The 71,733-nt window shown below is 40.9% G+C and overlaps 2 protein-coding genes across 7 annotated transcripts; both read right to left on the bottom strand.

Moving 5' to 3' along the window:
* Positions 1–21,296: 21,296 nt before the first annotated feature.
* On the bottom strand, positions 21,297–31,157 carry LSMEM1 (leucine rich single-pass membrane protein 1). Of its 5 annotated transcripts, none has more exons than XM_027682169.1 (5): positions 30,491–31,154; positions 28,660–28,845; positions 26,897–27,028; positions 23,717–23,854; positions 21,298–21,928 (listed from the first exon to the last, which is right to left on the bottom strand). In XM_027682169.1, exons 3-5 carry the CDS (start codon positions 27,021–27,023, stop codon positions 21,741–21,743), a joined length of 453 nt encoding a protein of 150 aa, XP_027537970.1. In that variant the 5' UTR covers positions 27,024–27,028; positions 28,660–28,845; positions 30,491–31,154; the 3' UTR covers positions 21,298–21,740. The 5 variants fall into 5 exon arrangements, with proteins under 5 accessions (XP_027537968.1, XP_027537970.1, XP_027537969.1 ...); XM_027682168.1 differs by lacking the exon at positions 30,491–31,154 and adding an exon at positions 29,405–30,246; XM_027682167.1 differs by lacking the exon at positions 28,660–28,845 and having other exon boundaries at positions 21,297–21,928; positions 30,491–31,157.
* Positions 31,158–31,681: 524 nt separating this feature from the next.
* On the bottom strand, positions 31,682–43,737 carry IFRD1 (interferon related developmental regulator 1). Of its 2 annotated transcripts, none has more exons than XM_027682164.1 (12): positions 43,377–43,737; positions 41,617–41,721; positions 40,644–40,725; positions 40,094–40,218; positions 39,640–39,797; positions 38,219–38,269; positions 37,947–38,125; positions 37,736–37,844; positions 35,556–35,690; positions 34,180–34,308; positions 33,109–33,204; positions 31,682–32,358 (listed from the first exon to the last, which is right to left on the bottom strand). In XM_027682164.1, the coding sequence occupies exons 1-12, from the start codon at positions 43,420–43,422 to the stop codon at positions 32,269–32,271; spliced, it is 1,305 nt and encodes a 434-aa protein (XP_027537965.1). In that variant the 5' UTR covers positions 43,423–43,737; the 3' UTR covers positions 31,682–32,268. The 2 variants fall into 2 exon arrangements, with proteins under 2 accessions (XP_027537965.1, XP_027537966.1); XM_027682165.1 differs by lacking the exon at positions 43,377–43,737 and adding an exon at positions 42,918–43,053.
* Between the last annotated feature and the right edge of the window lie 27,996 nt (positions 43,738–71,733).

Raw genomic sequence — 71,733 nt, 5'->3', positions numbered from 1 at the left:
CATAGGAGCACAAGACTGCAGAGCCTCCTAGGTGGAGAAGCACTTGAAAAGTTTGGTGATAGTCAGATAGATACAGTCAGAATATTACTGAAGTCCACAGGCAAAAATTCCCCTCAATACTGGAAAGGAATAGATTGTCCTTTAGAGTTGTTGAATTCATTTTGATGCAGTGCACAGGCTTTGCGAATTGAAACTGTTAACACAGCTCTGTCACAATATGAAATTCAGTAGTTGCTTATAGTCTGTCAGTGCTGGTGCTGAAGCCTGCTTACTGTCAACTACCATTAAAAATCTTTTATTCTCTTTATCAAAGGCACAGACAGTGAAGGGAAAAAATGAAAGCACTAGCAACTGAAAGTATTAAGCATTAATTATATACTTTCTTTTCAGTTACCTTTTAGAGGGCAGTGGTTGTCCTATTCAACGGGTAAAAAGGAGAAGTTACAGGGATTGCAGCTGCAGCTGCTGCTATTGAACTCTAATTTTGTTTTGTGATGATAAACCAAAACAAGCATGTACAAAACAGGACAGAAAAGCTAAGACAAACTGCAGCTTTTCATTCTGGTATTGACTGGTTTTCAGTGCTTGAGCACTTGGTCTTAAGAACCTTTCTTTAATACTAGATTGCTCCTCTGATAGTAGTTCCTGTCTGCAGCCTCTTCTGATATTTGAAGACAAATGCTGCTTCCTAACTCTACTTTCTGAACTTCCCAGGTGTGTATGGATCCTCATCTTCTGGATGAAGACCAGAAGCATCCAACTTTGCCTTATGCTTTATACTGAAGCTCTAACCATAAGGCATCATCCCTGCCCTCTCCTTCCTTATATCAGTGTCCAGAAGGACACAAGTAACTCAGACAAAGCCAGATAAAACAAACTCAGAAAGAGTTTCAGTTGGTAGAAGAATGTCCTACACGTCCTTGGGTTAAAGGGCAATCTGCCAGTGCAAGTGGCCAAACAAACAAAATAACTTCTGTCTTAAGCAGGGGAACTAAAATAATATTTGTGAACAACTTGGATCAGTATCCAAAAAGACCCAGCAAAGGAAGGAACTTCTGAAAATGTTGTGTTGGATCAAGAAGGAGATTCAGCTTTACTTCACTACACCATCCTGGGAAGCTGAGCTGGGACAACTGGACTGTATCTTTTCCAGCATAGTAGATACTTCTTTTGTAGTAGAACTTGCAGAGCAAAAGACGAGAGGTTCTTGAGGTGCTGCTGTAAAATAATGTTGCCAGAGTCTTCTGGTTTTCTGGGTTCAATGACGTGCCAGATACGTGTCATTGGACACTTAAACTTACAGTTGTGGCTAAGAAGGCTAGAGTACTCTGTTACCCAACTTGGATGGTCACGAATTTTGATGGATTTCCTAATGTAATTAAACACTGAAGACCTCTAGCAGAAAAATACCAGATTTGTATTTTTTTTTCTGAATATTCTTGTCCTTTGAATAGAAGTATATAAAGGACACTGGGAAATGACCAGGGACAAGCTCCTAAGATTACTGGTTAAGTGTCTAATAAAATTCAGAAAACAATATGAAGTGTTGTATTCTATTCTCCTTGCTTACAAAAATGGGATTCAGTCAATGGTCTCCTGGGAAAGAATGACAAAACTGAACCTCAAAAACATGTATTGTAATATGAAGATGTTTCCTTTATTATAGGATCTTCCCTTCTCCCTAGCTCATAGGTAGTTTACATTACTCACATTACCCTTTCCACCTCAGCATCTCCCAAGGTGACCTGCATGCTCTGAGCATAAAATACTAACAACTCCAAGTGGTACTGATCAACATCCATTTGTACTGGCCAAGTGACTACAGATTATGCAGGGCAGTGAAGAATAGACCACATTTTGTATTACACATAATTATGCCCTTCCCAAATTATCTAGAGTAAAAAGAAACACAACACTTAATAGACAGAGATCTGTTTTGGCTTTAGCCTCTCTGTCCAAATCTAGTCTTCCCACAGACACTAAAACTACAATGCCCAGTTCACACCTGTTACTTTTTTTCAGTGCAACTCCAGTAATTCCTCACATAAAAGTGGAATTACACTGGATGCTGCTGCTGCAAAGGGAATAGAGCCTGTTATTTTATAAGATGCAGCAGGTTGTTTCAGCTGCTTTGTGTTACTGGGATGACACATCATCAAGGAACCCTACTTAATTCATAGTTGATGTCTGTTTCATCTTCCCAAAGTGGGAGTTTCCATGGATGTTACATCTTTCATCCCCAGGAACCCTATAGGCATCTCCATGGCTGCTCTGAGCAAACTGTACTCAATGAAACTATTTGAGGAAGAACAATTTTGGTCTGGACATTTGCCACCTATTTGCCACTGAAGTCAGAGAATACATCAAAAAGGAAGCAGCTTTGGTATGTAAGGACAGCTTTTCCTGACAACATTTGTCAGGAAGCAGGAAGTGATACCAAAAATGGAATTTCCATTAAACTGTGCTATTTGCATCCAGCCTGAGGTTGCTCAGGATGTTAGATATGCATGACATTTGCAGATCCTTCAACCTGCCAGATTAGAAGTAGTTGGCATGGAGAAATAATAAAAATATAAAACTGAATCAGCTCTTTTCATTTGTTTGTTGTTTAAAATTCAAAAGGCATTCCTAGGCTTACAGTGATTGAACTATTTAGTTATTTCTAAACAAAAAGACATAGATGGAAAAACATTGTAAAGCGATAACCTGCAGCTAAGTTGACCTTAATATACTCATTTTCTCTTTTTGTCACAGCTCACATACTGTGACTGACTCAACGTCCTATTCTAATATAAATACACTTTATCATTTTTAGGTAATAATGTATAATGCAGTTTTGGATAAAAATCCCATAATACTAAAATAGCTTTTTATTTAAAACAGATTTGAAAAACTAGAATCAATCTCAGCCTGCCTTGATTTATTTTTTTTTCAGATTTGACTAACAGTACTTTATACGATTTCCAGGACTTTCAATATATAACTCATTCACATTCATATATAAAGCTGAATATTCGAAACCTTTAAAAATCTTTATGAAATAATTTCTGGCAAGATATCAATAAAATGTAAGCCTGAAACTACACTCCCAAGTGAGATTTTAGAATGCTAAAATATTCTCTATAGCACTGAACATTTCAATATATTTTTAACAGTCTCTGGATTTCAAAACAACAGAAAAAGGGGCAAAGGTTCAAGCTTCAGATCAGAAGAATGATTTTCTTTATAAAATCAAAATATTTTTCATTGTTAAAACTTTCCCCAAAATCACATCAAAAGAGATTGGAGGTCTTCCAGGACTTGAAGCCCTTGCAAAATGTTTTTAATAGATGAACGGGTGCACTGAGAAAGTACTGCAAAGTTTGGTTTAAGTCTGTTCACATGATGAAACCTTCTGCTTATCTCAGTTTTCTTCTAAAGAGTGAATGATGCTAATATCCCATACAAGAGCTGACAACGCATAAAACAATTTGGGCTACACTGCAATTGCTCTGCTCCTGTTTCGCATGCCTGTCCCAGTAATACAGTGATATTCTTCATATCACCTTTTCTGTTGGACCCATTTTCTTTCTCTCTTTCACTCTAACAATATTCTTTTTTTATAGTCCTCATGCCATAGGCCACCTTAAGAAACTGTAAATGTCAGCCAAGGGCAGTGATCCAGAATACTATTCATACTTCTCCTGAGCAGCTCTGAAACCAGAGTTTTATGGGGTGACCCTAGAAATCTTACTCCCTGCTGCTGCTGCAGGTCCCATGGAAGCTGACACTGGGCACTCCACTCAACCTGCCTCCAGTCCCCAAGGCAGCAGAACTCTCTCTGCAGCTGCCTCTGCACTCCTCAGGGAGCAAGAAACGGGGCAGGCAAATCCAAATTAAGCTCTTTGGCTTCGTAGTGTCAGAAACCCACACACAACTGAGCGCTGTCTCCACAGGGCTACAAGTAATCTGAGCAAAGGAACATTCTGCATCATTTTTGTGAAGCTGGATACTGCACACCAAAAGTGAATATTTTATGACTCAAATATAAGTTCATAATACAAGACGGAAAAGAACATATACGACAAGCAACCTAGAGCATTGCTAACAGCTCTGAGTCCATGCTCCTCTACAAGGCTTTTTATGTACATTTCCTGACATTTTTATATACCATTTAGGCAGTAAATCAGGAGCAGTAACTTGGCAGTAATTCCCAGGAGCCACAGGGAGATAGATCCAGCTTCAGTCACTGGGCAAGTTTCCAAGAGCCTCCATGGTCTAGAGGTACCTAGATCTAGACATAACAGGTGGAAATTTCTGAAGCCAGTGGCAAAATTCCCATTGTATCCACAACGGAAAAATATTATCTGAAGGAAGCAATGGCTCAGATGAGTAGAAGTTTTCACTAACTCAGATGTAAGGAAGAAAAAAAATAGTTCTCACCACCACATAAATCTACAGAAAGCTTGATGCAATCTTGCACTCCCTATTTAAGTAACTGATAGCAGCAGTGATGTCTGTTTTAGCTTTGAATGTTGGTTGGTGGCTATGATCTTACACATGATAGCAAAAAAATTTCAAATTATTGTTGGCATTTGTTGAGAATTCATAGAACAAGACAGAAAATCCATTGACTTACCAGCAAATAGGCTAAAGTAGCCTCACCGTGGGTACCAGTGTTTCTCTTCATTTGCATGGTGAAATTAAGGTCAGGAGGGCTGTTAAATTGAAAAAAAAATTCAAATCTGTTTCATTGTAAAAAGAAAACTGGTAGAAATTGGAAGAGGAGCTATTTTCAGTACAAGAGCAGGTGAAACCATTCCTTTTAATCGTAAATTTAGGAAGCTTGTTAAGACATTTATGTGATTCTGAACCTTGAAATATAAGAAAATTTTTCCTATAACATATTTAGTCTGCAATTTCCCATCATTTCAGTGTCAGACATAACACTTAACACTTGGAGTTTGTCTCATGTTTACCAAACAATCTTTCAGACTAATGTGAAATTGCCCCCATTGGATAGAAACATTTTTTTAATCAAAATGAAATACGATCACTTTTCCTAAAAAAATGCATTAAAATTAAATGTTACATCCATAAGACCCAACACTTCTGGATTATTTAATCTGTTTTTGCCACTGCATCTGTAAAAGCATTTTGGAGGAGCAATAACTTTTTAAAAATTTTTTTATTTTATGTGTTTAAATGTGTGTGAATTTAATGTAGTTGGCATGTGTACATTTGGGTATGTCCATACACACGCATCTGTCTTGTGTGTAATATAAAAAACTTACGGCAAAAGAATATTTGGGTTGCTACTTCAGAAATCAGAAAATGCTAGAAAGGAAGCTGCCAGTGCACCAGCATTGGCTCCCTTATCCAGAAGTAAGAGTACAATAGATAATTTTTCATGGTTTAAATGTTATTTCTGTATCTCCCAAAGCATCACAATACTCTACACAGACAAGTACAGATTTCTCGTAATTCTACTTAGGCATAAGCCAACTCCTGTCAGCCTTTCAGAAAACACAGGCACACACAAAAATGATACAATTGTATCTTTACTATTACCACTGACCCATTTTATAGTTTTATCTTCCATTCCATATTCATACTCTTATTTAAACTGGTGTTACTGTTTTCTGTTTCACACATGGATAGCCATTTAGAATATAGGAATTAGGAGAGTACAATTATTCCTCTGTCAAGTTTCCCTCTCACTTTTTACCTATCCTTTGATTGTCTCCCCAGTTCACAGCTTGGAGGTGAAATTCCTCTTTTACCATAGTGGTATTTATTACAAAAATCACAGTTCTGAAGCAGCCAGCCAGGGTGATTGGCTTATAGTACTCTAAAATATGAAGTGTTCTGTCCTCCAGGAATCTTGCTTACCTTGCTCTCTTTCTCCTTCTTGCACTAAGGGAATTGCAACCTCTTCCAGTCACCACTAATACACAGATGTGTTGTACATCTTCCTGACTTGATTATCATTTGTTTGGTTTATTATGATACCTAAACCATCTGAATTTGAATTTGCTTTGCTCGAGTCAAAATACAATCACAACAAAAACCCCAGCGCCTCTCACAAAGAGCTTACACTAAAAATAGACACAGGAAAAGGGAAGGTATGTACCACATGGGAGGCACTTGGTTGAGCAACTACTTTATGTAGGGAGCTACCTAATCACATCAAACAAGCAAAAAGGGATAAAAATCCAATTTATTCAGATTGCTGTTGTGCTTCTCTCTCTTCGGAGTTACAATGCTGTGCTAGGGGAATCCCTAAAAAGACTTTCCAACAAACCATCTGATGTCATGTTGCATTCAGTGATGACACTGTGATCCACAATATCCTGGGAATCTTTCATCCTGGCAAACTGACCTTGGACTACCAGAGTTACTGGGCTTCTCAGTGGTGGATCAAACTGAAGACTACTTCACTGAAAACCTGTCTTGTGATACATGTAGAAATTAATAATGTCAACAAATGCAAACAAACAAAATCATAGAATAACTAGGATTGGCAGAGGCCTCAGGAGGTCTGTAGTCCAAACTTCTGCTCAAAGCAGGATCACCTGTGAGCTCAGACCAAGTTCCTTAAGGATTTATAGTGTCAGTTCTTGACAAACTCCAAGGCTGAGATTGTACAACCTTTCTAAGCAGCCCGTTCTAGTGCCTGACTGTCCTCATGAAAAAAATGTACCTTATGTCCAGTCAGAACTTCTCGCATTTCAGTTTATGCTCCTTATCTTTCATCCTCCTGCCATGCACTGCTTTGTAGAGTCTGGCTTGGTCTCCTTGATACATACCCCACAGATATGAGCAAGACGCTGTTAGATGCCCCCAAAGCGATGTCTTCTCCAGGCCAAAGAAGCCCTCTTCCTTTTATGAGGTCCTTGTATTTGGAGGACCCAACAGTGGATGTGCTATCTAAAAGTGCTGAGAAGTTATAGGGAGAAGTTATATAATAAAAGTTGCAAATATTTTCACATATGCTCACTGATCTACAAAAGAAACTGTAAGCTGTGTAGGTTTAATGCCATTACTTGGAACTGAGTTTGCCCTGAACCTTGAGATTATAATCACATTGTAGCATATTATTATCATAGGCTCTGAAACTTGTCTTTTCTGCAGACAAATTTCTGATTTGAAAAGCTGTGTGAACTCTAACTTAAAAATAACTAGCATGGCTCCTCAGAGAAACGTAGATGTTACACTACGACATCCAGCATCAGCTTAGCCCTGTGCTACTTACTGTCTTGGGTAAGCACTACAATCTGAGATAGATGTCGCTGCAAGTGTATCCTAGCCAGCTGAGTTAAGAGAATTTAGTATTGATATATTCCATTTTCATGATAGGAAGCATTTGCAAATGAAGCAGTATTGTACCAGGACTGTTAAAAGGCAAATAAAGTTGAAGAAAAGTACTGTTAACTCCTGCATTTTAATAATATTGTCCTGGCTAGAAGTCTCTGCATAGAGAAGAAATGGTTTGGATTGCAAATGTGAGTCTGTCTAATAGAAGCTTCTAAAATAACATTTTTGTAAGTGATACTACATTTTTAGGGGTGAAGGATAACATTGCAAAATGAGAGACCTAAAATTAAGTGTAACATTTAATGAATAATGGATTTCTGGAAATTATTAGAGAGTATCTGTGGAATGCAGAAATTCTACTCCTTATATTTAGACAGAATAGAAAAAGAGGCTGTTTTGAGTTCTTCAAACCACTTTTTGAATGACACTCCAGAAACGTAAAAAAAAGGGAATATCCATCTCCTTTGTTAGCATTTTCAACACAATATTATTTGCTATGCTTGTCAGCAGTCTATAAAAAACACCCTGGGAAAAAAAAAAACAAAAAACTTTTAATTTATAGGAGAAAAGTAATCTAATTATGACTATACCTATACAAGTAGCTAACTTGAGATTTTCTGTCACTCATCACTATAGCACTGCATTTCAGTTTTTACCTGGACTTACCATTGCAGCGTATATTTAGCCAGCATACTTGTTTGGTTAGATCTAAGTCAAGTAGCAACAAATATTTATCTCAGAAAAAAAACTCCCAGGAAAAGTATATCAGCTTCGGTAGCCACCTGAGTACGTGAATGATTATTTCACAGAAGAGTATTTTACATTATTTATAGAATAACTACTGTATGCTCCATTAATTTTTGGCAATCCATTTGAAACTGTAGCCAGGTATCCTGGCATAATCATTTTATCCAGGGAAAGGAGAGGTGATATTAAGGGTTCTTAAAGCAAATAGGATTGAACAAGTCCTTTTGTAGTTACCTCTACCACTACCAGTGTTGGAGTTCATGACCATGCTCTAGAAAGGTGCTAACATGTTTTGTTTTCTACAACGATGAGGACGATGGTTCATTCAGTGTGGAGGTGTCACCAGGGTTACGTCAGCCTATGCCCTGCATCAAAACTGCTTCCATAAGAAAAAAAAAAAGACAGGTCACTGTCATAGGAAACTCCCTGATGAAGGGAACAGAAGGCTCACTATGCCAACCAGACTCATTTCTTGGGGAAGTCTGATGCCTGGGGCCTGGGTTAAAGGTGTGATGAGAAAGCTTTCTACTCTGGCACAGTCCTCAGTTAATTATCCATTATTGATTTTTCAGGTAGGCACTGATGAAGTTCCAACCTAAGTCGAGAGAGATCAACAGAGATTTCACGATCTTAAGATAACTGGTTAAGGGATAAGGAGCACGGGCTTTCCAGCTGCAGGGAATAATGAGGGAAGTAAAAGGAAGAGCCAGCAGATCAATACCTGGCTCTGAGCCCAGTGTCACTGGAAGAATTTGGAAGTTTTGATCATGGATTAGTCATCATAACCCCAGGCCTGCTGGTGACAGATGGGGTACACCTGTCTCAAAGAAGGAAAAGAATCTTTGCACAAGAGTTAGCAGGACTCTGAGACAGCTTTAAACTAGACTTGAAGGGGGAAAGGGATAAAATCAGGCTCACAAGATATAAGCCTGGGGCAGCACATCAGTGTGTGGACAGAAGGGCTGGCAGACTCTGCCTACAAGGTTAGTGGATATGAAGCCAGCCTACTTCTGCACAGCTGCCCTGCTTGCAACATTGCTGCATAACCACGGTCAGAAATCACTGCTTGACTGTAGGAGTAAAGGAGAGCAACAGATAAGAACAGTGCAAAGACTGGTATTTCTGAAGATGGCAGGGGAAACGTGGTTGATCATACTTAGGAATGCAAGATCTCTTCAGTGGTAAGAGCGAGAATCATAGTTATTGCACAGATCAGTTGGGTACCCGTGCAATATGCAGGCTGCTCAGAGATTAGACAGGCAGGCCAAGGAGAGAGATCAAATGGCAAAATCATATTCCCTGGTAATGCTATGGAGGAGTAGAGTTGATGTGACCCTCACTGACTGGACCAAAAGAGCACTGATCAGTTGCATCTCAGTAGCTGAAGGTATTGTCATCTATTTTTTTCCCCCCAAATGGTGTGTTGATGACTTTATCTCTGGGATATGCTACTGAGGTAAGAGCCATGAATTTCAGTTAAAACAGTAGGTCCTCAATACCTTTGAAAACTGTGTCCATGATAGTTGCTTTCATCTTAAACATGAATCGTATATCAGGTATGGCTTGGGAGTATCTTTGAAGGATAATGAGTGGAATAAAGTCAGCAGTGGTTGTTTGTTGGTTCTGTACTAGAAGAATTTGCAAATCCTTGCTCCTTCTGTGATGTTAGCACCAGAGCATGTGCTTTGTCTCTGCTATTCCAGCCAAGAATTATACCAAGAACAAGAGAAAATTGTGTCCTTTTCAAATCTGTTGTTGTTAAATAATTGATCATTTTACTGCCACCATGAGGACACCTTTAGAAACAATGCTTACATGGCAGAGTCTTGGGTTGTGGGAGACCTATGAAGCATGTTAATTAAAATGACTAATTTAAAAAATATATTTTGGCAGTTGAAGATAAATAAATGCATGAGAGATTTGTTTCCTGAGTTCCCATGGTCTGAAATTACAGATGACAGTCCTTCTGCAAAGGGTGAGAGAATTCATTTGGATTAAATTATCCTTTCATTTCCTTTTCTAAAACATCAGAAAAACTCCCTAACTGACATTTTTGCCTTTGTGTCAGGGATAGCATTAAGAATAATTTTCTATGATTGTCTCTTCGACAGGCAGAGAACTCATTTTAATCGATACATCATAAGCTGTTATTACAGCTATTTTCTATCTTAATTCAGCCTGCCCTTCATAATTATGTGGTTTTTTCCTGTTTTTTAAAAGCTGTGAATGGTGGCAGATTTCCACCACCTAGTGGAAAAAGTATGCACTGTCTCCTAAAAAGCTTTGCTCAGATTTCTCTTTAGTGTATGTTTTAAACCTTCCCATCACCAGCTCCCTTTTACCAGCACTTATTACCAAAGCATCTTTCTTTTTTTTTTTCATGAACTGGTTAATGTGCTCAGGTGTATACAACTCTCTTTGAAGCTGTCAGACATTATATATTCCACAAAAAATATGTCTCAAAATATAGGAATTGTATCTCTGTGCTTTCAATTCAGTACCTTGTAAGGGAAACTGAAAAGCTTAAAAACTTGAGCAAGATCTGCCAATGAATGGCACTGCTTCCCTTCCTCTGCTTCACGGGGAGCCCCGATCCCACTCAGGTGTAAACTCAAGTGCAAACTGTGCCAAAACCCACTGTATTTGTTCAAGAAGTGTTCTGTATCAGGATGCTCTGCATTTTGGGTGCCAAGACCAAAATGCAAAATCGAGTCAGGGAAAATATCCAGAAAGGAGAAGGTTAAAGAAATGCAAATGCAACTGGTGCCATTATCACCTCTTCCTATTGCTGCCGGGAAAGTCTCTACCCCTTGCACACCTGTGGAGCATCCTCTCCCTTCCCACCTGTTCAACACTGAGCAAGATGCTTCCTTTGGCCTTCGAAGAAATTAGTTTTCAGATCCATCTTTGATCAGCAGTACGAGTAATAGAATTATGAATCTTTCCCCCTTTCACATCATTCACAGGTAGAATAATGACTCAGAAAAATCATGTTCCATTTGAATCAAGCAGGATTTTTCCTATTGTTTTTCATGGGGGAAAAACAAACAACCAAAAAACAACAAAAAACCAAATAAAACAAACAAACAAATAACCAACTAAAAAATTTCACCACAAAACGAAACCAAAAAAATATGCCATTATCTGGTTCTGGAATACTAGATCCTTGCAGTATTTAGCTTATCCTCATAATGACTCTTTGAATGACAAAAAGGTTACTACCATATAGCTTTTTCCCAGCACCTTATTTCCAGTTCACTGTCACTTCATTCATCTGCACTCAAAACTGAGATCTTCAAAACTCCAGCTAATTTGCCATGTAACTTTGGAAGCATGCAAACACACCTTTGCAACAGAAAATTTTCCTGAGCATTTAAATACCCTCTCCTGGCAACAATGATCATTTAGCATCTAGTTCACAGCTAAGGTCTGCCAGGATTCAGAAATGAGCTGTTTGCACATCTCTCTCTCCTACAGTATGCAATCTGCTCAGTTTTTTAGAGCTCTTCTGATGAATCACAGTCTACACAGGACAAGAAAGGCAACAGTAGTGTTATTGTCCCCTCCCCTACTTTGTCTACTAGCTCAAGGAGAGGCTGCTTAGCTATCCTATTGTAGGCATAAGGAGATTTCAGCTATTATTCACTATTTCCAAAGTGAAGTCTACAGCTCTTAAATTAGTGGGTGTTTAAATGTACCTTTCAGTGACACTTGTTAAACTTGTACCATTTACATGGAAAAAAATACATTTGAGAAAGAAAAGGTTTCAAGTAAAAATGTCAGTAGTTAGGACTGCACCTGGGGAAGAATAATCCTGTGCACCAGTACAGGCTGGGAGATGACCTGCTGGAAAGCAGATCTGTGGAGAAGAATCCGGGGGTCCTGATGGACAACAAAGTGTCCACGAGTCAGCAGTGTGCCCTGGTGGCCAAGAAGGCCAATGGTATCCTGGGGTGCATTAGGAACAGCAATGCCAGGAGGTTGAGGGAGGTGATCCTGCCCCTCTCCTCAGTCCTAGTGAGGTCACATCTGGAGCGCTGTGTCCAGTTCTGGGCTACTCAGTACAAGAGACACAGGGAGCTCCTGGAGCAGGTCCAGCAGAGGGCAACAAAGATGCTTAAGGAACTGGAGCATCTCTCTTATGTGGAAAGGCTGAGGGAGTTGAGCTTGTTCATCCTCAAGAAGAGTCAACTGAGAAGGGACCTCATCAATGTCTATAAGTACCTGAAGGGAGTGTGTCAAGAGAATGGAGCTAGGCTCTTCTTGGTGGTGCCAAGCAATAGGACAAGAGGCAACAGACAGAAACTGATGCACAGGAAGTTCCACCTGAACATGAGGAAGAACTTCTTTGTGCAGGTGACCACACAGTGGAACAAATTGCCCAGAGAGGTTGTGGAGCCTCCCTCAATGGAGACATTCAAGAGCCTTTTGGACGCAATCCTGTGCCATGTGCTCTAGCATGACCCTGCTTGAGCAGGGAGGTTGGATCAGACGACCCACTGTGATTCTGTGACTTTCATATGAAGTTGATGCTTTTGCAGAAGGAACAAGAAAATACAGTGCATGACTAGCTGGCAAGAAATTAACAGCAGGTGAGAAGAACAGTCTGTGGTACTCATAAAAAAAAATCCCCCAAAGAGGCAACTTAATTAGAAATGAGCAACTCCATGGCTTTTTTAGATATCTAACAAAGAACTAGAACTAAGCTATGCAACACAAATTGTTGGAAATTATCATAAAGATTTTTTACTAGTCAAGGACACCTGGAGCTGGCAAGGTGAACCTGGATGGAAAGTTTTCAAAATAGCTCATTGCATGCCAAGTAATGATATTTATACTTGTTATTCCTAAGTAAAGTATAGGAGATTATATCAACAATTTGGGAAGGATGAGTTTCCCTTCCAATTAGACTATGTAATACTTTTGTGGTTGCAAAATATAGAGCCTGCTGTCCTTTAAACAGAAACAGAATGTTGCACTGAGATGCACAGAACTATGATGTATCTGTTACAAATAAGATGCTTCACTTCCCACCAAGATGGATAGCTAAACTGACTATAAATACCAGTCAAAATTCCTTATATACTAGAACGACAAATTCTTGTTTGTCTCCTTAAAGCTATGTTGAGCTGTTTTAAGCTGCAACAGGTTACAATCGCTCAGAACAGAGAAATCAGATGGCAGCTATCTTGTCAGGACCGAGCCCAGGCCAGAGGTCCCCCAGAAGGAAATCTGCATAGAGAGGAAACTGCAGTCTCTCAGCAGTGAGGGGACTGACCCATTTTTAATAGACCCAGCTCTGCCTGTAGTATTTACCTGTAGAAAGAGGAAGTTTGTTGACTACTTTGGGATGGCAGGTATTGCATAATAACATCATATTGGGACAGCTAGTGTGGCTATTTCAGTAGGATGACAGAAATTCAAACTACAAATCCCAGATTCTTACAGAAAGGGAAACGCTGGTCCATAAAGCATAATGGAGGGCATTTATTGAAATAATCAGGTTCATCTTTACTAGCTTTGCAGTGTATTGGGAAGGGTTCTTTAAGTGGCATAAGAATTTCTCATGGATATATCGTGGATATAAAGTTGCCCCTTGCATTACAATCATTTTCCAGAGGGCCTACATCTCCCCCAAATTAATGCATATGCCTAACCCTTGCCAAAGTGTGTGCCTCCATGCCAGTGATTGTCTAACAGGCTTAGCAGTGCATTCTCCATCAGTGTGTGAATGGCCATTCTAGTCACTGGCAAAATGTCATTTTATTACAGATCTAAGGAAAGAAAATATGATGCTGAACAGACAAGTGCAGATCCAAGCTAACCACCTCTCAGAAAACAGTACCCCAGCTACCAGGCCTGGATAATGCCACCTGCTGAGCCAAGGACTCCTGCCCCATCTGCCCCAAGGCAGAGCTGCATTTCATATATCCATGGAGGCCACCACAACACGCTTCACTTCCCCCCAAAAGGAAAGCACACAACATGCTTCGCTTCCCCCCAAAATTACCACCCCCGCCTCCAAGATGGACTGAGGATACTCCTAAGACAGTCCCTGCCCCAGCTGTCCCACATACATCAGCAAAGCAGATATTTGAGAGGTCCAGGTTTTCTGAGATTGTCAGACACCATCCCTCTGTTCATCTTCATTTTCCAGTGCAGACCTCACCTGCCTGCTCACTCCTTGCTTTCTGTGAAGGGGAATGCTGAAAGGCTCTCACATGTCTCAAAAGATATTTACATTGCTTAATTCCTTCCTTTTGAGACTTGATTTGATCATGACCCCCTGGTGTACTGTTGCAGTACACAGCAGAGTAGTTTCACAGACCTCAGGTAATGGAGTCAGCAGTGACTGATGTGCAAACACTAAAGTGAAGACTTAAACCAGTACATGTTTATGTTACACATTTACACGTACTAGATCACATATCTCTCTTTTCAAGGTAACGTTTGATCAGCTGCACTTTCGGCAAGCCTCCTTGCTCTTTGTCTGTAAGCCTGGCAAGTACATACTCGACAATTTCCATCAAAATAATAGGCACTGAAAAACTCATTTAAAAAGGCATTCCTGCTGGGGGGGGGGGGGAGAAAATAAAAAAGCGAGAGCTATTGGAGAAAACCAGGCTTTTCTGACAACAGACTGAACACCAGCACCCTTGGAGCTGGAGAGCACAGTGGCAACTCATTTAGCCTCGCAGCCGCCCCCCGCGCCACGCCCATCCCTGAGCCACCCCCCCACACCCCCTCCTCATCCCAGTGGGCCCCGCCACGCCCCTTTCCCCCTCCTTCCAGCTGCACCCTTTTCCCACGGTGGTGCCTCGGGCTCCCCAGGCTCCTCCCGCTTCCTCCCGCTGCCCCGGCGGCCGCCAGGGATTGCCCTTGGCCGCCCAGAGATCCTTCTCGGGCCTCCCTGGGCACTGCTGACACTGGGATAGGAGAATGACGTGTTCCCAACACGCCTGCCAGGAAACGCCTGACGTGGCCAGTGGCTGCCGCTCCCCTCTGCCCAGGTGCCTCAATAAATGGCCCCAAAGCAGCTGCGTGGGCTGTAGGTGGCTCTTCGGGGAAGACACAAAAGCCATGAACAGAGTTAGGGAAGAGCCTTCAAACTCGGGCTGTTTCCTCTTTTGTCAACTTATATCGATGTCTTGTCAGTACCACCGTTCCTTAAGGAGGAGGCCTTAAGCAAGGCCATCAGTATTTATTTACAGGTGCTGAATCAGTTCGCTGGATTTCATTCACTCCCTGTGCACTTCAGCAAGCTGACTCGCTGTCCGTAGCTGGGGGCCCTCCAGCTGCAGATTTTTGTACGAAGCTGAATGTAGCTCAAGCCAGCACCTAACCACTAGGACCACAGGGAGCTGGAGTATTGACTCATCATATTCATCTCAAGCAAGAAGTGCAATCCAAAAGCTGCTTTGCATCAAAGTAGCAGCTCTGGTACACCGATCTGAACAAAATCTTACAAGTGAGCATCTACGAGATGCATTTCTAAGAAAACTTGCCTTACACTCCATGATAAGCTGAACAGACAAGTTGTTTCTTTGGGGGGCTTTTTTTGGTTTTGTTTGATTTAACCAAAAAACTACACCTAAAATTCTATTAAAATTAGTATCATTAGTTTCTGGGTTTGTTATTACTGGTTCACAGGTAGCAAACTTGTCCTCCATTATCTAGTTTTAAAGCTTGCTCCAGGAGGCAGGCAGTCACTGATGATGCACAAAAAGAAATAGAATCCATATACCTTCTGTTAAAAAAAAAAAATCAATAAAAATATGTTTGTTATCACCTACATATAGAATCATGGAATCATAGCATGATTTGGGTTGGAAGGCACCTTATAGATCATCTAGTTCCAACCCCCTGCCAGGGACACCTTCCACTGGACCAGTTGGCTCTATGCCCCATCTAGCCTAGCCTTGAACACTGCCAGGGATGGGGCATCCATAACCTCCCTGGCAACCTGTCCCAATGCCTCACCACCCCCACAGTACAGAATTTTTTCCCTATATTTAACCTAAATTTCCCTTCTTTAGTTTGAACCAGTTACTCCTTGTCCTATGTCTTGGTCTGAGACAATTTGGAGGGGCAGAGAACTTGGACAGAAGTTTCCTCCCTCGGATTCACTACCCCTGGTTTCTCCAATGCAGAGAGAGAGAATAAATATGCCCAGATGAAAGTGAAAAAATAACTCTTTACCAAGAAGAAATGCTGATAACAATATTGATAAAACTGGGTTAAACCAACCGATGAGGAGAAACTCCCCAAGCCCTGCCCACCAGACCAAATCGAGGTGGCAGCCAGCCTCCCCCACCTGGAAAAAACACGTGGCCACAGCACAGAGAGCAGAAGGCCACCCTTCCACATGGTTCCCCTCCCCCACACCTGAAAAACAGGAAGAATGGTGGGACAGTCAGTGCTGGCAGGAAACAGTGGGTAGATGGGATTCAATACCGGCAGACACTTCCGTGGCACTGGAATGAGATTGCAGGCAGTCGCAGCAGGGCTGCAGACCCCCTAGGTGACTGGAAGGATCCATAAGACACCTGTTAGATCCAGTGATGAGACTTGGTTTTTGCAATTTCGATGTTTGTTGGTCCAAGTGATGGTCACAGTTCAGATCCAAGGTGGTGGTAGAAGTCCAGAGTGGTCTGGGAAGCCCCAAAACTCAGGTGGAAAGGCCTTTGGTACCTCCCCTGCAGTGGGGAGTTTTATGCTTGATGATGTAATACTGTGAGTCACAGGATACTTCAGGAGTCTTTGACACTTTCTAAGATGTTGCAGCTGTCTCTTACGTCCATTATGAGTTCATTATGGTCCATTATGACTCATCATAGAATCATAGAATCGGCCAGGTTGGAAAAGACCTCCGAGATCATAAAGTCCAACCCTTGATCCTCCTACCTTCCAGCTGATCGACACTCCCCCCCAACTTAGTGTCATCTGCAAATTTGCTGATGGTGGACTGAATCCCCTCATCTAAATCATCGATAGATATTAAACAGAACATCAATAAGAGATGAATACCTTCAGGCTTGGTGTGAATGTCCCAGGGAATTATCACAGCTGAATCATCTGTGTAAGAAAAAAGAAACACTACCCCATCTTGCAGGGTTTGCCCCTTTCCTTATCTTGTTTAACACCCAGCTTTTAGCCTGAGGTGTCAAATGTGCACACCTGCAGCCCCTGGCATGGTGTCCACTCTGCACATTGTTACAAAGCTGCTGATTGAGCCATGAACACCAATAGTCCAGTCTCTTACAGCCTCTGGGCTGTCACTGCATGTGGTCCAATGTTTGAGTCATTAATCACTAGCATTCAGTCTCTTTAAAGGCAGCAAAGCACCAAAGCACCAAAACACCCAAAAGGCATATTTGGAGAAAAGAAAAGGTGGCTACCAGAATTTCTGTGTAACCCAGGACATCCTATCACTACAGCTCCTGGTGAATATCCACCCACGTAATTTTGAGTACTCAGGGAGAAGTCTTCTGAAGAAAATGCTTCAGTGTTGCTTTAAGAAAAAAACTAAAGCTTTTAAAAAAAGAACACTCTAAAAATGGGAAGTTAATGAATTATCCATGAGCTCTTCCGTAAGAGCAAAGGGTGTCTGTGAGTTTAAACGTTTTATATCACCTTGTAGACAAACACTGTTTTCCAAAGTCAGTTATGTGGTGAAGAAGATATTAAGATTAAATGAGCAGTGCAGAGCTCAAAAAGCAAACCCATAATTATTAATAGATATTTAAATTGTCAGGCAATCGATTTTTAAATTGTCCTTTCACCATTGTGTGTAATGTGGTTTGCCTCAAAGTGATAAATTAGCAGCAGCACTGTGCTGTGACTGTTTCTACTAGAAGGTTCTCATTACCATTCTGGGGTTTTGCTGGCTCTTCAGTGAATCGTGGATAGCATTTCGATTGCTGAAGTGTGGCCCAGAAACCAGAAAAAGGATCAGAAACAGAGTCTGTAAAAGCCTTTTCTTGAATTCTAAGATTGATTGAGTTCTTGAATAGGACTAACTTCTTTGGCCTTAATGTTAGTATTTCTCATCAATCTCAGAGGAATTGATAGAACATTCACCCCCCTCCACCCCTCTCTTTAAATCATAGTATTCTTGTTAATCTGTCAGGAAAATAAGAACATTAACATGTAATGGACAAAATGTGCCTTTTTTTTCTTAATTGAAAAGAATGTTCCTCTTAATCCCACTAGCACAAGGCTGAGATCTAAGGTAACATGACCCCAAGGAAGGCAAGCAAATGTCTGCATTAGCCAACCCTCTACTATTTAGTACTGTATAGTCTCCCCACATTTAGTTTCACATAGTCAGATACTATCTGATGGTTTGAGGTTAACAAGAACGTGGACTGTTCTGGATATCTGGAACAACGGAATGAATTTCTCAGCAAGCTAACCAGGGGAAGAAAGTATTTTGTCTACTGATGCTACCCAGCCACCTAAAGATTCAGCCAACACTTCAGGGACTGGCATGATGATGCCTTTGATGGAAGCTGGAGGTATTTTCTTGGTTAAGTCTTCCAAGTGTTTATCTTTGCTTACCAGCATTTCTCTACTATTGTCCAGGTTTATTCAGCAGAAAATTTCCTGAAACCATGTTGTCATTTCAGCAATGATAGTACTTGCAGCACATGAGTGTCAGTGGCATTTTATTAAATCTATCTGAACCCTCTGTGCACCCTTTTCATTTGCACTGAGAAAGAGAACTACTAAAAGGCAAATCACTCTGTGTAGATACCTCTACAGGCTGCAAATAAGAGAAAAAGGAAAGAAGCAGTACTATCGAGAACAACAATTGTGACTATTGTAAGATGAAGCTGTTACTGTCAGATCATCTTCCTCCTGTTCATGGTTGTAATACCAGATATGGCAAAGGTTCTTGAGATGTGCAGCCATACAAGAACAGAGATCTTACCCATGTCTGCAGGAGACATTGTAACATCCATATACAGCACAGTAGTTATGCAGCTGGAGCTTGGAGTTCACTAGTCACTTAGCTGTTTATTCAAGATGAATTATAGGGCTCTAGAATAAGCTGAAATTCACTTCAGGATCAAGTTTGTAGAAGATTTTAAAGGTCCAGTATTGGTTTGTTTGGGACTACTTCGCTGCCAGCACATTAGAAAGAAATGTTCCCCTAAAGGAGCCCCTACTTGTTTCCACTTAGGGGGTACTCCAGAAAGTGTTGATGGAGGGATTGTGGTACTCTGCTGTCAAGGCAGCCATCTCAACCCTCATATAGAAGCAGTTCTGACTGTGAATGGGTATTGGTTACTTGATTTGAGAAGCCATAAACAGCTGTAAGCAGTGCTGCCCCATGTCTTCCTTGACTGCAAGTGTATCCAACAACTGTGTTCCAGCAGCACTAACAGGATGAGGCTTGGACCTTTGCACTTTTTCAGTCACTGATCTCAGTTGCTGATCACTGCAAGCAAAGAAGCAATTAAATATGAAAAGGTTGATCTGGGGTGTCAGTCCTGTGTGATACTGAGCATGCCTGTAGGTTGTTATGCCCCAGCTGGTCACAGTTGAGGATACTCAGCATCTTGAAGGATCAAACCATGGAGTGAAAAAAACCCCAACACTTCTAATCAATAACAGAGACAGAAAAAGTGGATTTATTATGAGTACTGACTGAACAACCATCTTAAGAGTAATTGAGGACAAGATCAGAGAGATGAGGAAACTTTCATTTCTTGGGGGGCTGTTGCTCTAGGACACGTTTTATTTACAGTCTCCTGGCAGAAAAAGAATCTATTGGCTCTTGGTATCAGTTTCTGTTTGACCACACAGACTGCTCTGATAGCTGCAGTGGAAATGAGGGTGAAATCCATGTGTTTGAGATTGCCACTGAGTGCCAAATACTAGAGTTGTTTCTCCCTGGCTCACAGGTACAGATATGTGTCAGTGCAAGGCAGGAACTTGAGAGCAGTTGCAGTAGCTACAATGTGAGTGGGAGAGATGAGAACTTAATACTGTCACTAAAAAGCAGGTGACAGCTCAGAGAAGAACAGAGAAGCAACACTACAAGTGTCATGTTTTTAGTCTTAAGATAGTTTTTCTTTTGTCATTTAACAGCATTTACAGAAAGATATTCCTTACAACTTTTCTACATAATTTTTATCATTCCCTAGTAGCTATATTTGAGTCATCTTTATAAAAACTATTTAAGGCACCTAGAGGAGATAATTACAACTGCAGCTGGGAATTAAAAGCAGGAGTAATAAACTCTTAAAATGGAACTTCATGGTTTTCATGTGAATAATTTGACAATAATACATCAGGAAAATGAAAATCAGGACATAGAAAGAAGATGATGTAAAACATAGGTGTAAAGCAAAGCCCTCCTAATAAAAGGAAAAGAATTGCTGGGCAAATCCAAGTAGAGTGATACCACGAAAGTCTCCTGGACTTAGTTCTTCACTCTGTTGTAGACAATGAAATAGTCATCACAGAAAGAGTGTCATTCATTCTGGAAAAGGAGACTGCAGTGTAAGCTGTTGACTTTGGTGAATTTTTTTGTTAAATTGTCCTGAAGAGATAAGAAAGAATTGGATGAGAAGAAGAACTCAAACTAAAAGAGAAGATGTTGGACATATTCCATAGTGTCAGCTGCCATCACACCGTCATGATGGGAGTAACCAAATTATTTATTGATATTGGAGGTGCCTTCATAATGTATGTTCCAGTAGCAGGTTCTGAATACTAAAATGACAAAGCACCAGTCTCTTATGGGTTCACACTTTCAGGTGTTGGTCTCCACAACTGTGAATTCAGAGTGAGAAAGTGTCGGCTCCTTTCACCCTCTGAGGTATTGCTCCACTTTAAAACCATGAAGGTTCCGACCATATTTCACCTGGCCCTTCTCTGATAGTGGCCAACAGCAAGTATAGGGAAGAATACAAGAACATGTAGCATTTTTCCCACATATCTTTATAAAGACACTTGGCCTTCACCCAGAAACTTCCCTCAGATTCCAAGTACAGCATATTAGCATTGCTATGAGATGGGTTTGCTATGATGATGTTATGAAATTACCAGACTGAGTCCTCTAAACCCATTTTTCATGTAAGACAATAGGACACCCACTCAGTCAATACAAATTTGGGCTGAATATGGCATGTTATGAAAGGGTTTGTTATTATTCCAGTTTAGAGGTTTTCCACAAAAAGAGTAGTAAGTCAGTGTATTTAAATGGACAGAAAGGAAAACTACAGAGCTCTATGGCAGAAATGAATTTATTTATAAGTTATGAAATCCGAAGTTATCTTTAAATACAAATAATATTAAAAACAAACACAAAACTTGTACCAAAGAAACAGGAGAATGATTAAGTGAACAAGGTCATGCTGGAATCATGTGAATAGAAATCATGATTTTCTGTAATCATTCACTTACATTTAAAGTAAAACTAGGCCCTTCCCCCTGCAATTTACAATACACAAGGAATCCAGAACTCTTGCCACAAATTGTTGACAATCTGTTGTTTATTGTGACTCCTACGGGCTTAGTTTTAAAAATCTATGTCCAAATAAACCAGGATAAAATGTTATTTTCTACTATTTCTCAGTTGGCTTTTCCAACGCTCCGGTGACCATATCAGAATATTTAAGCAACCTGTGTGACATATGTAAAAATATCTGAGTCATGAATATGCCAAATTTCATTCCAAAGAAGATCTATTCTCCAGGGACTTTGAGTTCAGCTTGGGTAAATAGGTAATCATGAAGATCAGAAGACTTATCCTTAATTCCTGATTGATTTAGATGCTTTAATAAAATATTGTTAATTTTCTTCAGCTCTTCTATGTTCTTCTTTTCAGATAGTAGTCTGCTTGATATTTGGTCCATCTTGTTTCTAGTTTGAACTTGAAAAGGAAAATGTACCACATTAAATAGGCAACATTTAAGTCAAGAGCATCACTGCCCTCACTTGCATTCCTGTGAGAGTTTGTAGGGAATTATGATGAACAAAAATATTAACCAGGAAAAAAACTGCAGAACCTAATGATAAGAAGTTATACATTTGGTAGGTTTACCTGTTCACTACATTCTTTAATTGTTTATTTTCTGTTTTGGGTTTTTTCACTTTAGTGCAGTGTAATAAAATAAACTATGGCTCAGATAATTCTGCAGTCTTCAGGAGCATATCTATTCCATTAGTTTCCCCAGGAAAATGTCTTATTTAGGAGCTCCAAGATCCTAATTGTGGTCAGTATGTGCATGTAGTTCTCTTTTAAAAGTACAGTTACTGCACTAATTGTATCACAGGAGAAAAAAAAAAAAAAGCAAAGCAGAATACAGCCACATCACTGGATTTCTTAATCTTTTAAATTAAAGGAAAATTCTTGCAAGTATTGGCATTTGGAGGCCAGCCTCCTCTAGCACACAAATGTGCCAGAGCTATTTTTGTTTTGGCCTTCTGAAGTTAACAGAATTTACCCATGGGTTTTGAAGCTTAAGTCTAATAGTGTCAATGCTAAATGAATCTATGTATGTGGATTGCAAATATAATATCAGATTATACAACATAACATAAACTGAAACACCACTGGAAATCGGTTTCAAAAACCACAGGCCTCCACCAACCTGAGCCCAAGCAAACTGCTTTAATTCCTGTAAGAAGGCTTTTCACTATTACTTTATCATTCTTTTACTAGAGTAGCACAGTACTCATTTTTCTATACCAGGGCTCTACTTCAGGCAGCTCCCTGTTAAATAAATCTGAAATTCAAATATAAGGTATTTCAGTTAGGATTTTACAATCATGTCACTTAAAATCTACTTTGTGTTCTTTACTTGTCTTATATTCCATTCTTTGAGTGCCTGTAAGAAAATTTAGTTAGTGTTAGAATTTCCTGTTCAAAAAGGAAAATGAGGATTTTTGCTACGTTCCATTAAATTCCCCACTACAGGATATAAGAAATCTTGATTTTGTATGGATTCCAATTCATACAAAATAGACTTTTAAATTAAAATAATGTACCTCATATTCTGTTTAATACTATTACTCAGAAAGCCCCATGATGACAAGGGCTCCATAAACCATATTCACTTGCAGCCATGTGTTTAGCTAAGCCCACCTGATCATTCCTAACAAAGTGGAACAGTAATGATGTCTACAGGCTCAATTCTACATGCAAATCTTCATATATGTTATCTAACTTTTTTTGTCTTATTTTTCAGATTTTCTTAGTTCCAAACAAACTTCCAATCAGTACTTAGATGACAACTCTCAGGTCCTCCTTCAGGTAGCCTGATTCAAGTGTTATATTCCAGTTTCAGTGGAATGACACCAATACTGAGTTTTATCTGTAAAGGAGTGAAAGGCACATTGTCAAAGTACCTCACTGTCATACAATCACCTTTAAATTTAAATTTCATTTCCAGTCAGCATTTTTAGCAACACAGTATAAGCCCCCTGATCTAAATTCTTCACAGCTGTTGAAGAATAAAATTGTGCCTTTTAGCTCAGAGAGTGAGTTGTTTGCCTGTACTTCTGCCCCCAGGACCAGGACCCACTGCCCATAACCAGCCAAAGCCTTTGACCATGCAAATACAGCAGTAGCATGTCATAAGGTAGCATGACACGTATCAGCAAAGTTCTTTTTCCCACTGGCCTTACATTTTTAAGAACCAGTCTTTGGTTTACTTACTTATTAAGAATATTACAAATGAAACAAGTGCCAAACTGATGATCAAAGTAAGAATAAAAGTGACGAAGAACAAACACCGATTTCCTGTGTTGTTCCCTGCCATGTTTTCTCCAGTGCCACCAGTGTTCTCCTCCTCATCTGTTAAGAGATGACAAGTCATTTGGTGATAAAGTTTGCTAAGGTTGGTCAAGATAAACAAGACAAAATGCTTCTGGCTTCATGAAATGATGAAGAATACATTATAATTTTGGCCAACAGATTTTATTTCCAGTGATATTGCATGAGAAGAAAAGAAACCAACTTTATGTACTCATCTTGAATTTGGAAATATAAAAACTAATACATCTGTTATAGCTGTTAGAACATATTCATGAAAAATATTTTTGTTGATGAAAATGTTTGTTGAAGTTGACCTGTTTTATGGTTCAGAGTTTTACAGCTGTTTTACATGTACAAAGGCTGCAATGAAGTTTCCATCTGAAGGCTTTCTAAGGGCTTGAATGGACTTAAGCGTTTCAGAAGAGAAGAGAGTAAAATTCATATTGAAAACCAAGGTACAGATTCATCCTACACATTCATCCTCTAGATTTGCTTCTTTTTCTCTTTGATGATAGAAGTATACCTGGGATGATTAATTTCCCAAACTAAGCACCTCAGTTAAGCTCCTGATGTTGGATAGGATAAATGTAGGTCTTGACTGTCTTCAGGATTTGTTGGTTTCATTCTAGTAAATAAACCTATTCTCTAGTAAAAAAACCTATTCTCCCAGTTGCCAAGAATTGAACAGACTCTCATATGGAATACATGTCGTCCTTTAAGCACGGGAAGAATGAGGGAAAAAAAGAAAAAAGCAGTTGCAATGGTGCCCTCAAATCAGCTCCACAAGCCAGTTTATTGCTATTTAAAGAACATGTTTTGTATAGTTGCAATTGAATGTGAGGTGGCAATAAAGCCCAAAGATAGCAAGTGAATACCATGTGGAAATTTATGTGAATATAAAAATTTTATACTTGAGATAGATTCATTTAATCTCAAGTTTACATACTACTGTAACTACTTACTAAGATTTAGTTTTATTTTCTGTTTGGGGGGAGGAGGAAGCTAATGGAATTTAATTTTCATGTCAGTCTCATATATACTGAAATTACATGCAAAACACTATAATTTATCCTCCTGTAGTTGCTGTCTTCTGAAAGGGAGAGTAGCATGTGCATCTGTGAAAAATATATTTCTAAATCATGTACTTGTTTCAGCTGGTGGAAATCTCTGAGGTCTTTGCAACTGAGCCTGTAGCAATAAAACTGAGGGAAGGTTGCATATGCCATTACAGCACTATAATAATGAACCCATCCTGGAGCTGAGTAATCCACTGAGCTAGTAGAAGATCTCTGGGAGTATCTCTAATTTTCTGTATTGCGTTTAACACACTCCTGCCTGTGAGTAAGCTGTAATGTTTTCGTATTTGGGGTTTGAGGTTCTATTGTTATTCCCTTAGCATTCATAACAAATGCACCATATAGTAAGTGCCTGCACCAATATTGCTTTCTAATTAGAATAATAAGGATGGGTGGGGCCTGCTACTGCTGCCTGTCAAGCATATTAAGCTATCAATAGAGGTCTCAAAAACGGTCTAAGCTCTGCCTAATGAGTGCTTCTTACTATTTCATCAGGCTGAACATGCCAGACTGCAGTGTTGTGTGGAACTGGTAGGCACACATTCTTGCCAAACAGCAAACAGTGGGAACATTTAATCATTTAAAACATAAAGAAATTACTGCTTCACTCTTACTGATGCAGTCAAAATGTATACACAGTTTAAATAGCTTTTTACATCTCTCTGATTTTCTGGCAAGAGAACCAGAATTTTATGCTGCTGAATAAGGCAGGTAAGGACTGTGGAAAAGTGATTTTATGTATTTAATTGTTGGGATAAGATACTTACAGAATCTCCAAGCTTAAAAAGTATTTTAAAAGAATAATCCTAGAAGGAACCAAAGCACTTTACAAATTTATGAATAAAATACATATTAGGCTACCTTTATTTACTGCTGAAATATAGGGAGGAGCATGCATGCGATTATTCCAGAGAACCACATATGATTACACAGAACCTTGTATATTTACCTGAAAAGTAAACAATACTGTCCAATAAAAATTGCAAAAGAAAGCGAAACAGTTGCACCAAAAGGAGTTTCTTTGACATTAAAACCAAGGTATGCCATTGTCTCATTTTGTACTTACAGAGTGTCAATATCAAGATAATCTGCATATGAGAATTAAGTACTTTATGTCTAACACATTTGCATTAAATGCAGAAACCAACACCACTCTAGTTAGTTGCATTAGGAAAATATAGAGGACTTGGAAACAGATGTAAGGAGAAGGCATTTAAGTCCCATAATGAGAAGCATGATTAAGTTATGGCCATTTGAAACTAATTTCAACATAGCTGTTGATCTCTAGATTTCTTCAGTCAAATTTGCCATTATAATAAGGGAAATAAAAGTAGATTCAAAATATTGTTATGTGGAATGTTGCTGAAGAGCTCCAGGTTTTAAGATCTTTTCAGGTCACAAAGAACTGAAATATATTGTAGTTATCATGAGTGAAAATATTCTTGTTGCTGTGAGAAGTCAAAGACAAAAACCCTATTAAACCAGTAGAAGTGTAGGAGCCATATCTGAAACTGTAAGTAAAGAAAGTCCACAAAGTAAAATGCTTAAAAGTGTCATGGGATATTTCAGATAACTGGTCTGAGTCCCTAGGAGATGTGTCTTAAAGGAATGAACAGAAATTCTCTGGTACTTCTATTGCCATGTGTGAATTTTAGTGCTTGGAAAGAGTTACAATGCTATTTATGTAGCAGGTGTATGTTGAGCATTACTAGAGACATTATCCTGCAAGGGATCACCTCATAAACCCCAGTGGAAATGGAAAATAAGTTCAGGCTTGACAGTGAATCCCTAGCAAAACGCAAGGATTTTCAAGAACCTAATAACTTAAATACTCAGCAGGGATAGCTAAATCATTATCTGATCTGTCTAAATTAGGCCATTTTCAATCTTTTTCTTACTTTTTTTCAGTAAAGAGCTTGACATACATATTGGCCTGTTGTCATCAGTGACACATAATGTGGATTGTGTATATGGAAAACCATAGAGCATAACCTATCATACCTACCTAGTGAATGCTGGGATTCATCTGGACAAACATTTAGCTTGTTTAGGTTGTTTAAGGAATCAACTACATAAAGCTTTCCTTCTTCATGTGTATCAGGCAGGTTAATTTCCAAGGAAGGCCTCTCCATTGTATCTAAGGTAAATAATAATTTAAAAGGTAATTTAACACATGGATATGGGAAATAACTGGTAACAGTTGGTGTCCTGTTCTAAGGAAACACTGAGCAGCCTAAACAACCCTTAAAATAAAGGAATTTGAAGGACCAGCACACTAAGGACCAGCACACTCACAAGGATAACTCAGTACATAGCACTTGTTTATTCCTGGAGATCTTTGATGAATATAACATTTAATTTCTACATTGTGTTTGTGCACAGGTGTATACTTATGCATACATACACATATGCATGTGTTTGGGGAAAGAGAGAGAAAAATCAGCCTGATTGGCTCCAGCATTGATTTGAATGGTACTCATTCAGTTGTATAACCCTTTGGTTTGGTGAGGTAAGAGGTAGGGTGAGATTCTGACAACAGTGAAAGACAAACCTTCACTAACACTGACAGGAAGGATGTCACTCAGGTCCTCTGCTTTCAGCATCAAATAATTTAGAGATAAGACAGATAAATCAGGTATAGGTATACAAGATAAGCAGCAAGAATATCTGTCTGCTTATACACCTTAGAATATCACTGTGAAGTTATTATTTGTGAAAAATGGAACAGAAAAATTAGTCTTCTAGACTGGACAAATTCTGGACAAAGTAAAGGTTGATGGCAAAGCCTTTTCTTCGGATTAATACTCCTTGCTTTAAAAAAAGCACTGGATGAGGCCCAGTCTGCAAAAACGGTTTCTCTGTAGGGTCTGGGTGCATGAACTCGGTGAATGATTTTTTATATAAATACAGTTTTGAAGGAATAATATATATAGAAAAGAAGCAATACCTAAGGAGGCTCCTCTATGAATTGCACATTATTCCTTATCAGTCTTTGGGTCTTCTTTATGCAACTCTGATTCCAAAAATGCCTCCTAGAAACAAACTACAGTTCTAGCCACAAAGAGATGCAGATGCTCTAAGTAGGCAGGTTTGAGTACACTTGTCACTTAAAATTCCCTCTGTAATTATTGAAGAAAAATACATTCCTCCAGGTAATATTTCTCTTATTCTAAGATACATCTTTTTGAACGTAGAATTGCAGCCTAAATGTACCTTTTTCTTGCCAGTGAACGTAAGGGGAGGAGGTCACAGAGATTAGTTTAGGTTTGGAGTAGAATATGTCTTACCATTTAGTATTTTATCAAAGCTCCCAAGTTCAATTTTACCTGCCAACATAAATCAGCACTTCATGGGATGCAAACCTCTTATTGATGAAGGCTGTTAAGCACCTAAGGGTGATTTCTGAATCCTAGATGGGTTGAACTGCCCTCCTGATGTGCTTCTGAGCTTTCTTTCCTTTTCAGAACAATACAGAACACAGTGTGACCAGATTCCTAATATAGCACTTAAATTAAAAACCTGAAGTCTGAGAAATAAAGCCCTGAGTGTTTGCCTCAGTAAGTCTGAAGACTAAGCACTTAAAGCACTCCTGACAATGGGGCTTGTTGTTCTGCTAGTGGAGGTTGACAGGACTACATGGATACTTTCATATTTCTGTTTAATAGCATGTAAGAAAAGATTACAGCTTATTTTTTACTCTGTTGAGACCTGTTGCTTCAAAATACAAAGAAAAGGTAGAAAAGCTGGCATAGTAGGGGTTAGCCTTACCTAGCGTATGACGTTTAGGTGTGCAGCAGTAACTTCAGGACAGATGGCTGTGTCCACTGTCCTTCCTCCAGAACATCACGTGGTGCCAGGCAGCACAGTCTGTGAACCACGTTCCCCCCAGCACTGGCTCTGCTCTTCTCTCTCCCCACGTGCACATCCGTAGCCAACTGCAATCGCTACAGAGCCCTGCATTTGAACAGCATGCTAAAAGTTACCACCTCGTGCACAAAGGCTTTTGGTTATTTTTAGCTTCTGAAGAGCAGTTGTTTCTCTTGGGTATTTTGATTAGTACCTCCCTGCAACTTCAGGGAAGACTCTTCTTAACAACTTGAGCTGTAATAAGATTCATTAGTGGTATGAATTATATGTTTCTGCATTTACTGTTAATTTTTAAGCATTTGTGCATGTAACCACAGGGAAGATAACCATTATTAGTGCAACAAAGTTTATATTACATTTGTTTGATTCCATTGACATGACAAACAAAGAAGAAAGGATACAGACATCAGTGTCACTGGCCAAAAGTATTGATTATTTTCCCAACAAACTAATGTAAACACTGGGGTTTTGAGATTCACTTTATCTTGTACTTAAAGACTTTTTCTCCAATCCGACTTTTAAATTTCTTTTTAAGCTGTTGTGGTAAAATTAGAATGTAGAATGAGAACACACTGAAAATTCTTCACAGAAAAAAACTAAATAAAATCTAAAAGGTTAAAAACCAGCAGAATAAAACATTACTTACAACATAATTGTATTCAGTTAATGTGCCAGCATGGAAGAAATCAGCCAGTGAAAATCACATGAAGAAAACTTGTTCTGCAGTTCTTCTCTCTACTTTTAGACCCATAGGAACCTGTTGAGTCCTGCAGGACCCATAAAGACAGCTATGAAACAGACTGCCCCTTTCAGTCTATATTTAGCATTCAACTTGGCTAAGTGTACTGACTTCACAATACAGAACTGCTAAAAAAGAAATCAGCACATACACAGCTCTTTTTTATTATATTGGAGTCATGATAATATCCTGTCATGGAGAATGAGGTTTGTTACTAATGATCAATATTTCACTGACCTTTCGGTTAGTGCCAAACCTTTTAGGTTTAATGCCTGTTTAAAACTCATTTGCTATGCAGAAGAGTCATATCTATGACACTGTAGCTATGAGCAACCAGTTTGCTATGCAGAAGAGTCATATCTACAGTATTGTAGTCATGAGTATTTTAAAGGCATATACTAGAAAAACCAAGGTCTTTTCCTCCTTCTCCCATACACCTTACAAATTCAAGTGGGACGTTATCATGGGGTGGACTAATTTATATGCCATCCTTAGTTGTTTAGAGATTAAATTCTGAGGAACTGTTGGTGAGTACTGTAATTGCTCCTTTGCCAACAGTTCTTTTGATCACTTTTTTGCTTGCTGATGTTGCAGAAGGTAATGTTACAGCATGCTGCACTGACAGGCAGCTGATGCTTACACAGAGGGACTGCAGCTCAAAATAGTAAATCCTTTCTGAAGCCATTCTATGTCTAAAATTCTGAACTCCTTTAAACTGACAATAAACACACTTTTCTTTCAGGAAACCGAGAGAATATAGCTCCTACTGTGAAGCTCTGCCACCGCCCAGTCTGAGTAGCTGGGCCAGCAACACAGATCTAACAGCTCACTACTTTTCTGTGGCGGTCTCCAAGAAGTCCTTCCTCTAAATAAGGGTCTGCAAGCCAGAAGAAAACCCCCTCACTTCCATTCCCAAAAGAGTCCTGACACCAACATAATTGTAAGAAAAGGACCCAGGCCTCTCCAGTTTTAAGCTTGAAAAGGTCTACAAACCCATCCGATCTCTGCAGGGCAGCAAAACAGCCTGTCTTTCCTCCAGCATCTCCTGGAAGCCATCCTGGTCACTATGGGTGGCAGCTACTGTGTAACAGGGGAAAGGGCAACCACATGCTTGGCCACCTGCCAGGAAGTGCTGTAGAAATACTGGACAGGAAACTATCAAAAGTGTTCCTTTACATGGGCAAAGGATGCCAAAGGTGACTACCCAGAAGCAACAAGAGAGGCCAGGGAACACTAAGTCAAAGGGGACAGACTTGGTCTGGGCACACACAAGCAGACAGCTTCTTCTAGTTCAAGGATCAGAAGTTTCTTCTTCACCTGTGTGACACTGACAACACATGTTCATCATACTGCAGATTGCAGTTGAAGACCTTGATTTGGAGTCAGTGATCAGTTTTGTAAGCCAAGCAAGTTGTTACATAATTGATTATTTGAGGGGAAAAAAGGATAACTTACAATGTACAACTCATTTGTCTATATAAATTTTCTGGAATAGGTTCTGCTGTAACCAGAAACTTGGAGGGGGGACAAACAAACAGAAAAAACCAAACCCCCCTGAAAAAAACAACCCCCAAACCAACCAACCAACCACCCCACCCCAAACCAAACTTTCCCTTATCAGAGCAAGCAGCAGTTCTCAGGGGCTGGGGAGGTTTTTTTGATGCAAGGTTTACTTCCTCTGCTGATAGCCTGACGTACCATTTTGAGAATGTTTATTCAAACAAGCACTTTTACAGATCTTCAGGTTCAGAGGCTCCAGCTACCTAGGTTTTATTGTCTTTATTACATAACCCCCACACACCATTCCTAAGACATTTCAGTCCCCTAGAGTGAGAAACTAAGAGTAGAGGAGTAGCTTTCAACATTACAAACACAGGGGAGCTGGAAGGGCCCCCTGTAAGATAAGGGACGAGGTGTTTTGCAACACCAGAACTAGAAAACATTTGACCATTACAAAACCAGTGACAAATCAAGAGTAGGCTGTCGTGCAAGACCCACATGCAAGTAAGATACACCTTTGAAACACAGCAAGAAAGAGCATCATGTAGCATCTACTAAACCTCTGAGACTAACACAAACACATGTCTGAATGGGCAAAAAACCAAACCCATCTGTTACAGCCTTTAGGTTTTGCTGTTGTTGCAGCTTTTCAATCATGAAATAATCACTTTTACACAGAGTGCAACCAGTGAGAAACACCTTTATTGCAAAAATTAAATATCCAATTTCAGAACATAAAAATTTTGCTTTTGTTTTACATTGAGGCAAGTATTTGTCATTCACTACTTGACTGTCAGTAGAGGTTATTAAACTCCATAGTCCCTGTCAGCATAAAGTCATAGTAACATAAAAATTTCTTTATCCATCTGCCATTGAAGAGTTAAAAAGTTACTCAATTTCACACAAATATGGTTATCTTTTCATATTAGCACATTCTTACCAAAACACTTGATCCATAAAGTAATTTACCTTTATATGAAGAATCCAATCTGACTACAGTTATCCACCTCATTTAACATTTCAGTTAAAATATATTCAACCTTTGGAGCAACTGGTGGCTAATGCAAATGTTATAATGTATCCCTGCTCCCAATGTTACATCAATATGTATACAGTGTATATGCAACTAAGCAAAAACATGCATTATATTTACAGACTTTACATAACATCCTTGTGCACAAGTGCAAACTATGACTACAGAAGTTAAAAATTTATTTAAATGTTACAAATTTATTTTACTTATGAAAATTGAACCCCATTGAAAATGAGATCTAGAAAAATTCCCCCACATCTGCTCTTTTATCACGACATTTACTTCTAGCCTTTGTCCGAGCCTTGAATGCTGCAGAGTTGTACAAGTGCTACAAAATAAAAAAAGAAAAATTAATTACAGATGTTCATACGGCTTATGCTCTTCAGAGATTTTTTCATGTTACAAAACAGATGAAAATATCTTTTTATTAGTTTTTGAAGTAAATTGGTAGACTTTCAGAAATTTATAGCATACTACCCTTGCACCAAAGGCTGATTCATTTTCATACGTATATACATTTAAAAGAAACTTGGTTTGTATAAGAAAGGCTGAGCTACAAGCAATTCTGGAAGCCTGCCAGTTTTGAACATCATACAGACACAATGTAGGTTAAATTCACCCCCAGATTAAACCTGATAGCACCATTACTCAAATTATATGTAGGATGAGTACATTCACAAGCAATAGACCAAAGTCATCCTCCTAGTGCCCATTTTACACTGCAGAGTTTGGGATACTGTCTTTATAAAGACTGTTTCCATGGTTTCCTGTAGGTCCCTCCCTGAAAACCTACAGCTGTCAAAAGAGACCAAGTTTCACATGTGTGGAGTGTCAATCTGGTACCAATCAGCAACCATGTGAACCTTCAGACCCTTGGGAGAAGCAGTAGCAGACACATGCCCAGTGGAAAATCTAACTAAGAGCTCAAAGGCACATACAATCAAGGCTGGGTTTCATTCAGGACAATGAGGCATTGATAGAACTAAAGCAACAAGTTTAACGATAACAGCTTCTGAAGTGCAGCAGAAATGTATTAGTGTATGAAGCAAAGAAAATTCATTAAGGTGCAATAACCTACCCTTTCAAAACGGGATATCTTCATTGTTTTAAGAGTCGCAGCATCTAGCATTACTGGTGGACCAAGCTCAAACACATTCCGAAGAAAGTCATTTGACTAAACAAGAAACACAATCAATCAATTTCTCCTCTAATTATCAAGTCTCCAAAGTTGACTACTGTTAAATATGAAGTATTCCAGTAAGAAGTAGTAGGATTCGTGTCAACTTGCTGCTCTTTTTTGCAATTAAGTCAAGAGCACTTCCTCTTTCATTCAGTCAGAACAAAGCTAGGAACAAAAACTGCCCCCTTGAGAAGACAGAGAGAACTCCCCCTGCCTCTATTGATTTTTTTGTCCCAGCAAATGAGGCAACTGTTCTGTTCTGCACAAGATCAGGCAGTTGCACACAGATCCATATATTTTTGCAACACAGCAATTTTAAAATAAAAGTAGTATTTGAAAAAACTGAAAAAGCTGCTCCATGCCTGCTACAAGTCACATAAAAATGCAATTGACACTGGACCAAGAACTTTAACCCCATGATTATCATAGCAATTTGGGAGCATATATTCCCAAGGTACATATGTAGCAGAAACAGGAACTGTAAACAGATGACTAGTAAACAAGCAGTTCCCAGAACAGAGATAAGGACTTATCTCTTCTCTTCTGGAATGCTCTCATTATTGAGGTGCAAATTGCGTTCACTATTTTTGACTGAAACTTTGCCTTCCTTCTACAGGCTCAAAAGGGAAGGGTGGAGGCATGCAGCTTTATAGCAGCCAGACGACCACACCACTCTGCTGAAAGAGAGCATAAGGATTCAGCAAAAACTCTGAAGCTAAAAAGATATCCAGCTTAAATCTCTTACTTCTTGGAGAATTCAACTGCTAACCCAGCTACAAGTCAGAAGCAGCTCACCCAGATAGTTCTCGCTCATTGCAGTTAATTTTTCAAGTGCTATCTTTTAACATTTCAAATGCAAAGCTCATCATTTCACTAAGTTCTACTCAGGATTTTGTAGTTCAGATTGAATTACATCAAAGAAGCCAGACAGCAAAGAACAGTCTGAGCATGTGTCAAAGAGCAGCTCACCTGCAAATGATATTGCATTCCCGACCCCAGGATCTCCTTGAATGTATCGTAAGTTTGTTTTTTAACCCAGCAGTCAATATACATGCGCTCAGGTCCAAACTTAACCATCTCTGTAGGAAAGTCACGCTCCTATCCAAAAATCAAAGGAAACAACATATATAATTTTAAACATTCTTTTTTACTAGGAATTTTATAGATCTCAGTGAACTTTATTTTCATTGATAAATTGGGCACACCAAAACTTTCTACACAACATAATATGCATATACTAAAGATTGTATTTGTTCATAAAAATGGACACACACCTAAAGTTAAAGCTCATGTAAAACTTGAAGCTGATATTCTTCAAGTTAGAAAGCATTTTTTAAAAGAAAACCCCTTAACTTTCATCTTTAAAATTACTTTAAGAATTAAGACCTATCTCCAGAAAAAACAGTTCTGAGTGCAGGAGTCACCCTTAAGTCAGTCTGTAAGCCTCATTTAGTCCCCACCTTAGAAGTATGAGGAGCTACATTTGGGAAAACGGAATGTAACAAGTGCTAACAGATAACTCAGATTCCTCTACAGGCAGAATCTTAAATGTGACTTCAAATCCTGCCAAGCATTCTCCTTCGCTTTCAAGATGTCTAACTATTCTGAATATCAACTAATATTTACTTGGTCTTACCCATACAGAAGTGAAATAATTATCTGACAAGCAAAAATAAAAATCAAGTTCCAGAGGTGTAAGATAACAAGATAACTAACCATGATAGCAAGTTTTACAGTTGTCTTAGAGGCTTACTCAGTTATGTCACTAATCAAGTATTCTTAGCATCCGCATCCTGCTTTGTGTGTTATTCTCATAATCTGGATATGCAAACACAGAAGATTATGGTACTACACTCAGGACAACAACTCCCCCTCCCATTCACGAACGCTTCTATGGCCCCTGACAGGTATCACTTGTGATATACCTTACTAAGTTACTTTTCGTCTATTATGCACAACAGTCAGAAAGATTTTACAATAAATCTTTTTACAGAACTCAGGACACTAATTTAGAAGTCGTACAAAGTTTTCTATGAAAAAAATTCTGCTCATGGTGTAAAATAAAAGAGAATTTAGTATTTACGGTGCAATGTTTAGCCTTCTTTAAAGAAAAAAAGACGTTCTCTATATGGCAGTCAAGGTTGGAGCAAAACAAAATTACTTTTTGTTCCAATATTCCTAAAAAAAAGCAGTTCTATTTCACACAAGTGATCAGAATTTGAAATCTCATTTCAAATTTTTCCTCTTGTTTTCTGAAATAGTAATACTGTTTAATAATAAAACTATTTTCCCTAAATTGTATACTACATACTGGATTGTAACTAAAACAAAACAAAAAAAATCACCTCAACAGCCCGTAGAACGTCTCTGAAGACAGATCGCTGCTTTCTTTTATCCACTTTGGCCCGGTGCTTGTTTCCATCAGTAGCCAGAGCTCTTAGTTTCTCTGTTAGAAGGTCCATATCATCATAAAAGAAATCCTAGTTAAAAAAAAAAAAGGTGGTTTTTGTTTATTTGTTTTTGATTTTGTTTTAGTTGTTTGTTTGGTTTTTTGGTTTTTTTTTTTAGTTTCTGACTTAAACCTCTTCCTCTGCAAATAAGAAAATGGATCTCCAAATTTTGGGCACGTAGATCTCTACAGTCTCTTACTTTGTTATTTCAAGAGACAGAAATGGCACTCCTGTAGTTGCATTTGCAGCGTTTAAGCCAGTAAGAACAAAGTCACAGCACCCAGTTTACCAAGAAGGGCACTAATGAACTCAGTGTTGGTAGTCAGAGCCACGTGAAACTGTACAGCTCCTTCAGTGTGTGTGTACACCTGTAAAAATGTTCTGCTCCATAGTTCCAAGGCTCTCAAACTGAACCTGGCTGCCACTCCTGACAAGCTGAAGGCACTTGAATATTATTAGCACACAATTCATGCTGCTGGAGACGGATTGTGAAATACCATTAGACTGACATTAAGGAGTATTTAGCTATAAGTCTTGGATGGAATGGGAAATTAGAAGCAGGTTGTTTTTAAAAAATGCTTAACAAAACATTTGAAGTAAACGGTAACAAATTAGTGATATTCATTATATTTAATATTTACTATGTGGTTTACACATATAAAGAAATATTTTCTCTCCCCTATTTACTCATTTAGCAGTAGTTCACCTCGATTAACAAGAATGTATGTAAACTTATCTAAAAACAAGTTTTTGCCTTGTTTTTTTAAATCTGAGTGTTTTGTCACGTCAACTAAATAGGGCAAGTTTACTGCATGCTTTTTGAAAGGAACTGGTCAAAGGCAAAACACAGTAAGCATTTTTAACCTGCGCTGACTGTTAAGGACCCAATGAGAAAAATTTGTAATGATTAAAGGGGCATTTCCTCAGTGGAACAGAAGTAGTTTGTAGTGAATAGGCTCATTTGTTAGTGCATTTAAAGATTTTAGTTACTTGCAGTCAGCTTGACCAAAGAAAGGATCAAGTTGCAATCTCCATTTAGTTTTCTTTCAGAGTTGACTTCCATAGCCAAGAGACTCAAATCCCCACTGTCTGCAATTACACAAAAGTCTCAACGTATTGTTTCAGATTATGCAGTGCTAGGTTTGCCATGATTCCTGACTCAATTGGAGTTATCTTTTCACTTTAGACAGTGTTCTGGCAAAGCACAGCAGCCTTGATCAAGTTAGGAGCCATCAAGCAGCTCTCCCAAGCTGTGCCATGACTAAGGGGAAAGAGGCTGTTTCATTCAGAGCTGTCAAGAAAACAGTTTGGAAATTAATAAGGCATATGGAAGAATGCAAAGGCAAGTTTAGCTGTGTATGAGGTAACATCAAGCAGCTTTCATCTAATCCAACTGAAAAGCAAACCCCAAGAAATCTCAGATGTATTAATATTGGTATCTGTGCAAAATCTGTGCAAATCTTTTTAAAGTCTCCCCCCCTTAAAATGACTGCCTAGTCTTTACTTGACTAAAATAGTCACAAATGCTGTGAAACCATCCTGCAATACAAGTTATTCTTCTCAAGTTACCTAAATAAGGATACTGAAAAAACAATACTTAAGTCAACATGTCTTCCACCTAATGACAGAATTTTAGCTGTGAGAACAGAATTGTGCAGGTTGTGAATTACTTGAATGTGTCTGCACAAGCATCTGATGAGTGTTCCCACTACAGTAAACCATACTTTTTATTCTGAAATCTCTCTCGGGATTTCTTTTCTTTATTTTTTTAAAAGCTCATGTTGAATTTAGATTTTAAATCTTGCACTCCACATTTCTAGTTGCTATTCAGTACTATTTGATGTGTTTTGTTTCACTGGTCCTGTTTTGCAACATAGAAGTTAGTGTAAAAATGATAGCTAAATTGGTGTCAATCAGTGCTATACCCACTTAGACTGGGGCAGACTCACTTAAAAGAACAAACAAGGGAATTATCTGCCACTTGTGGAGATCCAGGGTGCTACGCAACACAGGTTAAATATTATGTCTCGTCATCATCCCAATGTAAGAAAATTTAGCTGCTGACATCTACTTACAGCATCTGTTTCACGTGCCAGTTCAAACAGAAGGGCTAATGTTTCTCCAGCAGCTATTCTCATGTTGAGATCATCACAAGACAGCAGACTTGGAAGTTTATGCAAGTGCCTAAGGAGTAAGTCATATTCCATTAAGGTGTAAATTTTGTTAACACTGTTTCATTGCATATAAACAGTATTACAAATTCTGTTTTCCAAGAAAGATACTCACGTTTCAATTTTCTTCTTCACTTCATTCATTGGACAGATAGTCAACAATAGTGTCCATGCTAAGAGAGCACTGATGTGAAGCACAGTATTATGGGTACTTGATACACCATTAGTATCTCTATCTCGCTGATAGGCCTTTGTGAAGATGTTTTCTAGGCATTCCATAGTAGAGTACAGTTCCTGAACGAGGCAAAAATATAATGGAAGTGGTTTAAGATTTACACATTTTCATCTTGTCAATTTATTAAATTTAGGAAGTGTATTTATCCTCACCGTTATGTCATCAGTGACAATGAAACAGCAAATCCCTAAGCAGGTTGCACACTAGACACAAAAGAAAAAAGTGTCAATATTTGACATAAGTGTTACAATGGACAAAACCTTCAAACTTGGGCCTTTGAAATTTAACATCTGGAATAATGGAAACTTGAGACTAAGACCTTAGCAGAGTATAAAAGTCTGCAACTCTGTTTAATTCAGCTGCTTTGTAATACTTATCTCCCAATTCCCATCTACACTCAGGATGATTTTACAGCTGTTACTCTAACAAGCTTTCACTTTTCATGTATTATTATTTAATATAGCTTCCAAAGCCCTTGAAAAAGCTATACATAGCACTGCTTTCACCAAATTATTTTAAATCTCACTAGGATTCATTACTAGAAACTATGGTGACAAACAGTAATGGACATATGATATTTATTCACAGCTATGCGAAATACTTTCCCTTCCTGACAACTGTTACAATCAAATGGCACGAAAACTCTGGACTTCAAGAGCCTTTCCTTGAACTTTGCAACTTCTGTCGCAAGGCCCTACCCATCTCTTCCCTACCCCCAATATTCTACTCCAATTCCTCTTACAAGAGTATGGAAAAAAATGCTTGAAGGTCATGTTTGCACTAAGCACACAGGACTCAAAATGACATTTAAACAGGACAATTTTCTTTGTTTGTAGAAATAATTGCTGTTGAACCAGTTCTACCTCCTCTTGCAGCTGACAGGATCTATTGAAACATAGCTTGAGTACAATAGAGTAGCCACCCATTTAATGATAAAGGCAAGTTGGAGAATACTAATTAAATCTCTGAAGTTTTTAAAAAACTCAGCTCTTGGCAAGAGCTTTAGACCGTCTTCAGTCGACATTGCAAGCATACCACTGACGTATAGATGAGATGACTGGGCAAAAAACTCAAAATACTTTTGGTAGTACAGTACAAGTGTACAAGTGTATTACATATGTAGTCCCAGCTGTGCTATATGTGATTTTATCATAAATAAATATAATTGTTTAATATTCCTGGGCTGTTAAAGAATAAAATTAAACTTTAAGAATAAAATAAATACAGGAAGGATACATTAATCAGTGGGTAAACTTTAATTTTTTTTTCCTATAGGACCTCAACATCAGCCCTCAGAACTGCAGAAAGGAGACTGCAATACAGTGAGTTCAGACACTTGTCAAAGTACTACACTGAACAGCTTTTTAAGAAGGTACCCAAGTTGAAGAGAATCATGTTCAACCTTCAGGTGGGACTTTTTAAGTCAGTGAAAACTGCTATATATCATTCAGAGCATATGTCAACACTATGAGTACATACTAGTGTGGTAACCTTTAGTTCTGGATTACACAATAGTGAGCTGGTCAAAAGCAGCCCTCTGTCCTTGCCTGGCAAATAAACATTTCATACTTACAGCCTGTCTGGCTTGGATACTGGCTGTTCCATCACAGACAATCTTCTTCAGAACTGGACCAAGAGTCTTAAAAATCTCCTCACTTTCAATTCCTGACCCCATCTGCACACACAGAAGACAGGCCAGTCCGGCAGCTGCACACTGTTCGTCACTTTTACCTGGAGATTAACACACTACAATGAGCAATCACCTTGTGCATTGCTTTCTTCCTTTAACATTTAAAGATAATAGCATGAAAGCTTGCAAGTGGAAATTCAGAAACTAATAGTTATAAGATAATTTCAGTTCATTTTCTAGGACAGTTAAAATATGACACCTAAATTTCTAAAAGGAATATTAACTAAATTATTAAGCACTCTATAAAGTACTAGAGAAGCCTCACAGTCTAAATTCCTTTTAAGCAATGTGCTATTTCATAAGGATTACTGCTTTCTATAGCAAGCATGTTCATTACCTTTCTTTATGCAGCGCTCAATGCTATCAGTTAGAGTCATTCTCCTTTCCATGATAAATTCATAGAGTATTTTAGAAGAAAAAGCACTTTTCAGACTTTCAAGGGCTGCTTGTCTTGTCTTTGCACTGTTAGAAGAGAAAAGGAAGACCTCCTGAAATCAGCACACATCAGTTAAACCTTGCCTTTGTTTTATGGTAGTTTATATTTGTCTGCACCCAATAGTAGAGAAACCCACACAAGTACAATGAAGTATGAAATGCTACAAGTTGCCTCCTTGCTCAAGGACAGCAAAACTTAGTTAGGAGATAGAGTTCACAGCAGCACACCAGGCTAGAAATAAAGTCACTCTACTTCAAGCTATTAGGAAAGTCTAACTCATCCAAAAACTCCGTGGAGGGAAAAAGGTCTTTTCAGATCCAGAAGTCCTCACCAGCATGAAATAATCCTAACCTCAGTAAGCATGTAAAAACATTTGCTGTGTATTTCCCTTATTAAATCAGAGGAAGCGAGCAAACAATGAATGAATGCGTTTCTTCAAAGCAGACTATACCTCTTGTCCAATGTAAGATCAATAAATCCCTTCAATTTATATTCTAAGTCCTCTTGAGTGGCTTCTTCATCAACTTCAGGCCCTAATCCAGAAGAAATAATTTCATTAGCAGGCACAGTAGTTCCAACACAATGTTTCTAACACTAAGAAAGCAGTTTAACACAGACAACAGCTATGTAATTGTTCAGCATTATGGAAGCTCAATGGTATTAATCCTACTATATCAAACTGCCACTCAAAATACTTTTATAAAGACTGCCCTGTTGATACATCTGTGCTGTTTCTCTATCTGCTCCTTACATGTGCCAAGAATGTATGGTAAAACAAGTCAGATCTTACAAAAATTTGCTTCAGCTCATGACCATCAGCCAATCCTGTCAGCAATATGTTTTCATCCAGTCCACTACATCTACCCCTGGAGTACAGTGGCATGCTCACTGCTCATGCAGTGAGTACTGTCAAAGCAGCCTGTCCTATATGGCATTGCTTTAGAAGCCACTGCGACATGAGCTCAATTAAGAGTGGCAAGTATTCCCAGGGAAGGCTCCCTGCCTTATCTCCCTGTATCAGGCTTTCAGGTCTCCTCCTCCCAGGAAAAGGACATTAGAGTAGTCCCAGTTGCAGAGATGGTAAAAGAGACAATGCACAAATCTAGTTCACAACAGGCAAACGTGACTCTTCCCATCCTAAACTCTTCTGCAGTTCTTACTGCCTCAACTTATAATGCACCTTAAAATTCTTATTGTCTCCATGTCAGAACTGTATAATTCTAATAGAAAGGAGTCTCATAGTTTCCAGAGGCTCGTGAAACCTGAAGTATATTTTTACAAAACAAAAACAAACTGGGTTAACAATCACACAGTGTTAATGGAATGTCACTATTTTGCTACTGCTATTTACAGTCTAGTACTTAAACTACTAAGTCAACTCAGGTTTTATATTCTTACAAAGATGGATAAATGAAAGAATTTACCATCCTCAGTGAAGCTAGCAGGATCACTGAAGCCACTGCAGTGACTCATAGTTTCAATTGAAGCATCTTCATCACTAAAAGGCTGCACATTTCTGGGCTGACCACCTTAAGGAAAGATGAATACAACAGTTTGGTCATTTTTCATATGGAAAAGGAAGATCTGAACACCAAATGTAGAACTGAACTCTCTCAGCAGATTCACTCTCCCTGACCCAGCCACAGAAAGAACACTTCTGTCCTCTGCTGATTCCCTTACTCTCACCTATTCTGAAGGCTAAGTTGGCTGTGTTCTGGAAGACCAGTTGTGAATGGTGGGGAAGGACTCACTTAGTACCGATCCAATTCCTATTCTAGATATAGGTCCAATTCCCACTCTAGATTTAGCATCTTTCTACAATTAACTTCAAGTTAATGCAATTTACTGTGACAGTGCTTTAAAAATAGATCTATATTAATTCAACTGTCAGGACAAGCTACCTAAAAAACTGCCATACAAACTTCAGTTTTAAATTTTGAGGAACTTCAAGACAGTTGAAGTTAAACATTTAGGCAATCGTACATTACCAGGTTCAATGCAGGATTTATGGGACTAAGTTTAGTATGTGCAGCATCAGCAATGTGCAACTTTTTTAATACTGAATTACAAATACAAGCCAGAACATCAAATGCTTCAACAAAGGATAAAAGTTTTCCCTCTTGGGACCAAGAAGGCCCAAGTGTGGTATCTTCAAGCTTTTTGAAGAAAGCAGTATTATTTTTACCAGTATTCATTCCTACAATTTTTATATCTGTTATTTCTCCAACACCTACCAAAAGTCATTTACTCTGAATTCCATTCTTCCAGCTATTTTTTTGTGGCACAACTGATTCTAAACTATTTAAGAAGGCCGCATCACAGAGCTTGCCAGCTTCAGGCAAGCTTCCCGACTACCAAGACCCCAAAAAAGTATTTGTATAGTTTTTGGTTGGATCAATGTCACACCAAATGTTTTGCTGCTTTTAGCCATATCCACCTGTATCACTGACCATAACCCAAGAGAAAAACAACAGCCAATGCATGAACGAGGAAATTTGGAAGCTCACAGCTCCAGCACGGCCACCTTCTTGTTTGATATCTACTGATATCAACTGATATCTACTGATATCAAACACGGAAGTTCAATGGGAGAAGTGGCAAGAACGACAGCAAGCCCATCACAGACTAAAATAAAAGGAGCTGCAGAAACACCCTGTGAATTGCACTGGATACTAGAGATTGATGCTGCTCACGGCTAATGGCAGCCCGAAGTAAAATTTCTCACCACCCCATAAAACCTCCATTCTGCCCCGGCACCAGCACCTCCGCTACGCACATTCCCAATCTGCATGAAGACTGTTTATTTTACAATATCCTATTTTAGGCTAAGAACAAGGGGGGTTTTTTGGAGATACAGCAGCGTTTCGGGGCACAACAGCACCATCTCCCCGCGCTGCGCCGCGGGCCCTGAGGCCGCGGTTCGGGGCGCTCTTGCCGCCGCCGGCGCCAGGGCGGCCGCGCCCGCCGTCCCCTCGGCGCATGCGCACGGCGGCGTGAGGTGGCGGTTTCGGGGCCGGCTCCTGTCACCCGCCTGGCTCGGCCGCAGCTCCGCGGCGGCCCCCGCCCGTCCTGCTGCTCACCCACCGCCCGCAGGGAGCCAGGACGCCACCAGACAGGGCGGACCTCCGCAGGCACGGGAAACGCCGGCTGGACCCCGCGCCCCCGCCCGCCCGGCCGCGCTCACCGGCTCCGCGCTGGTGGTTGCTCCCCCGCTTCTTAGGCTTGGGCATGGTCGCAGCGGCGCTCGGCTCGGCTTGGCTCCCGCGGCCCCTCTCCGGGTCTAGGACTCTCTGCTCCCCCCCGCCCGGGAATGAGCGACAATCAGCCGATGGAAGAGCAGGAGCGCTTTTTACTCCAACGCCTCTGCGAGGCCGACTTCGCGGTCCGGGGCAGCGGGGGTGATTGGCGAGAGCAGGCGGAGGGCGAACCGGCGGCGAAGGCAGAAATCCCCGTGGAGGCCCGTGAGCGGAGTCGATGCATCTTTCTCCTCTCAGACACCCGGGGCTAAAGGCGCGGAGAGGGCGCCGGAGCCACTTTTATAGCGCCGCCGCCTGCGGGGGCGGTGCCGGGCGCCGCCGCAGCCAATGGCCGGGCGCTGCGACTGCGCGCGGGTGACTCAGCTGCGCGAGCTCGTGACGCGTGCGCGTCGCTGCCCAGTGGTGGGGCTGCGACGTCAGCGGCGCCTCGCGCGCCACGCCGCGGTGCACGCCGGAAGCAGCGGGCGGGGCGCAGCGCGCGCCGGGGGGGTGCTGTGCGCGGGGCCGTGTGAGGGCGCGGCAGGCGGGGACAGCGCGGAGCGATCCCGGGGTCGGCGTGAGGGCCGCTGGCAGCGGGAAGTGTGCTGTCCGGGGCCGTGGCCGGCACTGCTCTCCGTGTAGGGCTGACGGGGAATGCCGGAAGGGTTCACAGAATCACAGAACAGTTGTCCCCAGAGAGGGAGACTCCATGACCTCCCTGGGCAGCCTGTTCAGTGCTCTGCCACCTTCAGTGTAAAGAAGTTCTCATGTTGAGATGAAACTTAGAAGCTGTGTTTTAGTTTATGGCCGTTGCTCCTCGTGCTGTCACTGAGCATCACTGAAAAGAGTCTGGCACTGTCTTCTTGGCACCCACCTTTGAAATATTTATCTGCATTAGTGAGATCCCCTCTCAGTCTTCTCCAGGCTAAACAAGGCCCAGCTCCCGCAGTCTCCCTATTGAGACAGATGCTCCAGATCCATATTCATCTTTGTGGCCTCTGCTGGACTTGCACCAGTAGTTCCTTCTCTTTCTTGTACTGAGGAGCCCAGAACCACTGTGTAATTTTCACTTATAAACAGATATGCAGGATAGATACCTTATTTCTTCACAACAGATTTTCTCCACATGCAGAAATGGGTTTTGTCACATAGCTTCCAATTTAAAGGCTTGTATTTTATATGATTTTTAATTCAAAATTGATTTTTTTAATGTTCTCTGCTAAACTTCAAATAAATAAATAATAGGATAATAAATAAATAAAATAGGATAGCATTCCTATCCACCAAAAGGAGGTTGGTTTCTAATGTTTCTGAGCCGTGAATGTTTGTGAATGCTCACTGGTGGGCCGTATCAGAACTGCGCTGTTTGAAGGACGGGAGGCATTTTTCAAAATGTGCTGAAAAGTTACATAAGACACAATAGCAATTACACTGTTTGAATTCCTTTGTGTACAAAATGTATTTACACTGACTTCCAGAAAGGTAAACTTCCATAACAATTCTCTATACATGTTACATGACAAACAAAGGATTTAGTGACCCATTTGTGCATGCTGGGTCAGGAAATGCTGGAAGTGTCTATTTCTAGTAAACGGCAGCTGGCTCTACCTGATGTTTTGTATTGCTGTGCAGCGTGAGCCTCCTGGTGAACGATTCCTGAGCATTCTGGTGAACATTTCCTTGGGCATAGGAAGGTCAAATTTCTGAAAAGGTTTAGCCAGACCTGTTTAAGAAGAGCAGAGAGGAGACAGAAGTCAGTATGTACTGCTTGTGTACAGGACAACATGTGAATGTCTCAGGGACGCTGCTTTTGATCCTTCAGGGTGAAATGCTAGAGCAAAGGAAGCTTTCCAGGTAAGTTGGCAGAGGAGTTGCAATTACATGCGGAAGGCGTAACTGTACCCTTGGGTACACAAGATTTAATATTAGAACAAGGGAACAGCGCTGGACATGCTACAACACCCAGCAGCAGCGAAGCAAACTTGTATAGTGGGAGTGTTTGAGCTGCAAGGTGCCAATACCGTTTGAGCAAGGCCAGTCGTGTCCTGATTTCCTGTGTGTTCACCCTCTTGTGATGCATCTCGGGGTGCAGGTTGACTGGCCTCAACTGAACTGAAGTCACTGCCTTCCTGCTGGTAGCCCCATCTCACAATAGTGCTGGAATGGATTGGATTTAGTGCTGAGATCCCTGCAGGTGTGACAATCTGAACAAGGTGCTGAGCTGTGCGTGTCCCTGTAGCAGCTCAGGTGTCCTGCAGTGGGCAGGCGCAACACCAGCAGTACCTCCTGGTGGAGTTGGGAGAATAAAGTGTCATAGCCCTTTTATCTTTGAAGTCTCCCCACCACAGATAGAGGTGATGCCCTGGAGAGGGAGAGAATAGAATATTGCAGTTGAGGTGGGAAAAGCAACTGCTGAAGTACAAAAAGCTGTTGCCAGATTTGGACAACTAAAATAAATTACAAAAGGTGACAAAAACAAAGAACTCATGACTACTCTGGGTATGCGACCACTTTGCATTTTACTTGGGCTTCTGAAACACGCAGTCTCCAGGTTACTGAGATTCCCAGGTTGTCTGACCCCGTTCATTGAGGTCACATAAGAAGAGTTGTGTATCACTGCTTAGTTTTGCCATCTGTCTGTGACAAAACAGATTCTTTGTCTCGATTGCTGACTTCTTGCCCACTATCCTGATTTATCCTATTAGCAGGAGCGCATGGCGCCAATAGGCTGGCTCAAGAGAGATTTCTAACAAAAATCTTCGGCTAAGAGGAGAGTCACATGGTGTCGACAATCTGTACACCTATTGTCTGGCTTGTGCGGCAGCTACTGGTGTCGGGGGTGTCACAGTCCCGTGGGCAACAATGATACCAGTGGTGGGTGAGAGGTGGCATCTTTTGGAGAAATGCATTTTATGAAGCAGCAAGACAAGCTGGGAGCAGAGGGTGACAATAAGGCAGGCGTGGCAGTGGCTTCACTACCAAGCAGGAGCAGCACCCAAACAAGAATAGCAAAGCAAATCTGGTAGTGGCTACAAGTTTCAGCTGAGAGTACAGATCCAAGGGAATGTAGTGACAAGGAGGTCTGAGTTCGAGCTAGAAAGCCGAGTCAGTGATTCAGGGGCAGAATCAGGTTCAGTGACAGTAGACAGGGCCAGCCAGCCACCAGTCTTGTCATCATCAGACAAGCCTGCAGTGATAGGAAGGATCCAAGATCAGCCCAGGTGGGTCAGGGTCTGGATCAGTGCATATGTGGCCAGACATAGTCATATCTATAGCAGCTCAGGCAAGGACCAAGGGAGAGTCCTTCCATGTAAGCACAGCTCCTGAGCGAAAGTAAGTGTCCCTTGCTTCTTGCAGCTCTTTCTCATGCAGCAATCTGATCCAAGGTCACTCAGACACACCATGAAAGAAAAGGTCTAATTATGAACTTCAGCCCAGCTGAGGGATGTGACTGAGTCAGTACGACTGACTCAGTTTATGTGTCTTAGTAAGTGTTTGTGTGCCAGAGTTTATTTTAAAGACATATAAACCATCATAATTTATGAACAATTGAAGGCATGATCAGACATACTCTGTGTACACCATTAAATGCTGTAAAGAAGTCACAAGTGAGGGAAATCACATGGATCCTTGATTCGTATGAGTGTGTTTTCCTCCTCTTTTGACACAATGCTTCTGTTATCTTTGCAGACAAAATCCTTTGGATTTTCATTTTCCTTTCTGCCGGTCCTTAGGATACAACTATCTTTGGACCCAGAAGAGAATCCCAGGCTTGTACTGGTTGCCCTGTATTGCACAGTCAACTTTCTCACAATCATAAAATGTCTCAGAGCCAAGAAAAGAGTCCAGACCTGGAAAATGGGCCATGCTGAGACATTCCCTGGGTGAATACTGCAAAATACATGTGTTTCTAGTGACTTACCAGGACTGACAGGCCTTCAGAGTATGAACCTGTTAGAAGTGCCACAGTCCTCACTCTGGAACACTTAATGCTCCAAATGCTGTCATCACTGACATGTAGCCACACTGCTCAAAATAAATTGCCAATGATAAATTACAGCCACAGAGCCTTTCAGCTCTGGCTGCAGTTGCTACAGTGGTATCCTTGCTTGGGGGCTTACTTGACTCTCCAGGCAAAAGCAGCTCATTCATTTTCTTCATATAGGTAGGGCGCCCAGTCTTGTGTCCTGGGAGAACGATTAAGACTCAGAAGGGAAAACTGATGTCAGGTCTTTACTGAGAAGGTGCTCAGAGGAATGCATGTACTTCCAGGTATACACAGAAGATGTATCTGATCAGTTCTCACAGAACTCCTCTTATTTCTGAGATGGTGATTGCAAGTGACAGGAATTTTTAATGGCAGCACTAAGATACCAACTTCAAATAAAAAGACAGAGAGGAAAAGCCAAGAGCTGCAGCTTTTTTTCTGTTTGAATGCTGGAACACATATTGGAGGGCTAAGCAGTTATAATATTTCAGGGGTATTCCATTGCAGCAAAATATATACAGCATCCAGGTTGGAGGTCCTTTCAGATTTCTTACACTATTTACCTCTCATCTTCTTATTTGTATTTTGGAAGCCTGACCAGTTGTGGTCCAAGTACATCCCAGAACCCCAAGTCCAGAATAAAATTAAATGTGATGGCAGGCTCACTACTGGAGTTCCTATTATTAGTTTCTGATGGGGATTTTGGTCTTAGATGAAGGAGTATCTTCAGACACTGAGGGAAGCTCATGATATCTATAGGTGGCTAAAGTGCAGAGCTGTAAGGTGATGCAAAACCAGCCCCTACTTTTTTCCCTAATTTTAACAGCCCTATGTGTATGGACACGTAGAGGACATTTTGAAGGGAAAAGAAAGCAATCAGGAAAGAAGTTCAATTATTTATGGATTTAGCAAGCCTGCCTGCTGATACAGAGGCATGACTTTGCGAATCAGGTAAGTGCTTAGTGGTCACTGGTAAGTCCTCTCACAGCCTTGGTGGTGTTTATATTATATAAACAGTGCTAGAGGCATATATTGCACTCTGTGCATAAAGAGAAAGGTGGCTTGTGCTCTTTCAAATTTACAATCCTTTTTAAATTAACAATTTGTGCAGTACATTATATGTGGACTTTATGAAACGCTGTGTATTTATGCAGCTGAGCACATCCTCAGTGGCACACTACCCTGACTTTCCATGGCAGGGGGTTTCAGCTGCGTTCATACTCCAGATATTTTGTCTGATTTTATCTAGATTATACTGAGCCTTCCCTCCTTTTCCTGAGGCACATCCTTCACTCCATATTTATGATTTATTCATGCCAAGCTTTCTTGGACCTCAGTAAGAATTTTTCCTGGTAAGTCATGAAAAAATAATACATACTTAAGCTCTCTTGTACATATGCCATTATTAATTTCATGTCTAAATTTGGCTGCCTGAGCTTCGACTGTCACTGCCAATAGCAACTGACCACAAATATTATCCCTAACAGCATTACAGAGCAACTGTGACCCCATAGAAAAAGAAAGATAAGACTTTGTGAATTGTAAAGCCCTTGCAAACATTTTGCAACAGCTAACAAGATTTTGTTACAATAAGGATTAACACATTATTTTTAACAAAAAATATACGTGACTCTATATTTGTCTCTAGTTTGTTGTTTCTTGTGGGGCAAGCTTTAGCAAACAAATAACTTTGGATAATGAATGTAACTGCTGTTGTAAAACTGTGCTGTAAAATCATGTATTTCATGACTCTTAGGGCCTTGTATTTTGTCAGTTTATGTCTTGCTTCACTTAGTCCTCTGCCTGTTTTGCAAAATTTTGTGTTTCCTAATATCAACCACTAAGTTAATGGTAAGTATTACCCAGGAAAATCAGCAATTTTCTGCTATTCTGAAATGAAGTATTATATATATACATATATATGTATACATACATATATATATGTGTGTGTGTATATATGTACGTGTATTTAGACATAAGTTCAAGTTGAAACCTAAAATTCATAATGACTTCAATCCTTCCAAATTAATTTCAAAATATCAGGTTTGCATAGAATTAGGGGACTGACACAGCCTTTCCCCAGCATGCAATACAATAATCAGGAGTATACATCCTGTTCCTCTTAGCACATGTTTCTATTGCATTATGTGCTGTTGACCCAACTGGTTAGCCAATACTCAGTGTCATTTGTGGGGGAATCAGATATTTTTCTGTTTCTGCCCCATTATTTTTTGGCGATGTGTAATAGAGGCTCATTCCACGGAAAATTAGGAAGGATTGAATAGCAGGAGACAATACTCCAAGTCTCATTTCTGCCAGTGCTCCTGCCGAACCCCCTCCACGCTCACATTCCTATGTCCTCTTCTAGCTGTTTGCCAGGCACTTGGCTGTGCTCTCCATTTGGCAATACACAGCTGCAATCGATACTCTGTGTTTGTATTTGCTGGGACACTTTTAACTGTGTCCCCCAAGCACTTCATGTTTGTATTTGGGGCTGGCCCATGGGCAATGATTTTCCATTACTGCAACAACCATAAAGTAGAAAGACACTGACTTGGCCTAACTTCCCATCAGCTGTATACCCTACCACTACATGTGCCAGTGACAGCTGGAAGCATGTTGACAGCATTTTTGTTCCTTCTAAACCTTGCCATGCATTTGCTCATAACTTAGGAGATTTGACCTCTCTTGCTTTGGGCAGCACAAGCACTTTGCTCAATTTGCTGGGATACACAACAAAAGAGTAGATCAGATGCTCAGCTGTAGTTGTTCTTGGTTTCATTCCTGAGCAATTCTGCTCCCACAAAATAGAGTTTTCAGTCCTTCCCCTTGATGAAAATGTACAATGACAGGCCAGTGGCACCTTCCAATAATTCTTTTTCAAAATACAGGTGATTTTACAAGATGTCCCTTTTGATGACAATATAAAGGATTAATCCTGTTTCTATTCAGTAACAAAAAATCCAAATCAAACAGCATAGCACCAAGGATCAGAAAGGACCTTTTTGTGTCTGTCAGTCCAAATGTTTACTCTTTCAGATGTGTTTATCGCATAACCTCTTAAACCAGCTCATTCAGCTTCAATTTAATTCTAGCCAAGTTTCTTATTCCCTCATCTGCATCTGGAACGCTGTTTCCAAAGATCAGCCTTCTGTTTATCAGAACAATTTATTTGTGCCCAGCATGTACCAGTTTGTCCTGCTGACAAACCTCACCTTCACCTCTTCTGTGGTGTTTACACTGCTAGGAGCAGCTGGTTTCTTTCTGACCCTCTGTTTTTTGGGGCACCACGCAAATTCCCTAGAGCAATATGCTTCCTTTGTAGCCTAAAGTATTTAAATAAATCATCTAATTTAGAAGCCAAGTCAGAACTTAGGTAGGCTTAATGACTGGAGGTGTCCGTCTCTTTCCATTGACTACAGGAGTCCCTGGTGACTGTGCTCCTAATTTATGTGTCTTTGTGAAGTGCCTGAAGTTGGGCAGCATGAATCTGGGCTTCAGTGGTGTTGGATTTTGTCTCCTGACCAGTCTTGAAGTCTTTCTCTGCACTGGTTCCCATGGCAATTTATCTCTCTTGAACATAGATGACCAGTATTCCAGGTGAAGTTTCGTCAGTGTCATTGATAGCTTTCCTGCCTCTCTGTCAAACTACTTCCTGTCTGAAATAGTCTGCCATCACATTTACTTTAAATAGACCTGAATTCTGTATTGTATTTGCTTTCTCCCCGAGGTGTACAGTTCATTAACTCCCTAGCTGAGACCTGAAATTCATTTTAGTCCTGAAATCCATGATCTTTCATCATGGATTATTAATTTTTACTTTATTTCTGTCAGCCTAGACAACACAGTCAGCTCCTCCTAGGCAATATTTAAAACCTCCTTTATAAAGGCATCGCCTTCCACTTTGCGTGACAATTTTAAGTTCCATTAGCAACCCCTTGCTTCTGGTGTCTTGGTAATTAGTGGGAACATTAGGCTGCTTCCTTTCAAGAACAAGAAATTCCTGTCAGAAGTCAGCATTTTTGTTTTGAATACTCATCCCCTTGTTGCTTGTACACTTGCCAGGCTGCCCAAATACTGAATACTGAAAGGTGTTGTTTCTTAATAACAATTTTTTCTTGAAATGGAGGGAAATATAACAATGAAGCTGCTATTGTCTCTCATGTAATTGCAGCCTTTTTTCCATTCCATCAGTGGAAACTGCTGCTTATTTGAAAGATTATTATTTAATTGTTGCTTGTATGAAAGGTGATTTCTCACTGCAACTCACACTGAAGCTGCTGGGACCTGCAAAAGCTCATGCTCTACAGTCTGAATGATATGCAGACTTCATACCTCTATTACACTGGAAACTGAAAATATGAAGAGTGGTTGAGTGTTGGAGGGGAAAGATTGTTTCAGCTGCTGGCTTACAAGAGCTGGTTAAGCAAGATGGGGAGAGAAGTGGCAGGGAGAGCTTGCAAGGAAGGGAGAATTGGTGTTTTTCTGTGGTATCAAGAGAGCCGATAGGTACATGGCTTTTATTCCACCTAACTCAAAGCATGGAAGTACCAGGCTATATGCCTTCTGGTACCTTAAGTCAAAGTCCTGGCGCATCCCAGGTAATTCTGCATTCCTGCCTTCCTCTTCCCCACAGAATGACTGTGTGAGTCCTTTCCCATCTCTCTATTCATTGTCTCCAAGAGGGCTTCTATGCCACCCATATCTGGGTCTGCTTTTCCTCCCTCGAGTGGTTTGATGTCCTTCATTTCCTTTTCCCTCACCATAGTCACCATGATTCTCCTCTCTCTCATCCTTCTGCCCTTCTCTTTCATAGACTTATTTGAACACTTTGGACTTACATGGAGAATATCTAAGATATTCTCAGTGATTTGATCAACTTATTTTCTCAGAGGTGGGCTGTTCCAACTGCTGTTGGAAGTGCTGGACATGCTAACTAGAGGCTCCAACCACTGCTTTCTGGTTGACTGGCCTCCAAATCAGGCAATTTCTGTCCAAGGATGTCTGTAACATTCTTGCAATGTTATGGAAATGATTGAATGCAAAGTTATACAGCTACTCTATTACAGGCAAGTATAAATAAGGAAACAAGGGTATGAAGGCTTTTGTGGGCCCTGGCTTCAGCTCCCAAAGGTTGAACTCATTCCTAGATGCAAAATCTGCATTACCATTTCAAGCACTGATGTATAAAATTAACAGAACCAAATTGCCAGTGCTAAGTAGTCATCATTTGCTCAATAAGAAACTATACAGAAGTGCTTTTGCACCCAGGGGAGGAAAGTATGTGTCCAGCAGGAGTCAGAGAGCCCTTTCCAGCAAAAAAAAGGATGCTCTCAGGTGCAAATAGAGTAAAGAGGGTATGAACCGAGCAGAATTAGGATGCAACCCATATAAAAACCTCCTGTGCAATCTATGGACAGGGCAATAGTATTTCGATTTTCCAGTTGCTGTCAATGCTAGCCAAAAATAATTACTCATTCAAATATGCTTAAGCGCTGCCTTTTGAAATTAAGAATCTGGACAGACAGGAACTGGCATGGAAATGTACACAACAGTTTGTTTAAACAGTGTCTTTCACAACCAGCCACGAGTAACACCTGACAAACCACAATACTTTTGCCACGTCAGTAACCTATGCCACATCCCAGCTTTGTCACCTTTGTCTGTGTCCATGCTTGGCACCCCCATTGCACTGACCTGTCTATCTGCCACACAACTCTTATCTGCTCTCAATCATGTTTTAGACCTGAGGACACAGAATTGCAACTCTTAGTCTTATTTGTCACTTACTCTCCCCCTCCTTTCAAGGTTTTCCTATGGTGAGCAATTTTTTCAGGGTGCTTAAGAAAAGCAGAATTTTACCATGAGAAGTGTCGTGTAAATGTCTAACCCCAAGAGAAACTGTTGGAAAATACACATATGCTTGCTGTGAGAAATACCAAATTTCATTTGAGTTGAGGTCTGGGGGTGAAAACAGGCTGTCTTCCTGTCTTCCCAGCAAAAGGACCCTAACAAAGAAATAGGGAGAAGAAACCATGTTAAAGAAAAAAAAAGAAGAAAAAAAGAAGAAGAAGCAGAAAATATGTGTCCCTGCATCAGTTTCACATTGAGTACTTGGACATGTGTGACTCCACATGAGAGATCTCTGCCTCCAGCAGCTTACTTTCTCATATAAGAGAGAAAAATACTGAAAAAGTGCCTGCTGGACAGTCATCATGCACTGAAGAACACAGATGTGGCATCTCCCAAACAGATGGTGTGTCTGCAGATTCAGGGATTCCCCTGCGGCCTCCACGCCATCACCTCTGGTGACTGTCCCTGCAGGCAGCAGCATGGAGGGATTGCACTGCCATCCCTGAGGGGGTTCAAAATGACCTATAATGAGAGTGTTGTGAATATTGTAGCAGAGACACAGTGGAAATATCCAGAGATGTGGTGCCTCGTGATCTGGCTCATTAAGGTGATAATCACAATGTGTAGCACTGGCAGCATTCCTCTGCCTTGAGGTCAGCATCCTAAACTAGTCAGACTGATGCCACCTCTTCCACACACCTGCCAGTCATGTCATTAAAACCCAAATCCCCATCTCCATTAAGTCAGCATCTAAGCCTTATTCAGTCCTTTATTGCCTTTTTGCAGCCCTAGTCCCAGCCATCAGGCACCTCCATGGGGATGGGGAGGGGCCAAGTCCAGGCTGGGACAGCAAACCTGCATGTGTGGCAGGGTCAGGATCAGGCCTGGTGAGGAGTATCCTTGCATCTAGCAGCTCCACTCCATTAGTCTCCCTGATGTTTCTAGGACAGAGACAGTGGGCTCAGGATAGAAAACAGTATAAGCAAGGCCATAATGGAAAAGATAAGATATTGCAAGATAGAATACAATACAATGCAGTATTGTATTGTGTAAGATATTACTGCTGTGGTTATGAGAGCTCTAGGTTGATCAAGTGACAAGGCAGAGCAAGGTGATTCTATCAGTTTGTTTTCCATTTGTGTCATTTTTGGTGGGTTTTGTGGTTTTTTTGGTGGCCTATTTTGGTTTGGGGATTTTTTTGTTAGATTTCACTACTAAATCTAGAGAAAGCTGCCTTTTGTCTGGTGACACTGGCGAGAGCGAATCATTATTCCAGCCTGCATAATAAATCTGCTTCTAAATTCAGACGTTTCAGAGGGCATCTTGTTTTTAAAGGAGGCTCACAGTAAAGCTCTGTGCTGCAATTTGAAAAGGCAGCCAGCACCCACCCTGCAGCAGGGAGAGGGATGGAGCTCACAAGCCTTCAGTTGCACTTTCCTCCTCCTGCAGGACAAAGCCTATGAAGCAAAAAAGACAGAGCAGGCCTCTCACGGATGCTGCTGGCCAGGACCTCCACACTTCTCTGTGATACCACACCTCTGCGCACCCTTTTTGCCAGCATTAAGAAAATCTGCTCAGAGGGCAGTTAGCCACTCTTTTCCTCCATCACAGAATTTTTCTATTTCTAATTGCACCTAGGTTTATAAAAATATCTTTAAATCTCTCCAGTAAATATTTATATATATTTATATATGTTATATAAATAGGGCTGGATGAATGAGGCATACCCTATAGATAAACAGTATACCTGTAGGGTTGCAGGTACCTTCCCTTACATTTTTTATTTAAAAACATCTCAGGACCAGTAGGATAACATGCTGAAAATATAAATCATGTTGTCTTTTCATGTACTTGAGGAACTAGAAATAAGGAAGAGAAACAGATTTACATATTAGAGTATTATAGGCACATGTAGGATGAATACTCAGTGTAGCTTGTAACAAATTTTAACACAGGTAGTAATAGGACATAATTGCATTTGAGGTGTTTAAGAGAGGGAACGTTTCATGCAGACTAACCACAGGAACAATTAAGAGGTGCAAAAGTCCATTTTCCTCATGTGCTCTCAGTCACAGGGTATATTAAATTATGAACAAACCCAGAGGTTGCAATCTTTTGTTCTGAAAATTAACTAACCTCATAATCACAGGTTTTTATATAACTAAAGCAAGCTTCTTTTGATCTGCACTTCTTTTAGATCATGTTGCTTTTACATCAAAATAATCACTGACCTGGTTTGCACAGGGGACATCTCTGAGCAGTGTAAGTGAGATTTTCTGGCAATAAACCTCATTACACCCTGAGGGTTGTAGTTCTTTAATTTTCACAAGGCAAAATTGCTTGGAAGTCTCTACTATGACTGAAGTGGCTTGTAGCTACAAAACCCATGTATTTCTCCTGGCAATATTAGCCTTTTTAACTCAGGCAAGCCACATAAAACCTCAGAACATCATTTGTTTCCAGTAGTCACAACTAATTTCTCACTAATGGAAAGAGTGTGATGCAGGAAAGATTGATTTCCATAAACATGATTTACTTTGTTATCTATCTCATTAAAATAAGCAATTAGCCAAAGCTTTAAGTGTTAAAGACTTTTCTGTGAGGATACATTGATGATGAAAGCAGATGTTTCTCCAGGATGGGAGTTCTTGTTAATTCACAGAGGCAGCAAGAAGACTTACAGCCCCAAATTCAATAAGAAACATGGCAAGAGGCTCTGTCTTTTCTAACCATCTCCCTTTCAGGAGAGCGCATAACCAGCAACCTTTGTCTCCTAACTCTTAGTGGGGACATGTGCCCAGAGTTGTCCTAGCTGTGCTGAAAGACCTGGACCAGTGCAGCACTGAGACTTTGCCACAGCCCTCAGCTTCACTGCTCCTTCTGCTCATGTCCCCCACATGCTCTTAATTTTGGGCAATAAATAAATAATATTCTCGGAGCAAAAGCTTGTAACTGAGACAGTTTTGCATTTATCATGCATGATAAATCCTGGCTGTAACACAAGCATCCATGTCAGTAAATTTAGCAGCTGTATTGCCCTGAAGGCTGGTCCATATTTAGAAGGGTAAATAAGATTCTTTTTTACCTCAGCAGTTGCTGACAAAGCTTGTAACAGGTCTAATAATGCTTGTGTCCTGTGGGAAATATGTATGGTAATTTCCCTGTGTAAACACTCATTCCTCCTAAGGAGATTCTCTGCCTAGCTCTATGTGTTCCTTCACATGTTTTGTAAGAACAGTAAACAGCTTACTCCCTGTGCCTCTTCTCACCAAATCCGTGACATGAGTCGAAGTCCAGCAGCCTCAAAACCCATCACCAATCTTTAGATTGGAGACTCTACCCAATCCTCTTCTGCTCCAGACTCAAATGCTTTTTGTTCTGTGCCATGAAGATCAAATGAATTAAGGCTACTTTAGAATTTTTTGGTCATGTAGCCTGGGAAAGTTTTGCCTTCTGAAAGTTTTATATATTGACATCTCTGTCCCTGGCCTTTGCAACTTAGGCGTTATAAAAATGAACTCCAGATCCTGGGAAGGGAGCACATAGTTCCTTCCATGTTTCACAGCTTTTTTATTTTTTTTTTAAATCTTTCAGTGTCTACAGCTGTGAAGACTGCTTATCTTGGATTTTCAAAACAATTTTTACGGGTTGATTGCTATCATATAACTGATCATCACTCAGCGTGAAAGATCATTTATGAATGGAGGGCACAAAGTGGTTTCCATTGCCGCCATCTCCTGGCACAGTTAATGAACTCCACATGGCAATAACAAAGACACATTAACATGGAAGAGAAATTAAACAAACTAAAATAGCGTATAAATTTTCCTGAATGCAGCTGGTAGATGCCAGGAAAGCATCTTAAAAGATAGTACACGCCAGAAGGACCATTGCCAGCTGAAAATTTCAATGCTCCCTGGAACTGCCTTACTCATTGTTGTAGTACTGATGTAATGCCCAGGATGATATTAGAAAACATAAGACAAAAATTATATTTCTCTGTTTTTTGGAGAGCATTTGATATAGCAGCTCTGCAGTCAATTTTATGGCTTTGCTGAAGTCATTTCCCTGCTGTTTGAATGGCTTTTTCAGAGTGGGAAAATATAGAACATTTTGGCTTTTAAGCAGGTAAACATGAAACAATGAAAATTTTAGCAATGAAAGTTTAAGGAGAGGTGCAAGGTTACAAATTAATTAAAATTTTTGTAACTGATCAGCTGACAATGCCTTATAGTTACTATTGTTTAGTAACTGTGGTAAATGAAAGAAAAATTAATAGATCTCCTAGAGTTCAATAAAGGCAAAAGAAGACATACAGTGACCTGATAAATAAATAAATAAATAAATAAATATCTTTAGATGCTATTTTTGCTGCACATCACAACAGATTTCAGAGCAAAAAATAGGCTTTGCTGTGCTCTGCACAGAGAGCAACTCTGTAAGGTGCACAGCTGAATCCAGTGGGAATCCATCACACCAATACAAAATATATTGAATTTCTGCCCTCGTTTTGTGAAAAAAAGCACAGTGTTCTGTCTGTATTCTGTTCATTCATGCTGAATTTCAGATTCTTTAGGGTTTTGTCATTGTATTGTCTTTCTTATGAGCTCAAATTAATGTTTAATGATTTAAGAATCAAAAAAATGCTCAATATTTCCTGAAATCACGTCTATATACTTGAACTGCAAGCTTCACTAATCCTCAGAAATTCATATTGCTGCCATTAGGGGGGATGATGGAACACTCGGTAGCTTTTTGATCTCTTCCACAATCGTTGCTCCATTCATCAGCCAACCAGCTGGCTGCATCAGCTCCCTTTGGAGTCCCTTTCCCTGACTAAGCAGTGCTGCCATAAAACTGCATTGTATCCCCGTGCTCTGCCCTTCCTCCACAGATGTTGGTGTTTCAATGGGCATACACAGTCCCTCAGCAAAGCTAAAATACTGCTCTGCCAAGTTCCTCTTGGCCAAGATACTTCCTGATGCTGATTTTTTTTTTTTAAGAGCTTGTGTGAACTGTGTACCTTTCCCACCCCAAGGACAGAATGTCTTTGGTTTACCCTGGCTGGCAGCCTGCCCATATGGCATCCAGGTTTCTGGAGTTCAGCATGGTTTCCATATGATCAGATTAAATTATTTTGGGATAATAAATGATTTGGCAGTGCACAGCACTCTCTGGAGCATAATCATTTATGCTCAACAAATATTTTGCATACATAAATGAAAGTAAACCCCAGAAATGTAAAACCTAACCTTTTAGCAGAGCTATTTCCTTTGCATTGTGGAGTAAAGTAATAGTCTTCAATCAAATGTTCTGCAGGAACATCTACCCCACGCAGCGAACTAATTTTTACCAGCCAATCTCTATTTTTTTAATCCCACTATCAATTGCCATGTGAAATACAACTGGCTATCATGGAATGGCTCAAGAATAACCATGATTAGAATTTGGACTTACTTTGTATATCATAACACTGCTATTCAAAATAAGCTAACGAAAGAGGCACTTCTCTTTGCTCTTCTTATGGCTTTCCTAGTTCATGTGTCACATTAAGATAGTGTGTACAAGAAAAAGGATTAGCACTGATTAGAGGCAACTGTGACCTAGTGAGGAATTCACAGGCAACAGCAAGATGAGCAGGGACTGCTCATGTCATGGTGACAGCCGTGGTGGGGGGCGGGTGTCTGGTATGATCCAAGGCTGCTCACAGCAATAAACATCAGACTTATTGCTTTCTCAAAGAATGGGTGAGAATAAAGGTGCACTGAGAATATAAAATATTTATGGTTTATTTGTCATTTCATAACCGCTATATATAGCAGACGTATCTGTGGGAAAGCTCCCCTTATCTTTGGCAGAGGCAGATGCCCTGAAGCATTAACAGGCAGATCATGGCCTGAATGAAGCATATCAGGGAGCTGTGTGTGCATGTGGAGCAGGAGGAATGCTGGAAGCACACATATTTGTGTGTAGTGGCTCTGCAAGTGAAGCTCAGAGCACTTCACAAAATTTTTCTGCTGCTCTTACACTGCTCAGCAGTTTTAGCATTGACTCCAAGAGGGAAATGGGAGATAGGCTTGGTGAACGATGACTCACCTTGCCTTGAAGGTATTTCTTACTAAAGCGGGAGATGTTGATTTGCTGTTGATTCTGTTATGCCTCTCCTCCATCTAAATAAGGGACCAGGGTTGCCATGTTGTCCAGACCAGCAGTTTTCCCAGGTATGCAGTTATATTACACACACAAGGGTTAATTCCAAGTGGTTGTTCTATGGACAAAGTCTAGTTCCTTACAGATCATTTCAAGTGTCTCCACACATCCTCCCACTAATGATCATCCTGGTCACCTCCTCAGCATCTCAGCACCCACTCTCATGTAACACTGGCCAGATTTCTGCTGTCTCCCTTACTCTTTCCCTCATTTCTGTACATCATGTTTTCACTAATTCCTCACTGCAGTGCTTCATCTTCCTCTCATGCCTCTATATTTTTGGCAGCTCAAGAGGCAACATATGCTCTGTCAGGTTCAGAGCTACGCATGTGCTGCCTGGCTTGGCAGTGTGCACATGCTGTTAAAGCAGTGGAGCGATGCCTCCTGCAGTGGAGGAGGGCTGAGCTACCCTTTCCTCTCCTCCTTCGGGGCATTCTCTTGGCCCTCTTACTTAACCAGTCACCTGCATTTTGTGATCTTTGTAGGAGTTAAATATCTTTGAGACTTCTACTTCTTTGGCAGATTTGGTAAAAATAGCCTGATAGCTTCAGGATACTTCGTGGGGTGGAGAGGCAGACAGGAGGACAGGCAGTCACTGCAATTGCACAACTCCAATTCCTTCTAAAATGGAGATAAAAATTAATTACATTGGAAAATGGATCCTAAGGAACTGGACTCAGTATCACCCCCTTTTGTCTGTCTACCAGGCTTCATTTTGTGTCTCATTCTGAATTTATATCACAAGGTCCATGAGGCAAGAAAGGTATTTTTGCTTTCTGTTTTTTCCATTAGAATAAACAAAAAGTAGTAACAGATAGCAATACAAATATTTTGAACAGTTTCCTTCTCCATGGCAATTGCTTCTCACAAAATTATTTTAAAAGCCCCAGCACATAGAGCCAATGAACTTAAACTGCAATATGATTGAAAGTGCTGCAAGATGCCCCTTGATCTCTTCCCCAGCTGCTCTTTCTCCTCCCCCATTACAATTTTTTTTTGCTGCTGTGACCTTCTGGCACTCAGCATGCCAGGTCTCCATCCCAAATATGTTGTCATGGAGATTTGGACCAGCACTCCTGAGGGACAGTGTGCCTCTCTCAACCATTCCAGTGACAAGTCCTGAGCAAACCTGAAGTATGGTCCCCAGCAAGGTCTGCCTGCCACAAGAAGCTTGCCAGCAACACCAGGGCAGCACTTGTGAGTGCAATGCAAGAAAACAAACTCTGAATTCTTAAGAACATCAGGATTTGTCCAGATTTCCCAGCAAATCTGCAAGCTAATCACAGGAGGTCACCCACTGGCTGGCTGCACTGCTAACAGTATTAAGAGTTATAGTGAAATAATAAAGCAAGAAAGGCTGTGTTCATAAAAATAACATCTCTGGGGGAGTCTGAAGAAGATGAAGTGGTTGAAACTTTGCCTTGATATTCGATGTTGAGGGTGCAGGGGTAAAGGACATCATAAAATAACGAGTCAGCGTAACAGAGTTAAATATTCAGTTTGAACAGTAGGATAAGTGATTGATATTCATACATGTTACCAGGAGGCCAGAAAGATGGAGATTAGCTCACACAGGAAGAAAAGAAAATATTAAATATCTGAACAAGGTGAATAAATGGAAAACACTGAAAACGGATAGGAATAAGCCTGTTCTCAGTGGTTTGAAATATGGCAATATTTATGACCACTGTCTTGCAGGACATACATCAAATTTGCCTGTCTCAGGTAACTTGTCAAAAAATTAAGATTTCTCTTTTTCAAAAGTGGTAGGCAAGAGCCACGATGTTGGATCACCATTTCCAGTCTTCTGTTCCTGTATTGAAGGTCTTGCCTGCTCCTTGCATGTTAAAACCACTCCTCAAATGCACCAAGCTCATTATACTCTGCCTGCAATTCAGTCCCCAGGCAACAGAAAATACTGCTGAAGTTTCTCACCTGCTAAAGCAGAAGTGAACTGGAGCTGGGGAGTTTCCCAGAAGCTTTGTTTCTGTTTTTATGTACTGTGGATACCTGTTGTTACCCTCAGTTTGAACCCCATAAATGTGATGTTTGGTGAGGGGACAGAAGCAGATATCACACAAGAAAGGGGCCAAGGGCTTAGCCATCTAACTGCACGGTATTAGTTGGTGTTGGGCCTTGTAAAGTTATCTATCAAGACACTTTGAATACCAAAGCTGCCCCAGGAGTAGCTTGAAGCCCCTGAGCAAAGTCTCATCTCCTATGTGTGAGCCCAGTAGCATGGCAATGCTCTGCCTCAAGCTAGCTCCTGCTGTGGGAAGATGTAAAGTCGTGTCTGGCTGTTAATTACAGCGGGTGGGGGGAGCTAACGTGCTCTTTGTTCAGTACGGATCTTGTCCTTGTCAAGGGACTTTCCGGGGGTGCTTAACTTTCACGGAGGAGGCTGCAGGCAGAGTGCCCCAGCAGTGCCCTGGCGGGCAGCTGAGGGCTGTGAAGGCACAGCAGAGCACACATGAAAATCGTGCTGGTTGCTGTGGGCTGGGCCTGGCAGCGATGGTTGCTTTTGCTTTCTCCACCCAACTGCAAGGCCAGCTGGTGCCTGCTGGATACAGGCAGGAGGAGAAGGTTCCTGCCATGGCCCTTGGGGTATTGACTGGGAGGAAGACTCTGTGTTTCTGTCACTTTGCAAGTCTAGTGATCCAAGGGACCGTTCCCTTGGGGAGATGGAGAGGTGTAGGTTTGTATTAGGCTGGTGCGGGTGCTCAGCAGCCCCCAGGGCTGCCTAGAGGCACTGGTGTGGTGTGCAGACCCAGCTGCCCACTCTCCTTCTACACCTGTCTGCCTGTCAGTCCCCACTTCAGCACATGGCCAGCCCTGCAGTATCGAGTGGTTTTAAGCCAGTGCTGTTTGGACAGGTGGGCTGTTGAGAGGCTTTATTTCTGGGGCTGCAGCCTGACCTGTGCCTTCCTGCTTCCCTGTGTGGCTGCCGTGCATAAATGAACCTCACCATGGGTTGCTGTTCCTCACACTGATTTTGCTTTCCCCCTTCTGCAGGTCAAGGTGGGTTGATTCTGAAGGCTGCTCCGACATTTGTGGCCCTATTGCTACTCTGGCTTTCTTTGTGTATTGCTAGCAATGTTCCCAAGTGAGTTGCTGTCTGTGAAGCCAGGGCTGGTGTGGGTGTTTGGCTCTCACCTCTTTGCCTCTTGTCTGGGGTGGTGGCAGCTCTTTTTCACTGTGTGACAAATGGCTGCTGGGATAAAGCTGTCTCCTGCAGGGAGCTACATAAAAGCTCCAGAGAAAATGAGAGCAAGAAAATGCTGAGGTTTCTCATAGAAATTAGTAATTAAACATGCAGTAATTAAATAGGCATGGCTCCTGCTCCTATGCATGTGTTGAGCTCTGTTGGCCTTTGGAGAATGGCAAATCACAGCTGCTGACACAAATACTTTCATGGCTGGTTTAAACTCTGCAAAGCTGCTCAGTCCAAGGGCTGCTTTGCATTCAAAGGTGCAGAGAGAAGCAGCTGAGTTGTACCAGTAGGAGCCCTACCTGGAATGCAACATCCAAGGAAAATCTGAGCTCCAGCAAGGTGTGCCTGGGCACCAGTGACAGATGCAGCCAGAAAGGTGTGGAGGCAGGCAGGCAGGCAGACAGACAGGCATGAAGGAAGGAAGGAAGGAAGGAAGGAAAGAAGGAAGGATGGAAGGAAGGAAGGAAGGAAGAAAGAAAGGAAGGAAGGAAGGAAGGGAAGGACTGTGTTACAAATTCAGAAACCAAATTGTGGTCCTGAGTTAATCAATTAACAATCTCCATGAGCCCCAAATGTGTAACCTAAATGGTTTACAATGTTAACTGTGGGAAAAGCTGCCATAGGATACCTGAAAACCCTGCTTAGGCATCAATGGCAATGAGTTTTGAGTGGTGGATATGTCCTTATCCCATCCCATCCCATCCCATCCCATCCCATCCCATCCCATCCCATCCCATCCCTCCTTTTTTATGTAGCAGTTCATCTTTGATTTAGTCTTATGCATTAATTAAGTCACAGCAGATGCTTGCAAATCATGTAGTTAAGTGAGAAGCAGGTAGTTGGGTGGTCAGGCATGTACAGCTTGTACTGCACCCCAGTTTAAATTCTGAGGAAGTATTGAGGCAGAATCACTGAAACTTGTGTCTTAAGGATCAAAAAACCCAAACAATCCTGTCTTCAGGTAATTTTTATATTGTTGCAATGCAGCAGATTTAAAATACCACTGTCAACAACTATTAAAAGACTGTGATTTTCCCAAATGAACATCCTAAAACCCATTCCCTTAATGTACTAGTCCAGAAGCAGCTGTAACCAGCTGCTTGTCTTTGGCCCTTATTTCTACTCTGTTTAGCCTTCAGGTAAGTCATTCAGGCCAAGACTGATTAAAGAAAAGACCAAGCAGGACCAGGAGCTCTCTGTAGGTGGGAGGGTGGGCAGTAGCATGGGAGCAAGCAAGAATGTAACAACCACCATCTGATCTCTATAATGACTGTTAAGTCCGCACCAAGCAGGCAGCGGCACATCACAGATAACCAGCAGGACTGGATTGGGAAAGAGCTGTTAAGACCAATGACATACATCGTTACAATCTTATGTGAACACTGAATCAGTGGCTCAACAGGATGAGTTACTTTGCAAACTGCTTTGGCAAAGACTGCCCAATGAGCACACGCTGTTTCCTGATTCAGCTGTGAAACAGTGCTAATGGCATAGGAGCATGTGACCAAATGATCAGAATCACAGAATATGCCACGTTGGAAGGGACCCACAATGATCACTGAGCCCAACTCCTGGCCCTGCACAGGACCATTCCCAAGAGTCACACCATGTGCTTGAGAGTGTTGTCCAAATGCTTCTTGAACACAGGCTTGGTGCTGTGACCACTTCCCTGAGGAGCTTGTTCCAGTGCCCAACCACCCTCTGGGTGAAGAACCTCTTTTTATTATCCAACCTAAACCTTCCCTGACACAACTTCAGGCCATTCCCTCAGGTCCTGTCACTGGTCACCACAGAGGAGAGAGATCAGTGTCTGCCCTTCTTCTTCCCCTCATGAGGAAGTTGTAGATTGCAATGAGGTCTCCCCTCAGTCTCCTCTAGACTGAACAGACCAAGTGACCTCAGCCGCTCCTCATACAGCTTCACCTCAAGGCCCTTCACCATCTTCATTGCCCTCCTTTTTGCTGCCCAATAGCTTAATATCTTTCTTATATTGCAGTGCCCAAAACTGCACACAATATTCAAGGTGAGGCTGCACCAGTGCAGAGCAGGTCTCTCTGTTGAGGTTTCTCTGCAGGGCCTCCATGTCTTTAAGGGAGTCAACAGCTCCTCCCAGCTTTGTGGCGTCTGCAGATTTGCTTAGTATCCCTTCCAGTCCTGCATCCAAGTCATTTATGAAGACATTGAAGAGCACAGGGCCCAAGATGGAGCCCTGTGGAACCCCACTAGTGACAGGTCGCCAGTCTGATGTTATTCACTATTATCCTTTGTTCTCCACCCATGAGCCAATTGCTCACCCACCACCTGATGTGTTTATCCAGCTGTGTGCTGGACAGTTTGTCCAGAAGGATCCTGTGAGAGAGAGTATCGAGAGCTTTACTGAAATCCAAAAAGATTACATCAACTGAATTCCCTTGGTCAGCTAGGTGGGTTACCTTGTCATAAAAGGAAATCAGGTTTGATAAGCAGAGTACATGGACAAGGCTTCTCTGCAGAGAATCTGAGGATCTGCCTCTGAACCTCTCTACCTGGCTTCTTTTGTAAGATGTGATGCCCCTAATTCTGCTGTCTACTTCATGATGGTACTCTAACCCTGTTTAGATGTTGCCTCCTACAGCCTGCCAGTCCCTTGACACTTGTGTCCTTTGCCTTGGCCACCACCCAGGATGCCTGCTCTTTCCCCTCTGCTGGAAGGGCACTTTGAAGTCATCTTTCTGAGTTAAAATGAGTTCAGTAGCCATGTACTCAGGAAATAAGACTGAATCAGGCACATTCTTCATCACCTTTCTGGAATCTGAGTTTTGGCACCAGGTTCCCAAAATGTTGTTCAGGTTATCCTGAACTCACTCCTTTGTAGACATCCGAATCATGTGAGTCAGACTTTTGAGTCACTCCTTTCTAATAATTTAAAACATTCTTCTTGCTTCCATACAAGTAGCATGAAAACCTGCTTCCCTTTTCCTTGCTTGCTCATTATTTTTTCTGTTACTTCCACCCACTGACTAGTGAGTGAGAACACTTCAATTGCAGCTGCTTTTCTAACACAACTTTTTCTTCTCACCTTTGTAGGTAACACTCTCTCTGCAAGGATATGTGTTTCTTTCTTTTCCACCTGTCTCCACATTGCATTTGGAACCAGCTTGGCTGAAATAAAGGTTTAATATAAAGGAAATTGCCTCACATTGTATGGAGAATGCAACTGGGCTTTCATAACACCACAGACCAACAGGGTGCAGTACCACACTGCTCCTCGCAGACACAGCACACACATTGGCTCGATATATGGGCAAAAAATAATTTTCCAGTTACAAAACATGAAATTCATTTGGTTTTCCACAGCTTAACACCTATTTCTCAAGCACATGCTAGCATTCTTACCTAAATGAATTTGAGTTGTGCACAAATGAGGGCAGATGCAAAAATGGCTTTTTTTGTAAAGCCACTTAAACATTTTTTACCTATTCAGTTGAAAACCTCTCAACAATTATGCACAGTGTGTTTCCCTGGTTTTGGAGCCTCAACAAATAGGTGAGAATCTTCAGATGAGATGTACACATGCTGACTGCAAAGGGGATTTGAAGTGATCTTTTATAAATATTTAATATGGTATAAATGGAGTATAAAGAAAAAGAATTGCTAAGCATGGCACTTATAGTCAGCCCGAATGCTTTTTCTCTAACACAGTACACTAATTTCACTCATGGCTTGCCATTTCAATCTTCCAGCTCAGCTAATATGGCTGCCCGAAAATTAGGGAAGCTGCAAGTCCATGTCTCTCATTTGCATCACAAGGTGCTGGGGAGTAGGGACTTTGGCAACTGTGAAATGGCATGGGTCTACTGAACAGCAAAGAAAACCTGTCCTGTAAAACAAGGCGCTGCTCTCTGTTTATGGTCACTTTATAACGTGCTTGTATGGCTGGATTCTTTAGTTTTCAATCTGAGGGTATTTCAGATTCCCTTGACAATGAGAGCAAACAGTACAGAAAGCCTCCATGAGAGCTACTAGAATCTAATTCACATGATTTTTTTTCCTCTTTTTTTTCATCTTCCAAACTCTAGGATTTTGGGGGTTTAATTTTTAAGAGGAACACTTGTTATTTCTCGGGCAAGCAGAGAGCCCTGCAGCAGTGAGGGCAGTGAGGCTGGCACACACTGCCTGCTGCCTCTCGGAGCAGAACTCCTGGCCACAGAGTCTGTGTGGAAGAGATCTTCCTCCACTGTTTATCAACAGCTGGTGCATTTAGGTTGTGTACAGATGCTGAAGTTCAGCCCTCACCTTGCACAACCCACTTCTGTGCCTGCTCACACATGCAGAGAGGCTTGGCTAGTCAGCAGTGGGATGCAGCCATGCAGGTACCACCATAGTCAAAGCAAACTGCAGGAACTGAGTCCTGAACAAAATGTCCTAAGTCTATGGCTTTAGGCCTGGTTTCATCAGAGCCTGAAATGCACTTCCTTTGTGTGGAGTCAATCCTAGTGACTGCTCTAAGATGAGTACCTGTTGCTACTTTTAAACAACCCCAAGAACCCCACCTTCCTCAAATATGTCCTTCATTTTTAGGTTATGCTGAGGAGATACTGTTAAAAACCTCTTAACAGAGAAGGAAAATCATGATTGCTACTAGCATTCTCAAATATTTGCAAATAACATTATCTCCCTAAAATTGTTTTGCTCTGTTTCCTTCCTGGCTTCTGTGTGACAACATTGGTAACAAGCAGAAGACAAAGGACAAGGAAGTGAGAGTCCAGTTCTTTAGATATGAGATCATCCCAAAGGAGAAGTGGCCTTTATTTTTTTAATCTGGCTTCCTTTTCTCCTCTAAGTTATCTTCAGCTGCCCATTTGCCCGGTCACTGTGTGCTACCTGAAGCAGAAAAAAGTCTTATAGAAGAGTTAGTGTTGCCTCCTCCCATATCTCCTGGGGTCCCTGACCTTTCCTACTCTTTTTTGGTCTACTGTTAACATAGACTACAGTCAGCAAAACTTACAATTTAGAAAAAAAACTGTTAGACACTTCTGTGTTGGCAGTATTCAAGAGCTTTTTTATCAAATTTATTGTGGATACTGCAGGTGCAGGTAGCAGTGAACATCGGCCAGACGGATACCAAAAGGGAGAATGAGTGGGGAGGTCAAAATTTACAGGAAAAAATTACCTATGGGGAGTTCTGATGACTGAAAAAGCTGAAACAAACAGAAACCAAGCCTGTTGCTCATACCTCTCTCCCCTGCTGAGCAAACCCATGGGATTTGGCAGAGAAATCTGCCCAGAGATATGGGCAAGACCATGGTGGTTGTGGGAAGAAGTGCCACAGAATGCTCCTGAAAGCATCAATGACATCTTTGAGGCTGAGGAAGTATTTAATTGAGGAAGATTGTCAGAACACAAAAGTAGGATTAAAAGGCTTTGAAGACCTTCTGAAAGCCTTTGAGCTGTTTCTGAAACATGTTGTGACTTTTATCTTCTGTCAAACCAACCCTTCAAAAGATATAGCCATGGAGTAGAAATGGATTAAAATGCTACTTAAAATCCATTCTGTTTTCTGTTAATTTGTGCCTCATTTCTGTCTTATTTGGTTGCATCCCTGTTATACTTTCTTGCTTTTGCTCCCCAACACTGAGTGTAAAGTTACTCTTGCAAAAAAGAAGACTAGTTTGGGCTTTTTTTATTGCAAAAAGCTGCAACATTCAGAAATTAGTGGAATATTATGAAACTTGTGTTAAAGCCATGGAAGTTCGTGTCGCCTTATCCTTTACCATAATGCATATGTGCCTACACTGGTGTCAGCTGCCTTTCTGCCAGTGATAGGAGGGAAGGCTGGCAGAGCAGGGAGCCGGCAACTAAGGTTTGCTGTACCCATGTAAGCAAGTGCTTCCCCTGCCCCCTTGGCTTTTAACCCAGCACACATAACTGTATTCCCCAGAAAGACTGTGCCTTGCAGCTTACTCATTTGTCCCTAACAGTGCACTGAATTTCAAGATGAGATACAGATGCTGGCAAATGTCAGTTTTAAAATGCAGTTACATTTTCTTCATTACTTGTGTTGTTTTTTGGGCCTTGCAACCAGACACTGGGTTTTGTAAAGTAGAAGACAGCTCTGACAGTGCTGTACTTCCAGGAAGCCCTGGCAGGTGTTTTCTGCCACTGTGGACTGCCCTGCAAGCCACTCTGGTCTCCCTCTTTTTTTGCAGGACTCTGCTCAAAAACTATAAAAATGTGAACGGGACTTTCAGGCCATTAACAGCAGAGAGTGACTCCAGAAGACATAGAAATGATTAGGGAAGGCAGGACAAAATACCACTGAGGTACCAAGTTGAAATATGCAATCTCTTTTTTTTTTCTTTTTTAAATATATTTTTCTCTGTGATTACTTGTAAGAAATTCATCCTTTTGCATTGCTTAACCTTTGACTCCAGCCCAATAGTTCTTCAGGGAGATGCTTCCTTGATGTAAACTTAACTTGCGTACAGTGTCTGCAGCACTGAATTCTCCAGCGTGAAGGTTTGTAATGCAGGAACCTCTAATTCATGAGACATTATACTGTATTCATTAATTCTTGCCTGTGTCAAGGTATGTTACTCACGCTACATACTGAGTAACCTGGATAAAACATGGAAGCAGTGTCTTGTCTTGAAAGCTATTTGCACTGGAAATAAAATACATGAAACTAACATGAGCTTGTCACAGGGATGAATTCTGCAGTATTCTGGATTTCCTGCAAGAATCATTTTGTGTATCTGTGTGTTTCTCTTTTGATGATGAATTGGCAGAGCAGAAGGAATGAATCGCACATATTTAAAACTGCTTTGAATTTTGCTCTGGATTTCCATCAGTGTTACAGTTTATGCAATGTAGTTATTCAAGTGACAGTGGTTTAGATGGAGGATTAGACTTTTTCTTTGATTTTAAGATTTCTCAAACAGCCTGTCCAGCATAAGGTAATATTCATGTCAGGAGAGAAATGGAGAGATTATGGTCTCTTGGTTTATTCTAATGGTAATTCTGTGGTAAGAGAATGATGCTGCACACATGAAAACTATGATCTCTTGTCTGTTGTCTGTGTGATGCTGTCTATGACCACGGTTAAAATATCTAATTTTACAAAGAAACTGGACCACCCAGAAGGGCAGAACAGACAGGAAGGAACCAGATTGTTAAATATACTATAGTAGATTATTAGATCCATCTTGTAATTGTTCACCCAAAGGGCAAATAGTTTGAAACCACCCCTGCAGGCATACAGCCATGTTTTAAACCAGCTAGCACTGTCCCGAAGTTTGTGCCAAGGAACAGAAATGAGATTGGCCTCTCTCTTGCTGCAGCCTGAGCAGATTGTTGATTTAGTGCACCTAAAGCAGAGCTACTGTCTCTGAGTCTCTGTAGTTATGATATGTTTAATTTTTTTGATTGTCTACATATTTTTTCTGCCAGATTTCCAAAGCGATCTTTGTTATACAGGGAGGTTCTCAGCAGCCTCAGTCATGGCACCTTGGGCAGGTTGCCTCGTGCACTACCTTGTGTGTGCAGCCTTCTGTCCTGAGATTCATCTCTGAACTGACAATGCTGCTGGGCCAGTGGTCTCTGCTTGACCATTAAAGAACGTGTTCTCCTCCTCATCTTCACAAAGCTCTCCCCCAGACATGAGATCCTGTGATTGCTGCCTCTGTTAGGAGATCTTGGTTTTGCACCCACCACCGCTCATGGCAGTTGAAGTATCTTCCACTTTCCATGCAGTTTTCAATTTCTGAAAATGTGCTACAAAATACATACTAATTCCAAAGAAGTACACTTCTTGGGGTGTAGAGTCTACTAAATGTGTACTGTCTTATTTTAACATTAGGTATCTGAAAACGCAAGCAGCTTAGCACACAGCCACGGCCCCAGACAACCAGATTCAGATGATGCATCTTCCACAGTGCTAGCTGGAAAGTGTCAGACTCCACTTCTCCTGGAAAAAACAAAGGAAAACTCAAAGCTAGGCTTGGCTTTGGGACAGCCCTGGGCAAGGCTTTTTGTACTCTGCATGGAAAAGCCTCTGACAGGAATTGGGATGGTGCCCAGCCTTTGGTGCTGCAAGGAGGATGACCTGGCTCGGGAAGCTGCTGGTGACAGGTGTCAGCGCCGGGCAGATCTATTTGGGCTAGCCAGCAGCATGGTGTGGTGGTGTCCAGAACTGGATTTGGCTAAGGAAATGTTTTGATTCCCTTTTCTTTTCCTGGTGTGCATGTACAACCTGAGATACAACATTGCCCTCCAAATGGGCCATGTGGGTTGCAGGACAAAGCTTAATTATAATTACGTCCAAGAAAAAAAACATGCCTCCCTCTAACACTAATGCAGGCACTTGACTGCTCTGAGCTGTTACCTGAAGCATGCATGGGCAAGGTTAGACTGTGTAACACTGCTATACATTACCATGTTTTTCCAGCAGCTCACCTGATCAATATTCCAGATTCAAGTTTCTGTAAGTGCCTGTAGAGAATCTAATTTAGGCTTATCTATTTCAATGAGCTCAGCAAGTGTTTCAGAGGTTTCTCAGGCATTATCAAGCTTGGATCCTATTTTTTTAAGAAAAAAAGAAAAAGGCGTCTCTGTCATTTTAAGGAAATTAGGTCCCAATTGCTACATAGGTTTCCAAGTAATTTCCTTCTCTTCCAGAAGTGGATGATGCCCTAATAATACCTCTTACACTCAAAGCAACTGGGAACTGGCAAACACACTGCTGCCACCAGGGACTGGCGCTGTAAGGGGTTTGAATGTGTCAGGAGTCTGAAACAAATGAAGTGAGAGGCCAGAACTCTGGATGCTAGAGCTACAAATGCTTTTTTTTGCTGGTGCTCCCATGGCTCTGCTCCCCTGTGAAGGAAGAACACAATGTTCAAAGGGAAAAAAAAAAGTCTTCAAAAGAGGCAGAGGTAGACGGTGGACCCAAACCTGAAAGAAAAACATCTTGGAAAAGCTGACATGGAGCCTGTTTCCAACAGAAGTGTTTCACAAGCAGTTATCCAGGCTACCCCTCTTGTTTTTCTGACTTGCTTCTAGTTTT

Source organism: Neopelma chrysocephalum, unplaced genomic scaffold (assembly GCF_003984885.1).
Source record: "Neopelma chrysocephalum unplaced genomic scaffold, ASM398488v2 Primary Assembly neopelma1_62, whole genome shotgun sequence".
Classification (NCBI taxonomy): domain Eukaryota; kingdom Metazoa; phylum Chordata; class Aves; order Passeriformes; family Pipridae; genus Neopelma; species Neopelma chrysocephalum.
The sequence above is the reverse complement of the archived record's forward strand: the minus strand, read 5'-3'. Positions and strand labels throughout refer to the sequence as shown.

Bases quoted from the DNA above. Each gene is read 5' to 3' on its own strand.
- LSMEM1 (XM_027682167.1), bottom strand. From the start codon at position 30,539: ATGCTGGAGGAAAGACAGGCTGTTTTGCTGCCCTGCAGAGATCGGATG. The intron at 27,029-30,490 runs GTTTGTAGACCT...TATTTACCTTAG, and splicing joins GCCCTGCAGAGATCGGATGG to ATACAATGGAGAGGCCTTCC. The intron at 21,929-23,716 runs GTAAGTAAACCA...TTCCTTTTCAAG, and splicing joins ATTTGTAATATTCTTAATAA to TTCAAACTAGAAACAAGATG.
- IFRD1 (XM_027682164.1), bottom strand. From the start codon at position 43,422: ATGCCCAAGCCTAAGAAGCGGGGGAGCAACCACCAGCGCGGAGCCG. The intron at 41,722-43,376 runs GTGAGCGCGGCC...TCTTTCCTTAAG, and splicing joins CAACCACCAGCGCGGAGCCG to GTGGTCAGCCCAGAAATGTG. The intron at 34,309-35,555 runs GTGATTTTTTTT...ATTTTTGGATAG, and splicing joins ACGTTCTACGGGCTGTTGAG to GAGCGTGACTTTCCTACAGA.